This window comes from Megalops cyprinoides, chromosome 18 (assembly GCF_013368585.1).
Source record: "Megalops cyprinoides isolate fMegCyp1 chromosome 18, fMegCyp1.pri, whole genome shotgun sequence".
In the NCBI taxonomy this organism is placed as follows: domain Eukaryota; kingdom Metazoa; phylum Chordata; class Actinopteri; order Elopiformes; family Megalopidae; genus Megalops; species Megalops cyprinoides.
The window spans coordinates 1,385,212-1,452,784 of NC_050600.1; the positions used below are offsets into that span (position 1 = coordinate 1,385,212).

Here is a 67,573-nt window from a genome sequence, read left to right on the forward strand (position 1 = left end):
CGTGTCTTCGCCGGGTCTGACTGTGCTGCGCTGTTGCCCAGGGCTCCCTCGCACGGCTGGAGGAGGACCCTGTGTTCAACCCCCTGTTTCTGAGGAGCAACCTGTACCGGCACCTGAGGGCTCTCCCCACACGCGGCCCCTACGCCTGCAGACCGCAGCGGCCAGCAGAGGGCCTCGCGCAGAGACAGGTCAGTCGGGGGTGCACCCATCGCGTAGCAGCGTAGCTGACATTAATCACCTCGCACACGGTTCATTTGCACAGCTGCATGCTCACTGGAGCAATGCAGGTCAAGGCACGCCGGCGGCAGATTTCCATTGCTGTTGTTTTACAATAAAAACGTGCACATTTCAGTGTCAAAGTGTAGAGTGTAACTGCTTAGGTAAAGTACACTATATAATACCTCTGTAAAATTACCTGGTCCTCACATGTTTCACTCACCTTCACCATGGGACACTGTACAGACGCTGTGCTGTACTGACAAGGCAGGCCAAAAACAAACGATGAAAACCTGTCTTACTCAGCATGAGCTTCTTTATCTTGGCCACTAGATGGCACTGTTCATACTACCGGCAGTTTTTGACCCTCTGCTATCTTGCTCCGGATCTCACGTCACAATTAACAGTGCGGTTTCACAGGGTCGTCCGGCAGTGCACTGTATCTGCTAAAGCAGGGCCAAAAAAGGCCAGAGTGAAAGCGGCCTCTCTGCTAAAGCGGGGCCAAAAAAGGCCAGAGTGAAAGCGGCCTCTCCGCTAAAGCGGGGCCAAAAAAGGCCAGAGTGAAAGCGGCCTCCTCCTGGTGGAAGGCGGTCTTCGCGCTCAACGCTCAGTCTCAGCGGAGGCTTCTGAAACTCCGCTCATTCATCCTTCCATCCTTTATTTGCATCGGCGTGCTGCGATCCGCTGAGCTGCGACTGTCTGCAGATGTTCGTCTCCAGGTGTTCAGTTTAGCAGCAGCGTGTTAAGAAGCCCACGGGGCTGTTTGAGTAGCGAGAGAGGCACTCTAGGTAGACTCGAAATCCTCGAAATCTGCACTAATGTTGCTAAATCCCGCATTGCTTACAGCTCAGTGCTGAGTTGGATCAGGGACCAGAACCGGAACATCTTGGATCCAGCCCAACATCATGCTGCCCAGAACAGTGGCACACCTTTGTCAGCAGATAACCATCATCACCTATCAGCAAACTGTGTTTGCTGCTAAATGTCTCTGGCCTCGCCTCTCATTTTACTGGCGTTGCTGAGCAAAAACGAACCTCATGTCTTGCGGATGTAAGCGCTCTGCGCTGTAGACCATAGAGCCTCACATCTCAGGAGTCTGCTGCTGTACTGCCTGCGCAATAGCACTACCCATCAGTGGCGACAGCCAAATCCAACCACAGGTGTAGAGAATAAAATGATGAGGCTGTTAGCCGAACCCTGGCTGAGAGTGTGATTGGTGAGAGCACACAGCGATGGTCAGAGTGAGAGAGAGGGGGGGGGGACCAGCTGTGAGAGAGAGGTACGTGTGCACAGCGGGTGAAAAGGGAAGCGTGACCCGTGACCAAGGAGCAATACTGAAACTAAGTTTGCACACGGCACAGGGGAGGGTGCTCGGGGTTAAACCCGTCTACCTGCAGCCACCTACAGATGCAGGGCCTGTCTGTCTGAACGGTGTGGCGATCCTGGTACTCACTGAAATTCTACCGTTTCACCACCAGTCCACCCGCAGCCCTGACGGTGTGTGTCACCGGGGCTCCGCCCATCAGCCGTGGGGCTGTAACGGGCTGCTGGTGGGCTGAGCGCTGACCGATGGGGCTGGGTATTAGAGCAGGGGAGGGGCCGACGGGGCTGGGTGTTAGAGTCTGCTCTCTGCCCCTCCCTGGCCTGCAGTCAGACCCTCTCTCTCTCCGCTCACAGCCCCGGCAGCCCCGGCAGGACCGGCAGCCCCAGGGCAGGGCAAGGGCGACGGTGGCCCCCCTCACATCCGCCCCCCCCCGCGAGAGCGTCCCGCCCACCGCTGACCATGCACCGCTCATGCGCCCCATCTCTCTGCTCCGAGGGCGAGGACGAGCCGTTCGCCGCGCCGTGAGAGAGGGGCAGAACCTCCCGTCACCCTCGTACGCCGACCCCTGTACTTCCCACAGTCACCCATACAGCACTGCCCCTGCTGAGCGCATGAGCCAGGGACCACGATTACGCACTGTTACATACAGGCCCTCCCTCACAGCGGGCTCAGTGCGGCCTTTCATCGCTTTCTCAACAGAGAACTTTAAAGCCTCTCCCCAGGTGCCTGCTGAGTCTCTCACCCGTCTGATTTTCAGGTGCCGTCATGGTGGGTTTAAAAGGAAGCACCTGTCTGGTGCTCAGGTCCTGGCACTGGGGTATCAGCAAATCAGCCACAAGCTCAGTGGCCTCACTGCCTTGCCTATGTCTGCCTTAACACTAGGCTCATAGGACACCGACTTCAGCCCAGCATCACAGTTCAACACAAAGCACCAGTGTTTCTCCTTGATGTTAGTAAAACTACTCCGCCATCTTCCACAATAGGTGTTAACTGGAGACGCAGAGAACTGCACAGGGTCTGGGAAGCCTCAGAGCCAGACACTGTAAAAACCTGACTGCCCCACTTCCCCCCACCCACAGCTGCTGCCTCATTTAACACCCTAGTTCAAACCAAATTTCATCCAAAGCCACAGCAGTAAATATGCTGTCTGGTTTACTCATTAAGCAATGTGGGGGTGGTAAACACAGAGGAAGTCTTCCTCATGACACAGGGTGCTGAGACTGCATTAAAAAATGCAAACCTCAAAACAAAATACAGCTCGCAGGGTAGTTTCACTATTCATCAGCCCTCTACATGAAACACACACACACACACACATAGAGCGCTGAACTGGGGCAGAGGTCTGAGGAGGACTGAGAGACACGCACGTGTGCACTTTGCCCTCTCCCAGATCCCTCCACAACAGGACGCCGGCGCTCCCTGCAGACTGCAGCCTGCAGTCAAATAAAAATTTCTTAGACTGTAGGGATAACCAAAATAGCTGAAAAAGAGTTAACACTTGCGTTTCATTATCAGTCACAGTAACGGACAAACAGGGGCTGAATGTGGGCCTGCGGGATAGGCCAGTGCTGAGCTTAAAGAGCTGGGCGGGACAGAGGCACAGACAGAGAGAGAAACAGAGACAAAGACAGAGACACAGACAGAGAGAGAAACAGAGAGAGAAACAGAGAGAGAAACAGAGACAGAGACAGAGAGAGAAACAGAGACAGAGAGAGAGAGACAGAGAGAGAAACAGAGACAGAGAGAGAAACAGAGACAGAGACAGAGAGAGAAAGAGACAGAAACAGAGACACAGACAGAGACAGAAAGAGAGACAGAGACACAGACAGAGAGAGAAAGAGAGACAGAAACAGAGACACAGACAGAGACAGAAAGAGAGACAGAGACAGAGACACAGACAGAGAAACAGAGACACAGGCACAGACAGAGAGAGAAACAGAGACAGAGACACAGACACAGACAGAGAGAGAAACAGAGACAGAGACACAGACAGAGAGAGAAACAGAGACACAGGCAGAGACACAGACAGAGAGATAAACAGAGACACAGACAGAGACACAGACAGAGAGAGAAACAGAGACAGAGGCAGAGAGAGAAACAGAGACAGAGACAGAGAGAGAAACAGAGACACAGGCAGAGACAGAGAGAGAGACAGAGACAAAGACAGAGACAGAGAGCGACAGAGACAGAGACAGAGACGAGTGTGTTTCTGCAGTGTAAACGTTGCACTGTACGGCACTGTCTTGCTAGGTGGTTTTATCAGCCCATTGGTTTAACATTATAGCACATTGGCATGTTAATGACGCAGTGAAGTATCTGGTTCCCGAGAGGGATGAGGTGAAATGGATTTAAATGGCTCTCAGACACAGTGAAAAAGAAGCTTCGGCCTCGAGGCAGAAGTGTTTTTGAGCTGACATTTTCTCTGGTGCCCTTTGAGCCGTGAACGTGCTAACGGAAGCTGGCTGGAGCTCGTCCATTTGAGCGTCTTCCGGGTTATAAAGCTTATCAGTGTCATGTACCGACTTCAGCTACTGCAGTGTTCAGGCAGGGAAACATTTTCACTTTTCACTTTTGCTCAGAAGTACCTAAACGTGATGCGTGTGTTTCACCACACGGCTTTGTTAAAACTGTCACTGTTGTCTTTGAGTGCTGCGTCTACATTTCGCGGGCTCTTATGCTCACAAAAATATGACTAAATATTTTGGTGATTCCTGTGGTAAAAAATGTTGTGGTTTGCTGGAAGGGTTTCAACAGTGGTGGTCATTTTAAAACCACTCCAAAGAATCATCATTTCCTTCCTTTGTTGGCAGAAGATGTTTCTTTTGAAAATTATCCATATATATCTATCCAGACCCCTTTAAAGTCTCTCTAGCCCCCAAGTTATCTTTAAGAAGATGATTTTTTGCAGATCTCTCCATCTGCTGTCCCAGTGTGGACAAAGTGTTATATTTACTATTGCATTTTTTTTTGTTGTATGCAAAACGCTCTATATTTATTTGCATTAAATAGAAAGTTTAAAGTGTTGCGGGAGTTCAGTGGATCTTAAATCAGTCTTTCTGCAAAGGTTTATCTGCTCTGTTTCTGTTGTCATTATCCAGAGCCGCTCAAAAAGTGCATCTAACACAGCGGCACGGACAGCACACCGATAACCCCATACGAATGAGCAACAGTGCAGAGGTCAGAAGTGCCAACTGCAACACAGTATACACGACAGAGGCACTGCATCACTCCAACTGCAACACAGTATACACGACAGAGGCACTGCATCACTCCAACTGCAACACAGTATACACGACAGAGGCACTGCATCACTCCAACTGCAACACGGCATACACGACAGAGGCACTGCATCACTCCAACTGCAACACGGTATACACGACAGAGGCACTGCATCACTCCAACTGCAACACGGTATACACGACAGAGGCACTGCATCACTCCAACTGCAACACAGTATACACGACAGAGGCACTGCATCACTCCAAATGCAACACAGTATACACGACAGAGGCACTGCATCACTCCAAATGCAACACAGTATACACGACAGAGGCACTGCATCACTCCAACTGCAACACGGCATACACGACAGAGGCACTGCATCACTCCAACTGCAACACGGTATACACGACAGAGGCACTGCATCACTCCAACTGCAACACAGTATACACGACAGAGGGACTGCATCACTCCAACTGCAACACGGTATACACGACAGAGGCACTGCATCACTCCAACTGCAACACAGTATACACGACAGAGGGACTGCATCACTCCAACTGCAACACAGTATACACGACAGAGGCACTGCATCACTCCAACTGCAACGCACACACACTGAAGTAAGCCACATACATCATTACACATGAAGGAGGAGGGAGCTGCAGTAGTCTAGACAGAACAGAACTGGGGATTGGACCAGGACACACACACACACACACACACACACACACACACACACACTCACACACACACACACACACACACACTCACACACACACACACACACACACACACACTCACACACACACACACACACTCACACACACACACACACACACACACACACACACACACACACACACACCTGTGGCAGTTACGCAGACTGCAGACATTAAAGTGAGTGAATATTCACAGAGGAGGTGCACATAGTGAATGAACAAGGAATCTGGGGAAACTACAGAAACACAGACCTGCTTCTACTGGCCGTTTCATAACGTTTCATCCATGTTACAAGGAAGCCTTCCTCTTGTAGCTGTGCACTGAAATGTAAGCGCCAAATTACATTTTACAAGAATCAATCATTTGTTCGCACTTGATGTGTGAATCTGTGTTTACGCGCGACACTTTTAACATCAGGTTAAAAAAAGGGCCCATGAACGTATTCTGCAGTATCTGCAGTTCAGATTAAATTAGCAAACCCTTCACAATCTCACACTTCTATTCCTCAGCGGCTGTGCTCTGCCCCCGGGTCTCTCTCACCTGCCTGCCTCTCTCAGAGAGGCCGCAGCCAGGTCATTCCCCCGCATTATCTAAGCACGGGCAGGAGTGAGAACATAAAAACCAACATCCAGGAAAAGAGGAAGTCAGAGAGCCGGAGCACCTCAGCTGAAACAACATCACCTTTTTTAGATGGCTGAGGTTCAACCCGAAACTGCCAGCGCAGCGACAGATAAAAATCATGTCTATTTTAGGGAGCGAGGGGCCCGAGACGGCTTAATATAGGCACTACTGCAGCACACACAACTACAGCGTTTTGCATGAAGCGTTTCAGAGGGCGAAAATGACTAAATGAGGCCAGTGGAAAGGGTCTGAGGTGAAGCAGAAGTGAACTGTCATATCAGCCTCATCTGCAATGGAAGTACATTCTGCAATAACAGACACCTCAAAGGTCACAGCCAGAAAGGGGGGTTTGTGACAGAAAAAAGGGGAAAAAAAAGAAACACTTCTCCATTTCTGATCTGTGATAAATGCCCAATCTTCTGCTAAACATTTATGCTTGCGTTAATATGCAATAAGTCCAGTTTAAATGATGTGGACAAATTCTCCACAGGCTTGTGCAAACGTCTAGACCCTGTGAATTTCTAGTCTGAGAGGCATCATATTCCCTCACGCACTGCAGTGTGTCAGGACTCCTGATTACGCCTTAGTTACAGAGGACTGAGGTCATACGTCACAGACAGCAGCACAGCAATGGGGGGTTAAAGAGGTTCTTCCATGGCACTGATCTAAACTGGCACATAAGCAGGTAGAGAGAATTCAGTAACTCTCTGTCCCCGGGGCCAAGTGGTGGACTGAAGATGCTGAAGCTTTCGCCACCGCTGTTCTCAGATAAAAACTGTTGCAGCATTGCCTCACTGGATACTCTCTCACAGTGATGCCGTGTCAAAAACAACACAGTTCTGAAAAGTGACAAACTGTCCCGAGCAGCCCATCGCACTCAAAGTGTGGCCGTTTTCTCGGGTCCCGGGGAAGACTCTGGGTGAGACTTTTATGAACTTGTTTTACTGCGCTTGAATATCCGTTGAGAAAGACGGGCTGGGCTGTGGTTTGGTGGTGCTGTTCCTGAGGCGTTTGGAGGGGAAAATGGCGGACAACACGACAAACAGATGAGGCTACTGGCAGCTGAAGAGCATACAAAACCAGACCGAGGAACAGCCTGTCCTCACAGAACAGAGCCAGGCAGACACCGACTCATTCAGCCAACATTCAAGCGCCTTTAAAACGGGGCCTTTTTTGGCTGGTTAGTTAATATTCACAACGTGCTGATCTCACTCGAGCTACGCTGGCAAACCTTAACGGTAACTCAGGAGACTGGGCAACAGAATGAAGAGCAGAGCGCTTTCACCTTGATTTCATGCTCAGCTTGATGTTAGAAACCAACTCAAACACCGACAAAAACAGAACAAAACCAGGTTCAAAATGTTTCAGCGTATCTCAGCTCACAATAAGGCTAAAAGAGAAGGATGACTTCAGAGGATAACAGCGTTTTTACATAGATATTTTTATTATCGTATTTACATCACTGCAGCAGCTTCAAACAAACAAGGCAGCCTGGCAGTAGATTAGTTTGATGCCTGTTTAAAATAGAAACTCTGGCCCTGCGTCCTGCCTCATACAGGCCCTGCTGCTTTCTCACACTGCCACAGTCTGGAAAGCCGGCCTGGCAGTCTCAGCCCGGAGTGCAGACACTCGGGCAGGCCTGCACTTTCATATTTGCTGGGAAGTTGGTGTACTTTGTAAAAGTCTGTTTTAAAAAGGCCACATTCATTAGAGGCAGGTAGCCCTTGGGGAGCAGACAAGGGTCACACCCGCCCTGGAGTTCACCCGGCTGCGTGGAGCCGCCCTGTGGGGGTGTGGGGGTGTGGGGGGGGGTGGGGGGTGGATGGGGTCATGGGTGAAGTCTCTTTTCTCATACTTTGCGATGGGGGGGGGGGGGGGGCGCTCTCAGCAGCAGCGAAAGGAACAGGGCCAAAGCTGAGCCTCGGGGCCAGTGGACTCCAGGTCAGGAAAAAAGAGAGGGAACTGCTGAAACAGCACACACACACAAAACCAGCACCCCACTGATCACACGGCATTCTGCAGCGCCGTACTCTACACACAGCTCCCAGGCTGCCGCCGCCGCCGCCGAGGAGGAAGCAGGCCAACGACACCGCCACGCCCGCCACATTCACGGGGCGGGACTCTGTCACCGTCTCTCAGAAGCGTTCGCATATTCCACATCAGCACAAACAGGTCTGTGGGGGGTGATGGGTCTCACTTCAGGGCCTGTCCTGGGTGTGGAGGGCCACACTGAGTCCTGCCCTGGGTATCGAGGGCCACACTGAGTCTTTCCAGCTAGCCCGCCGCTCCTGGGGGTAGCAGGGAGGTGGCAGGAGAGAAGCCGTCTCGCGTAACCCTCAGCTGGCCCGGCTGGGGGGGGGGGGGGGGGGGCAGGGTTAAATGTTCCCCAGGTTGTCGTAGATGATGTCAGGTGACTGCAGGCTGGAGTGCGGGTACCAGGTGCTGGGCTGGACCTTGGGCCGGGACACCTGGCTGTACAGCTCGACGTGCTTGCCACCACTGCCCGGGCTGCTGTTGTTGTTGTTGGCGTTGCCCTGGGGCAGCTGGGGGGGGTCCTTGCGGGGCAGCAGCACCTTGGTGGGCTTGGGGGCAGTGAGCGGCTTGGGGCCCTTGCTGCGGGGTGGCTTGCTGTAGGCCGGCACCGAGTAGTCATCGGTGCTGGGGTTGTAGGGTACCTCGTGGCCCTGCAGTGGCTCCTCCAGCCCCCGGCTCCTCCAGGCGTTGGGCTCCAGCCGTGCCTCGTCGTACAGCGTGGCCCCCCCGGGCACCCCCCCGCGGCCTTCCGGCTCGTCGTAGATGTGCTCGACGGCTGCGCCCTCGGCCTGCCCCGCCCCGTTGCGCGGCCGCACCTCCAGGCCCAGGGCGCCAGTGCGCTGCAGCAAGTCCAGGCTCACGCGGTCATAGATGTCGGAGTACAGCGGCTCCGGCTTGCCGCCCTCACCCGGGGGCCGCTGCCGGGGGGCCGGGGTAGGCACCTTGATGCTGTCCACGGGGTCGGAGTACAGGCAGTCGGCGGGGGAGGCAGGCACGCGCACCGAGTCGGCCGGCTCTGAGTACAGGCTGCTCTGGTCCTCCGGCAGCAGGGGGGCGCCAGTGCGAGGCCCACGGGGCAGCGGCGAGCGCGGCGGGGTGCCGCTGACTGCCGGCGGCGGCTCCGGCAGGCTGCGGCCCTTCAGGTTCTTCCCCTCCCCCTCCCTCCTGCCGAAAACGCCATCAGCCGAGCCCGGCTTGCTCCCACCGGAGTCCACGTCCGGGTCGCGGTTGCCCTCGGCGATGGTGGCGCGCGCCTGCTGCAGGGCGGGGCAGTCGGACTCAAGCGACGGGCAGCTCTGGTGCCTCTCCTCCGCCTGCGCCTTCTGCTCCCGGATCGCCCCCTCCACGATGCCGAAGATCTCGTTGCCCTGCTTGGTCTCGAAGGTGAAGTTCCCGGGACCCGACTCACAGCGCCGGCCGGCTTCAAAGGAGAACATTACCTGCAGAAGAAGAGAGAGTCTCACATACAGCCTTACACACACACACACACACACACACACACACACACGCACACACACACACGCACAAACACACACGCAGAGTTTCCCACACAAACACATACACACACACACACATGCACACACACACATGCACACTCACACACACACAGACACACACACATGCACAGCCTTACACACACACACACACACACACAGACACACACACACACACACAGGGTGCCTAAGAGTGGCGAGACGAGCAACCCCTGCTGACACCCACCCCCCTGCCTGTGGAAACCAAGCCAATTTGTCCCACTGATTTGGGCTCCCAGCCACGGTCTGCTGATGAACCCGGCCATAAAGCTCACCTTGTGCTCACGGCAAGCACCTACGCACTGAGCTACCCGGGAGTGCTAAATGTAAAATATGAAAGGAATCCTGATGACATACTGATAATGACTAATGTGGAGATACTGAGGCAGATATGGCCAGCCGCCACCCTGTGATGCCCTGACCCTGAGATCTCCACACCCTGCTGCGCTCCGCATCACTTCCTGCACACAGGAAGTGGACTCTGCTGCCACCTGATCGGCCTGACGGCGGGAGAAGCAGTACACCTGCGGCAGCACCCCAGCGCGGGGGCGGGGCCTGGGGCGGCCACAGGCTGCAAACCACCGCAGACACATTTAGAATCTCACACGCCCGAGCGTGGGTGTCCTCGTGTGGCTGTCCGCACGAGTGCCATACGCGTGAGGGTACATGAGTAAACATGGAAATGGGCCTCAACGCTGTTTGCTCTTCAGTGGTAGTAACCAGAGTTTCCATGGAAACTCATTCACAGGGATTCAGCAGTTTGATGCATTTAATTGGGTGTAATTACTTTACTGTATTTCTGTAGCTACTCTTATTCCATTAGTCCGTGCAACACTCCATAACTATGTGTGGCAAAGGGCAGTATACAGATTTTTATAAATTCATTTTATTTAATTTTAATTCAATTCATTATTTTATTCAATTAAAACGTAATACTAATTAACTGATCACCCAAAACACCATCCTACCTTGTGACAGTGATGGTGTGACATTTGAGACAACAGCCACCTGGCATCCCACTCTGCGTACCTCTGTAAAGCCTCCCCCCCGCACTGACCTGGCAGTGATTCCCACCCTGCGTACCACTGTAAAGCCTACCCCCCGCACTGACCTGGCAGTGATTCCCACTTTGCGTACCACTGTAAAGCCTCCCCCCCGCACTGACCTGGCAGTGATTCCCACCCTGCGTACCGCTGTAAAGCCTCCCCCCCGCACTGACCTGGCAGTGATTTCCACTCTGCGTACCGCTGTAAAGCTTCCCCCCCGCATTGACCTGGCATTGATTCCCACTCTGCGTACCGCTGTAAAGCCTCCCCCCCGCACTGACCTGGCAGTGATTCCCACTCTGCGTACCGCTGTAAAGCCTCCCCCCCGCACTCACCTGGCAGTGATTCCCACCCTGCGTACCGCTGTACACACACAGCTTCCCCCCCCACACTGACCTTGTCGCGGCCGTAGCGGCGCAGCAGCTTGTACGGCCACACCAGCAGGCTCCTCTTGGTCTTGGGCTCCTTCAGGATGAGGCTGTCGCTGTCAGCTTTCAGCCAGTACGCCCCCTGCAGGCCACAGCGCTCAGACGCCTCCGTCCGCTGCACGCTCACCCAGAACTCATTCACTGAGGACACACACACACACATGCACACACGTACGCACGCACAGACACACACACACACACACACACACACACACACACACAGAAGAGAGGGAACAACCAGAGCCACAGTGAGAAGCAGAAGCAGAATCTGGAAGCAGTGTTGAGGTGGAGCAGTGGTCACTGGCTTAGGTATAGTGTAGGGCTGGATGGCAGCCAGGTTGGTAAATCTACAGAGAGCCGCATACAAGTCAGACAGGTTACACTCTCTCTGGTTCTGAAAGCGTGCACTTCATGCCAGGAGAAAATGGAGGCAAACACCCAGCTGTGACAGAAAAAAACAAACTCCGTGTTCACTAACACTCATTAAACACAGCGCAGGCTTCTCCCGCCTCCCTTACACAAACACACAGTGACACCTGCGGCGGTGCAGCCAGACTGACTCCTGTCGCAGGGAATGCGATCAGCGCCAGTCGCTGAAAGCTGGTGGAAATGCTTCAGCAACAATGTGTCTCGCCGGCATTCATGGCCTGCTGCCACAGTCACAGCAACAATGTGAAAATCAGAGGCAAAGATGAGTGCGGCTCTCTGCAGAGGGCACGATTACCTGCCAGTGAGACATAAACCAAACACAAACCTGACTGCTGGAGTCGCCCTAATCTTAATTTCTTTAATACACACACACACCAAAGAACACACAACTATGAGAAGAAAAAAGTGTGTGATGTGGAAAAGGCAAAAAATGCTTGGCAGTATTTTTGGGCACAGGGGCTTGTTGAAACTGATGCAGTCCAGGGCGTGGGAGTGAATAAATGTTTGAGCAGCGCTGCTTTTCTTCCCCGCGCTGGAGGCCGATCCGCCCGCTGGAAGGAGCAGAGCGGAACGTGTCTGCAGCAGGAAGTGAAGCGCAAACACATTAGCCGTTCCTATTTTTACAGGGCTGTGTGCCCAACATGTGATGCGGGGGAAGTGCTGACCGTGTCCACAAGGAGCCACACAGGAAGTGACAACACAATGGAGCAGCCCACTGCTCCGCGCTGGCCAAGTCTGGCTGCCGTGGAAACTACAGCGGGCTTCTGAGCTGTGTCTTTTTGTTCAGGCTTGCTCTGGTAAACATGCTGATTTACCCCTACGTTCAAACATAGCAGCTGCCCCAAGTGAGCCACAAGTTCGAGAAATATCAGATCATACAGAGTGAAAGAGGACGCCTTCCTGACTAATCAGCATGTACAGTATATCTCCAGCATGAAAAGCAGGAGATATTACTGCACATTCCCCACGCAGAGAGGAGCAGTGTTTAGGCCCTGAGCCCAAAACTCCCAAAGGCCCTCAAATGCTTCTGGTCCCTGCTGAAGACTTGCTTTCAGGAAAACGGCTCTACATTGGGTGAAAGACACAGCAGTTTTTACCGTACATTATTCCTAGCAGATGCCTTTATCCAGAGTGACTTACAAAATGTACTTTTTCACTGAGGGAATTCACATTAAGCACCCTGCTCACAGATATAACAGCAGCGTCCCACCTGGCAGCTGAGCGTACACCTTTGAGTTACCTCTGACTTACAAGCCCAACTCAGCTTAGCTGCTACACAAAACCCTACACAGTCTGTGCTGAGTGCATGCGGTACTTTACGTGTTCGTCCACCTCCCTGCTTATTCCAGAGACTGGCAATCACCTGTACACAGATGTGCTTCAACCACATCTTTACAGAAAGACAGAAAAACGCACCGCCATGCTCACCTTCTTCTCTGGAGTAGTAGATAAGGTTCTCTGCCATCTGAAGCTCCTGCTGGCCGTTGGAGTCAGTCCCACCACCACCCTGCGCCAGACGGAGAGAGAGGGGGGTTTGGGCGTGCTGTCCCAGACGAGCCATGCAAGCGCTGGAGACCTCTAACGCTACAGTGTGGTCAGTGTCTTTCTCTACACTCCACACCCCTGCAGAGGCATGGACGTGCCCTGCTAGCAAGCACAAACAAAACTGCTAAAAAACATTTTAGTCTGCAAGAACACTGCCTGGTACAGTGGTCTTGGCAGACCTCTCCACATCTCAAACAAGTCGGCCGAATCATACATTTACATCATCTATGATATATAAAAATGCCCCTTCGGCCAGAGGTGAGAGGCGAGGGGACGGGGCGCTGCAGCGGGGGCAGGTCCGCACCTGGAAGGCGATCTCGCACATCTTCTCCACCCACTCGGCGCTGATATGCTTCTCGGCGGCGAACACGTGGGTCTTGTCGTTGGTCTCCACGCAGAAGGCGGCCATGTTGTCCTTGGGGCAGGTCTCGGTCAGCGCCGGCAGGATGCTGATGCACTCCGACAGACGGATGATCTTCTTGTCCAGCTTCTTGGTGTTCGGCTTCTCGCTGCCGCTGCTGCAGTCGAAGAACTCGAGCCGTGCAATGCCGTTCTGGCTGGCCGGGTACAGCACGAACCAGTTCTTCTTCCATTTCTGAGAGAGAAAGAGAGAGAGAGAGAGAGATAGAGAGAGAGAAAGAGGAAGAGGGAGAGGGAGAGAGAGAGGGAGAAGGAGAGAAAGAGAGAGGGGGAGAGAGAGAGGGAGAGAGAGAGAGAGAGAGAGAGAGAGAGAGAGGGAAAGAGAGAGAGAGGGGGGGGGAGAGGGAGAGGGTAGGAGAGGTCAGGTGGGTGCCAATGCACATTTCTGTCCCAGTGCTGTACTGTAAGGGATACACTGACTTACTGTATATGAGCCAATCACACATCATTCACTGTATTCGTAACAGCTAATAATATGAGTCAATCATAAGGTCTGCCGATTGAGGCAGTGATCTACTGAGCGCTAGTGTGGGGCTGATAGCCGATGTTATTGGATATGATGACATCTGAAGATATTGCCGGTACAATTATTATGATTGTGATATCAGAAAGTATGTAGCAAAACAGCCCGGCCTCAAAGCCGATGACCAAGACTAAATGTCCAGGCAACCCATATGAAAATGAAATATGCTACAGCATAGTGAGAAATATGTTGTTCAACCCAAGAATATATTGCAAATACACTTAAAATATGATCAATGAAAAGCAGAAATACGTTGCAATATAGCAAAACATCAATAATTCACATATTCTCAAAACGTGGTTAGCTAAAAAATATATTCTCTAAAATACATTCTCATATTTTTTTTGTATGGGGAGTGCTCCGTGCATGAGGCAGCTGCTTGTAGTAGTAAGTGCTAACCACCGCACGTCACACCACACCGGACACCGTCATCACCACCTTCCAGCCAAAGCCAAAGCCGGCCAGTCATGATTCGGAGGAACATCAGACCCCCTTCAAATGCCACAGACGGGGTCCCTCTCTCTCATGACCCCTCTTACACCCCGCAGCTGAGAGACCCACAGCTTGCAGTGTGCTGATGTGAGCACAGCATCACAGTCAGTAATGTCTCCTTTAAGAAGTAAATTCTCACAGACCATGTTCTTGGTCACAGTTGCCTCTTCAAACACATGAATACGCGAATACATCCACTAATCAAGCTAAGTGCCATGTTGTGTTTTTGCATTATTAGCTGCCGAACTCTAGAGCAACGCAGCTAGCATGTCTGCAAAGAGCTCAGAGTATGACAAACCTCCATTCTCACTTGCGAGTTTGTCACTCTTCTCAGGTCAGCGATCGCAGTGGAATGGTGTTTATCGGGGTTTGAGTGTCTTCGTAGGATAGTGTGATTATAGAGGTCATATCGCCCAGCCGTTCTGGCCACACGCACACACGCGTGCACACACAATAAGCAAACACACACATCCTCTCCATAGGATGACCCATTATTCACACACCCGGGGAATTTCCTTATGCGTATATGTGTCATTCCCCAGTCAGCCGTGGGGTTCGGAAGGCTACCCCTCTGCTCTGGGGGTAAAGCTTTACAGGCAGCCGTGTGGTAGAGTTCTGTGGGGGGGGGGGTGCGTCAGAGTTCTTCCTCCGTGGGACAAAGGGGGGAAGTTGGAGAGAGAGAAATGTCACACAAAGCAGCTGCAGGCCGAGCAGCACCTGCAGCACCGGCACAGAAACAGCACCTCAGAGAGCACAGGAACAGCACCTCAGAGAGCACAGAAACAGCACCTCAGAGAGCTCAGAAACAGCACCTCAGAGAATAACCAAACAGCACCTCAGAGAATAACCAAACAGCACCTCAGAGAGCACAGAAACAGCACCTCAGAGAGCACAGAAACAGCACCTCAGAGAGCTCAGAAACAGCACCTCAGAGAATAACCAAGCAGCACCTCAGAGAATAACCAAACAGCACCTCAGAGAATAACCAAACAGCACCTCAGAGAATAACCAAACAGCACCTCAGAGAGCTCAGAAACAGCACCTCAGAGAGCACAGAAACAGCACCTCAGAGAGCTCAGAAACAGCACCTCAGAGAATAACCAAGCAGCACCTCAGAGAATAACCAAACAGCACCTTAGAGAATAACCAAACAGCACCTCAGAGAATAACCAAACAGCACCTCAGAGAATAACCAAACAGCACCTCAGAGAGCTCAGAAACAGCACCTCAGAGAGCACAGAAACAGCACCTCAGAGAGCACAGAAGCAACACCTCAGAGAGCACAGAAACAGCACCTCAGAGAATAACCAAGCAGCACCTCAGAGAATAACCAAACAGCACCTTAGAGAATAACCAAACAGCACCTCAGAGAATAACCAAACAGCACCTCAGAGAATAACCAAACAGCACCTCAGAGAGCTCAGAAACAGCACCTCAGAGAGCACAGAAACAGCACCTCAGAGAGCACAGAAACAGCACCTCAGAGAGCACAGAAACAGAACCTCAGAGAGCACAGAAACAGCACCTCAGAGAGCATGCGGCACACAGCCAGGTCTCCCGGGGGGCAGCCGTCTTCCTGCCGAGCTTTCACAGCAGAGGAAATTCCTCTCCTCAGCCTTCAGCCACACCGAGATCCGCATTTGTGCTGGACTGTTGACTCCCCCATACAGAAAGCTTCCAGTGGAATTCCCCTGCATGCTGCCCATGCATGCCCCACAGAGGAGGCTGCAGCGAGGCCGGTGTCTCAGCCCTGCCTACAGCAGCATTCGCTGCGCTCAGCAGGTCATCCAGGGAGACTTACAGACATCTTCCTCTCAGGCAAACCTCGTTAGCCTGTGGCGCAGCCGAGTCTCTCCCAGGGTAAGAGCCCATCGCCTCCTGGAGAGCTCACGCTACTCGCCTTATTTCAGCCTTATTTATTTCTGACTGATACTCCACACTGCAGCCCTGACTGATACTCCACACTGCTGCCCTGACTGATACTCCACACTGCAGCCCTGACTGATACTCCACACTGCAGCCCTGACTGATACTCCACACTGCTGCCCTGACTGATACTCCTCACTGCAGCCCTGACTGATACTCCACCCTGCAGCCCTGACTGATACTCCACACTGCAGCCCTGACTAATACTCCACACTGCAGCCCTGACTGATACTCCTCACTGCTGCCCTGACTGATACTCCACACTGCAGCCCTGACTGATACTCCTCACTGCAGCCTTGACTGATACTCCTCACTGCTGCCCTGACTGATACTCCTCACTGCAGCCTTGACTGATACTCCTCACTGCTGCCCTGACTGATACTCCTCACTGCAGCCCTGACTGATACTCCTCACTGCTGCCCTGACTGATACTCCTCACTGCAGCCCTGACTGATACTCCACACTGCATCAGTATATAGACATATCTGAAAGGTCAATAAGTTAACACACAGACAGTGTGCTTCAGTATTGCTACACTGTTGGGGCAGGCCACGTTTGTGCAACCAAAGAAGAGGCGCGCGTTTCATCAGACTGAAAAGGTCACGTCTCATGTCTCGGCCAATGACGTACAGCCATTCAGCCTCTGCCGTACGACAGACTGCAATGGCACTGTTCCCTCCAGGGAAGAGCAGGAAATGTGGGTGGTTACCCATCATGCTCTGCTTCCTGCAGCCCCCTGCAGGTGTGAGCGCCATCTGGGCAGCCAGCAGCTGACTTCAGAGTGCTGTTCCGCCATTACCTCACCCTGCCCGTTTGCATCACAGGCATTCCAACAATCACACTCCCTGTGCATTAAAAGATCTCCATGTAAATTTAGCACAGACTGTAAACCTGCGGCATTTATGTCTTGAAACAGGATATCCAAATTAAGAATTATATGTATCACTTCAGCTTCCAGAATGCAAACACTAAAGCCCGCTCAGAGAGCCAGTCTGCCCACGAGTCTGCTCAGAGGGGTGGAGCAGACGTGTCTCATTTGGAACTGGACCCAATATCCTCCTGGTGTCAGTGCCAGAGCCTCATTCACACAGAGGAATGTCTGAAAAGCCTCTCAGAGGGCAGTTAGAGGGGGCGGAGGGGGGGTTGGGGGGTTGGGGGCGCTGCAGTGTTACTCTGTGGATAACTCTGGGGTGATATTTCCACTTGTAGCACAGCTGAACCGATGCCCTTCTTCATCACCTCAGAAGAGAAACTCAGGAAATCACCACACTGCTGGAAACAAATTTTTTCTCGGCAGCCATTTTGGAGCACTGGGAGAGACAGCCACATGTTGCCCCTGACCCCTTTGCTATTACGGACGGCTATGTGTGCGTTACCCCGGCAACAGTTCCAACAGTTAAAGACAAGTAAGGGGAAGGAAGAGGCAGAGCGGTGTGGCGCTGAATGGAAAATATGTAAATGAGCCTGACAGCACAGAGAGAGAGAGGGAAACTGATCTACTTCCTCAAAGCGCACATCCTCTTCCTGTCAGCCAGCATGGGCCTGCGCGAGTGTGCGCCCGCCACACGCGTGTGTGTGTTTTCACCTCACCCCACGCCTGTGTCTCTGCTCTGCCTGTCGCGACGGCAGAGTCACCGTCAGAACCACTCACGATTACAGAGGCAGCTCCAGCCAAGGCATTCGCCCTTCCAGTCTGACGCGAAACTCACAGATGAGAGCATACGGGCTCTGACCTTCCTCATCACAGGGAATCCTCACAACACCTCCTTCCATCTCCCACTTTTCTGCCTCCGTCCGTCACCCCGAGATGAGACAGCCAGCAGCAGGGCGGCAGGACTCTGCGTTCGGACGCAGACACGCCTGGCTCAGCTCTGAGAGGCTGCTGCTTGGGTGCCGTGCCGGGAGGGATGCCGGGGCGCGGAGGCTGTTCAGTCTGGGGGATTCAGAGCTGGATCTCCGTTCTAACCCAGCAGCTCGGCGTCAGAAGGAGCTCAGAGACAAGCTCCCTCCGCTCTGTCCTGTCTGTGACATCATCAGCAGGCATTTGCATCAGTCTCTCGGGAACAATGCGGCCGATTGTGTGAGGGAAGCGCATCTCAGGCACAGAAACCGCAGGCGCTGAAGCCGCGACTGAAGCAGGGCCAGTGTGGGCTGCGTCTGAGACGGTCCCGATGCCGGGAGGGTCAGGGGTCACACGCACGACGGGGGCAGGGGTCACTCGCCCCACACACTGCATTCCACCAGAGGGCCCGTCCCAGCGAGGGCTTCCACAGAAACAGCAGATAAAAAAGGCCCAACCTGAAGCCCACACAGAACAGCCCGTTCCAGACCCTGAGCCCAACCTGAAGCCCACACAGAACAGCCCGTTCCAGACCCTGAGCCCAACCTGAAGCCCACACAGAACAGCCCATTCCAGACCCTGAGCCCAACCTGAAGCCCACACAGAACAGCCCGTTCCAGACCCTGAGCCCAACCTGAAGCCCACACAGAACAGCCCGTTCCAGACCCTGAGCCCAACCTGAAGCCCACACAGAACAGCCCGTTCCAGACCCTGAGCCCAACCTGAAGCCCACACAGAACAGCCCGTTCCAGACCCTGAGCCCAACCTGAAGCCCTGAACAGCCCGTTCCAGACCCTGAGCCCAACCTGAAGCCCACACAGAACAGCCCGTTCCAGACCCTGAGCCCAACCTGAAGCCCACACAGAACAGCCCGTTCCAGACCCTGAGCCCAACCTGAAGCCCACACAGAACAGCCCGTTCCAGACCCTGAGCCCAACCTGAAGCCCACACAGAACAGCCCGTTCCAGACCCTGAGCCCAACCTGAAGCCCTGAACAGCCCGTTCCAGACCCTGAGCCCAACCTGAAGCCCACACAGAACAGCCCGTTCCAGACCCTGAGCCCAACCTGAAGCCCACACAGAACAGCCCGTTCCAGACCCTGAGCCCAACCTGAAGCCCACACAGAACAGCCCGTTCCAGACCCTGAGCCCAACCTGAAGCCCACACAGAACAGCCCGTTCCAGACCCTGAGCCCAACTGAAGCCCACACAGAACAGCCCGTTCCAGACCCTGAGCCCAACCTGAAGCCCACACAGAACAGTCCGTTCCAGACCCTGAGCCCAACCTGAAGCCCACACAGAACAGCCCGTTCCAGACCCTGAGCCCAACCTGAAGCCCACACAGAACAGAACGTTCCAGACCCTGAGCCCAACCTGAAGCCCACACAGAACAGCCCGTTCCAGACCCTGAGCCCAACCTGAAGCCCACACAGAACAGCCCGTTCCAGACCCTGAGCCCAACCTGAAGCCCGTTCCATTCGTCTCCTTTTACTACATTTGTTCCAGATGCATTCAGTTTCAGCAAATACTCAGCGTGAGGCTCAGGCCTTCGAGCTCAACCAGGACTGTCCCTGGGACAGCTTAACGATTAATCGACAACCTTCATCTTACCGATGGTCTAGTTTATAAAAAACATAACAAGCATCTTGTTTTTTTTTTTTTTTATGACTGCGGCGTATGTGCACACGCAGGGGCGTTTTATTCTCAGATGAATATTTACATAAATGAAACATTAACGGCATCCACACCAGAGACGGGGCTGAACGACATTCCCCTCTTAACCAAATGCAGGTTTCATGCACTTTCCTGCTACTTTCTGAGCTCATAACGATCAGATAAGCAGCACGGATAAGAAGAGGTGTGGAGTTTCGGTCAGAAAGAGGGTGCAGTTTGAGGTGGGGGTGGGGGGTGGGTCCCGGGCAGAGGGACAGACCCACCCTGTGGATCTAACAGCCCACACACACAGGCCGGGACAGCCAGGAATGCACAGCCCTGAGATCTCCTTCATTTGAACACCAAACACCCTTATCCCAGGCTCTGTGCACTGCTGGAACTGAACTTACACAGCGAGAGGACTCTGCTTTTCCTGCTCTTGCGATTGGCTATGGCCAGGCCTTCACCAACACAGAGGTGATGCACTGTGACTGAGTCTGTCCACCACAAACCCACCGGGTTCGCAAGCTGCTTACTGACCGGATCAGAGGCTGTGTGAGAGGCAGGCAGCTGTGTCCCTGTGTCGGTGTCATTCGCAGTGTGAGCAGGGTGTTTAGGGTTAGGGTTGGGGTTAGCAGGGCGTTTAGGCCCCGGCTCGCTGCATGTGTTCGATTGACATGAAAAGCCACGGCAACAGAGGAAAGAGGGAGCGAACAGTGCATTCACACATTGCAGCCCAGAGAATCACACACCCTCTGCACCACGCCTCCCCACACTGAGAGAGAGAGAGGGAGAGTGAGTGAGAGAGAGAGAGGGAGAGAGACTGAGTGAGAGAGAGACAGGGAGGGAGAGTGAGAGAGAGGGAGAGAGAGAGAGAGAGAGAGACTGAGTGAGAGAGAGAGACTGAGTGAGAGAGAGAGAGGGAGGGAGAGTGAGAGAGAGGGAGACTGAGAGAGAGAGAGAGGGAGGGGGGGGGGAGAGAGAGAGAAAAGAGAAAGTGTGAGAAAGAGAGTGAGTGACAGTGAGAGAGAGAAGATAGAGGAGAAAGAGAGGGAAAGAGAGGGAGAGGGAGAGAGAGAGACAGAGAGTGAGAGAGAGGGAGAGAGGGAGAGAGAGAGACAGAGTGAGAAAGAGAGAGAGAGGGAAAGAGAGAGAGAGGGGGAGAGAGAGGGAGAGGGAGAGAAAGCAGGCATACAAGCAGTGATAGGCATCGAGAGCTGTTCACCAGAGAACAGGAAACGGTAACTGCAGCTCAGTGACAGCACTGCTCCAGAGCCACAGACGATGCACACGCATTTAATGTAGGCCTCAGTTTCACTGCAGCCACATATGAAAATTAAAAAACACTGCAGAGCCAAAGCATGGTAAGTCCCTACCAGGGCAGGCTAGGAGAAACCCCATCTCAGAGATTAGTCAGGACATGGGTGTCTGAGCAGAGTCTGCAGGATATGTGACACTGCGAGGGCTGTAGGCCACAAGGGCAATAGTCCATTTTAACCACATTGTGCATATCAATTTCCAAAGGAAACCTCTCCACCAATGCCTATCTGCGTCCCCTTGCTGCACAGACATTTTGGGGAGACGTCCAGGCCACCTCAGGTTTGAAAAAATGTGAACTGTGCTGCTCCTAAAAGCCTGGACTGGAACCTCGCTATTAACGGACAGGCAGTGAGCATTCAGCCTGCAATCACTGCAGAGCTTGTGGATCCTACTGAGGGCCAACAACGAACAAAACACATCTTTTACACCATCACGTCCAGCCACTCTGACTACCCCACAACCAGGCCGGTGCTCTGCACCATCCTCCACACCAAACTCAGCTTCCGGTTCCGGTGTGCTCCCCCCCACCCCACCCAGCCACCAGGACTCAATCAATCTGCACACTCTCCGTCTCAAATCCCAGGCCTTTCCAGGACTCAATCAATCAATCTGCACACTCTCCGTCTCAAACCCCAGGCCTTTCCAGGACTCAATCAACCTGCACACTCTCCGTCTCAAACCCCAGGCCTTTCCAGAACTCAATCAACCTGCACACTCTCCGTCTCAAACCCCAGGCCTTTCCAGGACTCACTCAATCAATCTGCACACTCTCCGTCTCAAATCCCAGGCCTTTCCAGGACTCAATCAATCAATCTGCACACTCTCCGTCTCAAACCCCAGGCCTTTCCAGGACTCAATCAACCTGCACACTCTCCGTCTCAAACCCCAGGCCTTTCCAGAACTCAATCAACCTGCACACTCTCCGTCTCAAACCCCAGGCCTTTCCAGGACTCACTCAATCAATCTGCACACTCTCCGTCTCAAATCCCAGGCCTTTCCAGGACTCAATCAATCAATCTGCACACTCTCCGTCTCAAACCCCAGGCCTTTCCAGGACTCAATCAACCTGCACACTCTCCGTCTCAAACCCCAGGCCTTTCCAGAACTCAATCAACCTGCACACTCTCCGTCTCAAACCCCAGGCCTTTCCAGAACTCAATCAACCTGCACACTCTCCGTCTCAAACCCCAGGCCTTTCCAGGACTCAATCAATCAATCTGCACACTCTCCGTCTCAAATCCCAGGCCTTTCCAGGACTCAATCAATCAATCTGCACACTCTCCGTCTCAAACCCCAGGCCTTTCCAGAACTCAATCAACCTGCACACTCTCCGTCTCAAACCCCAGGCCTTTCCAGGACTCACTCAATCAAACTGCACACTCTCCGTCTCAAACCCCAGGCCTTTCCAGGACTCACTCAATCAATCTGCACACTCTCCGTCTCAAACCCCAGGCCTTTCCAGAACTCAATCAAACTGCACACTCTCCGTCTCAAACCCCAGGCCTTTCCAGGACTCACTCAATCAAACTGCACACTCTCCGTCTCAAACCCCAGGCCTTTCCAGGACTCACTCAATCAATCTGCACACTCTCCATCTCAAACCCCAGGCCTTTCTCTCACTCAATCAAACTGCACACTCTTCGTCTCAAACCCCAGGCCTTTCCAGGACTCACTCAATCAAACTGCACACTCTCCGTCTCAAACCCCAGGCCTTTCCAGGACTCAATCAATCAATCTGCACACTCTCCGTCTCAAACCCCAGGCTCTTCCAGCACTCACTCAATCAATCTGCACACTCTCCATCTCAAACCCCAGGCCTTTGTCTCACTCATTTGGCAAAAAAGTTTGTGACCCATGAGTAATTTCATGTTTACTAAAAACTACTCAGATAAAAATTTAGTTCTTTTTCACATTGTGAGAATTGCCTTTTTCATAAAATAATAAAATTGGCAAAGTTACTTACTTCCAGTGTCAATTTACTGAATCCAATAACTCAAGAATATTAATAGAACTTTGTTGTCAACATGGAATCAGTTGTCTTGATTACTCTAGTGTAATCAATATGTCACCTATCATTTGCCCTGTATTGTCTGTCTGTTGTGTTGCATCTGCACTTGGTGTCCAGTGCCATTGTGTGCGTTTGCGTGACTCTGGGTGTGTGTGTGTTTTTGTGACTGTGTGTGTGCGTGTGTGTGTGTGCGTGTGTGTGTGTGTGTGTGTGTTTTTGTGACTGTGTGTGTGCAGGTGAGTAGGTAGTTGTAGTGGTGTAGGAGCAGAGCTTTGGGCAAAGGTTGCTTTGGGCAGGGCACTTCACCTGAACTGTCTCAATCCAGCTATAAGTATGGTTAACCACTGTCAGTGAGTTGCACTGAATGAGCTAAGCTAACATGTAATACTGTATGTGTACATAAATGTGTACACAAACAAACTCCACACAGGTCAGAGGCTTTAACCATCAGGCCAGCCAGGCCCACAGCCTCAGCTCTCTGCCCAAAAGTCTGCCGCTTGGCAGGTGTGTCAGGGCCAGCGCCCCTCCCTCCTGATCACACACAGGGCCCCGCTGCTGCGGTGAGCATGTGTGCAGCTCCCTCAGCCTCTCTCACCTCGCACCCGAGTCGGAGCTGAGCTACGCGGCCCACAACAGCCCAGAGAACGGGAGCGTTGAGACAAGCCCGCACCAACCGGGCCAAAACCAACACTCCTGGCAAACAGGCCGTCTGCGCTACACATGACACGCCAGAATATTCTGCAGTCAGAAGAGTGCTGCTCGCACTGCTCCTCCCTCCCAGCTCCCCGCTATGAGCGACTTCACAGCCACTGTCTCTCAACAACAAAATGGGAGACCTTCCAGTATTATCAGTGTTAATGATTCTTGGCATGGGATGCTGGTCAGGAGTTGGTGAGCAGGTGTCCCACACTGAGGGAAAGGGGAGACTCTACACTGGGGTAGGGCCGGGCTTTTCTCTAATGGGACAGTGATGAGCCAGTCTATACCTGAGTGTGCACTGGGAAGGCACTGCCTCCTCACAACACAAACAACCCAGTTGTAGATAAGTGCAGACTACACACACACAAGCACACGTATCTGGCATCCCAGATTCATCAGGCGACACCAACGCATCACCCAGGCCCACACCCACTGACATCACCGGACATCTACAGCCCTGTGTCTGTGCAGCTTCATGAGATCCAGGGGCTTCACACAGCTCTGCTGAAACTCTGCGTTCTCCCGCTCCGATCAGGACCAACCCGCTGTGCAGTCACTGTGAGCAGAGCCGTCAGCAGCTCAGCACAAACGTACAAATGTCCGCTATATGCATGACTGTGAGACTCTCATACCTACCCGTAACTAACAACAGTTTTCTAAACGTTTTAGCAGCAAACCGTACCGGTCTCTCTCCTCCTCCTTTATGTACTTACTGTAAAGCATAAGGTCTCAGAGAATAATATTATTTCAGATGCTGCATCCTCCCCACTGTACTGCTGCACTGAACTCGCCTGTGACGAAAATAACAGTAATAATATCAATCAACCAGCTTCAGATGTTAACACGAATATGGTTTCAGTCACCTTATTAAGGTGCAGAAAAAGGGACAAAAAGGTGGATTTTGCCCCATTTGTTTTCCTGCTTCAAGAAAGGTCACCGCAAAGCCACAGATTCAAGTCGCTTAAACTTAACTCCACCCCACAAATAACATGTGTTATACCGCGCAACATAACAGCATCACCAGCTTCATCCAGAGTACTGGGCTTAGACAGAGACGTGGCGTAAGGATAGTATTGTCTTTATTAGCAAACAGTGAAGCTACAGTGTCTCACAGGGTCGTAAGGCTTCAGCGACCTGCTCAGCGTCAGACCTGTGCGGACCTGGTGCGCCCCCGTGTCGACGCGCCTTCGCCCCGTCAGTGACAGCCAAACATTCACAGTACAGTAAAGAAAAATCATAGTATTGGATTATCGTCTTCAGCTTGTAATGGAAATAGCGGGCTCAGAAAAATATTAAAACAATACAAAATGTGTGACAAAGCGTTCCGAAACTTGAGGTCAGTCATTCTTCTGCACCGTTATGTCACATTTTCCGTCGCACGCGCAGCCTCGAGCGTTTTTGCGGTCAGCGGCGACTTTTAATGCAAGAAACAAAATGCGAGCTCTTCTTATATACAGTTCCGAAGCATGCTGCCATCCGGAAACACGCGTTTCAACCGCTGCCTTAAAGTAATGTCGACACCCAACTACGGTTGAAGTATATTTCTAGTATCATAAATACTATTTTCAGAGCAAAAATGGGCAAGGGTTAAACGCTGCATGCACTTTCATGCGCTCATGTGACCTCGTCTCAGGAAACGAGGATGTGAAGACCAGTGAGTTATCACAGACAATCCCGAAAGAGAAAAACAATAAGAATTAAAGCTATATAGTACGTCTGATGAACATTATTAATAAGCTGTAACATCTGCGTCTGCTTGTGCATCAGCCGCACCCGGGAAAGCCTGCATTTCTTCCCCCGAACAGCTCGCGACATGTCTTTTCTTTCTTTGCGGTCCCTAATTTTTCAACTTCCTCTCTGCGCTAATTTGTGTGATTTCAGTCCGCACTGCACAGCGCAAAAGGGTGGCAGAATACGGATTGTCCATAACTTCATGTAGCAAGTTATGAAACCCTTTGTTGGGTAGACATTTTTTTTTATTTAATCCATAATGTGCACGTTCCGGAACGGTACCCAGCGCCCGAAACTGCAGACAGAAAACGTCATATTTCAGATTCCAGAGGCATGCGGCTGTTCTCCCCCTTAAATGACAATCGGTATCTTTTAGTTCGCTCACCAGTCGCTAGCAGCAGTGTTTCTTACCTTGCCAAACTTTTGGTGTTGTACGTAAAGTTGCCCTTCTTTAACGTGCGTGTCCATCTCTTGCTTCGGTCCCCTTTCGAGGCGACGTTTCGCTGAACTTGATACCCAACTTGTCTTTTGCGTTTCTTAACTTCTTTTTTTCAAACTTCCTATTGCAGTAACTTCCGCTGGGTAAATGTTAGGAACGCATGCAGTCTAAGTATGCTGGTAGTTATTCAACATGATGCACACTGTTTTAACCGAGTAGTGTTGATAGACCCCCGACATTTTCGATTTTTCTTCTACTATTCGTTTATGTACTGCCGGAGTTGACAGTTTACGCAGTCTCTCCCTGGCCGTCGCCGCTCCCTCTTTGACCTGTAGCGCGTATTAGTGCAGCGGTGTATCTCTCTCTCTCTCTCTCTCTCTCGCTCTCTCTCTCTCACACACACACACACACTCTTCCTCTTTAGATTGAAAATAGTCGTCCGTTCAATCGGTGCTGACTTTATGGTATGATATTGCAGTAATAAGGTTTCCAAACTCTGCTTAATACATCCAACGAAACACATATTAATAAAAGACACAGTTTGATTATATGATAATAATGATGATTATCACTGTCTTCGGTGGAGTGACGGTTCTTTAACACTCGGAATGAAACTTTTAAAGCCGATACTCATTCCCATCGCTAACGTGTGTAATCCTCAGCCCCTCTCCTTCCCTGAGATCAATCATTCTGACCAATGGCGGGCTCGCCACATCTGTACCGTTATACCGGCTAAATTACAATAAATAGGGCCGTTCATTCCTGACGGAAGATTTGCGGTCAGTTGTGCGCTTTGTAATGAATAGCGGAGGTGTGTGCTTGGCAAGTCCGTAGGAATCCTCTGAGCACTCGTCTCCAGCATCAGCCTGACCGCCAGGGTCACTGTTGGAGGACGCTGCTTTGCCTTACCAGTGTCAAACTGTCTTTTCATCAAGCTGTCCTTCCACAGAGGATGTTTCCAGTTTGTTCTAAACAGATAACTTCATTCAACCCATTGTGTTTTGGCCTTATATTTCAAATTAGTTAGCACTTCCTCTGAGATAACCTCAAAGGAACATACAGAATTACAAAAAATGCATTTCTAAATGCATATCAAACTTATTTACATGTACTGTTTTCAGAGGTCTGCTGTACACTGGTATAAACTTGAGGGAGATTTTTCTTCTGTCTATACATTTGTACCCAGGTTTTACCCAACTAAACACACAATAAAAATGTAATCATTGCACAGGGAGAGCGACTTTCAAAGCACGTTGACAGAGTAAAAGCAAACCTGACCGTGCCCTGCCCCTCCTTTTTTCCCATGATGCAGTGCAGCTGTGAGGGCTGCATCCTGCAGTGAAGGCTGTTTGCTGCCGCAGGTTATCGGTGAGATGACTCACGCGCAGACAGCGAGAGCGGGCTGCAGAGCGGAGCTGGCGGGTGCACACTCCCCAGGCGAGGGCGTCTGGGGCCTCTCCTCTCTAACCAACGCTGTTGTGTGTTTGCGCCTCTGTCCCTTGTTTTGGGACAGAAAAAAAAAAGACAGGCATCTCTGAATAATTCAATTCAATTCATTTTTATTTGTATAGCGCTTTTTACAACACAAGTTGTCACAAAGCAGCTTTACATTGTTCCCAGGCCTGAGACCCCCTGAGAGCAAGCCTAAGGCAACAGTGGCAAGGAAAAACTCCCTATCAGGAAGAAACCTTGAGCAGAACCGGGCTCAGAGGGGGAGCCCATCTGCTTCTGGCCGGCACTGGGCAGATAGAGTTAAAAACAAGTTATACACTGTACTTTAAGATATGCAAGATTGATAGACAGTAGTAATTAACAGCAGAGTGATCATAAAAATGTATCCTAGGATGTCCAGTTCTTGGAACGCAGTTGGCTTTGATGGGCAGGGCAGCGAGGTAGCAGGACTGGAAAACGGGATGAGACGCTTGGGCTACAGCTCCGGACAGGAGCCCGGAGCAGGGAATAGGAAGCAAACAGAAAACAGTGGTTAGTGGATGATAAGAATGGCAGGGATGTAGAGCAGAGAATAGCATGCACAGGATGTTGCTGAATGTGTGCCAGAGGTCAGACCTGAGTCTGAGGTCTTCCTCAGGGTAAGTGAAGCACTTCAGGCAGCAGCTCTGAAAGCCATGTGCAGGAGGGTCCTGCTCTAGCAGGAAGGTCACCCTTCTGACAGGATGAATCTAACAGCAAAGTGGGGGTCCTGTGCAGTCCAGTTCAGCTTCCCTGCAGATTCAACCACGCTGAGTCTTTCCTGATTTTAATTCTGCCCATGAAGTGGCAGCTCAGAATCCAACCCATGGGAGCCTCACTGGTAAAAGCACAGGGTAGTTACCCCCCCCCCAAGTCTGGAAAGAACCACCACACTTCAGTTTGGGATGCTAAGAGCTGATATATACTCCATGCACAGTGTAACTGTAACTGCTGCACCAGTGGTATGTTGAGCTGCCATAACCGCCAGTCCCACTGAGGGTCACGCTGCCTATTGCACGCTCCCAGATTTTATAACAATGCGCAGCTGTGCTCCATGATTGGTTGATGGTGAATACTGTCACAGCTGGGAAGCAAACTGGCCAATAGGATCAATGGGTCAGAAGTAACAGTTTAGGTGGTTGTTACATACAGCGAATCACTGCCCTGGGATAAGCATGGAACCGGTGAGGGCCGATGTATGCATTCACATGCACATTGTAAGCATAAATCAGCAATAAGTAATAGTTCAGCCTCAGGGCATTGCTCACCTGTGATAGGTTGACCTTTCTTAGCTGCAGTCCAATCACAAACAACTATATTTCCTCCTGTTCATGCCTTTCCACACACATGCCCTGAAGCATATGTAGCTGACAGGATAACAAGTGCTTAGGCACCTCGAGATGAGTAAGAGTACAGAAGACCGTTTCCAAGCAGAGGTGACCTCATATCTGACGTCACTGTTGCAGGTGAGCTTACTGGCCCATCTTAGCCAGTGTAGTGGCCACATTCAAAAGCTCATCTTTCAGAAGGCCCCTTTAGACACAGGCTGAGAAAGAAAAGGTTGCCCTGTCAATAGTCTTTTATGACAGGTGTAATTAAGTGTGGTATGTGATAAGGTCGAGTCACTGTGGACTGCCATGTGGTGGGATCAGAAACCACAGATAAAGATGTGAGATCCTGAGGTTCACCATTTTCTGATGGTCTCTCTGGTGCGTTCGGTGATCTCTGGCAGACAGCGTGGGTTTGGCTGACTCAAAAGAACAGCCAGAACTTTAGCAGCCTGTGCCATAACACCCACACACTGTTCACATTACCGAAGAGTGAGCCTCCACGCACCGAAACCAGAAAACCCACACTCCAACACACCAGACTCAACACACACCAGCACTCTGACACTCAACACACCAGCACTCTGAGACTGAACACACCAGCACTCTGACACTCAACACACCAGCATTCTGACACTCAACACACCAGCACTCTGACACTCAACACACCAGCACTCTGACGCTCAACACACCAGCACTCTGAGACTGAACACACCAGCACTCTGACACTCAACACACCAGCACTCTGACACTCAACACACCAGCACTCTGAGACCCAACACACCAGCACTCTGAGACTGAACACACCAGCACTCTGAAACTGAACACACCAGCACTCTGACACTCAACACACCAGCACTCTGACACTCAACACACCAGACTCAACACACACCAGCACTCTGACACTCAACACACCAGCACTCTGAGACCCAACACACCAGCACTTTGAGACTGAACACACCAGCACTCTGAAACTGAACACACCAGCACTCTGACACTCAACACACCAGCACTCTGTGACCCAACACACCAGCACTCTGAGACTGAACATACTGTAGCACTCTGACACTCAACACACCAGCACTCTGAGACTGAACATACACCAGCACTCTGACACTCAACACACCAGCACTCTGAGACTGAACATACACCAGCACTCTGACACTCAACACACCAGCACTCTGTGACCCAACACACCAGCACTCTGAGACTGAACATACTGTAGCACTCTGAATAACTGGGTTTGTGCCTTCAGATGTGTTGAACTGGGTAGGTTATAGTGTTCGATGCAAACAGAGCGCCATTATGAATTAATCCAGTGTCTTTAGCGCTGGAGAGCAGCCCTGCATGTCATCTAAGTAAAGAATGACATCTAGTGGTCAAACCCGTTAATTACATTGTATTACAACGTGAAGGCAAATTGTGAAAAGAGCACTAAAACATGCCAGTTATTTTTATATTTAAAATTAAAAATTATATTGTAACATATGATATTCTAACATTTTCAGCATCTTTTTCACTTTCATAATGTTATTTTTATTGAGTGTTGTGCAACGTAACGCTAAACGGCAGTTTTGAGCCCCCTAGTGGCTCAGTTGGGAAGTTGCTGTATCTTGCACACAGGCTGAGCCGTTACAGGCCCGGATCAGTCCCGCTGTGATCAGCAGCCAGCGACAAGGGGAGCCCACAGCGAGCTTCATAGGGGCAGGCAGCTCGGCCAGGGTTCACTCCCTCACCGCTCCCAGGCACCCTGCTATCTGCCAGACGAGTGAGTGGTGCGTAATGTAATTATGTAATAGGATGTAATTATATACGTAAAAAAATATAATGATATGTAAAATATGTAATTACACAGTATACTTATTCCTATTGTCTATTGTAACATGTCATATGTATTGAATGTTATTAACTTTTGACGTGTGAAAAATTAAATTAATTAAAAAAGAGAAGGGGAAAGGACACAGGGACAGAGGACAGGGTGAATAATGAGGGAATAGATTTACTCATTAATACATTCATATTCTCACACATTACAGCAGGTAGCTGCTCATAAGTCCATGCATTTATACATTTATTCACGTTCATATTTGTGGCTGGTATGCTGAGATGTGTTGGTATGTGGTATAACAGGCCAGGTGTGCTCTGAGAAATTGAAAGTAGAAACCGTACCTGTTTCAGCATTCCACCTTCATCTCCCATAGCAGAGAGCAGTCAGTCATATGGAGGCTCTGTGTGTGTGTTCTTTCCCTCAGTGTTGAAGAGGCTCCATTCTGTGTCAGGAGTCTCCACTGGGCTCTGACAGACACCCAGCTGTGCAGAGTCCAGCGTGTGAGAGAGAACATCTGGAGCCCCCAGCATAGCTGCTGAGTGACAGACTGAGATCAGGTAAGAACACCTGGCACCTGATCAGAACAGCAGGCAGGTAGAACACTGTGGGCTTCAGTGTAAAACACTACAGACAACAGCAGAGCAGCTGAATCTCACACAGACCTTCTTAAAGCAGTTAATTAATTACATGTACAGATAGAAAAAGATTTAAATAAAATCAAGTTTTGTCTTTTTGAAACAATGTTGCTCATTTATTGCATTTGTGCTCTATTTTAATGTTTCTACTAGATATTATTCACATGTAAATCAAATATGAGTCACAACAGAAAATGTAAAGCCTTCTGTGTGATGCATGAAAAATACAATATTAGCTGAAACTGAAATGGTGAGCAGGAATGACCCAGATGCAGAGATAACTCAAGGAACATGGGAGAATTACAACAGGTGAAGAATTTTTTTACTAACCAAGTAACCGTTGGCACAGGAAGGCACAGAACACAGGCCAGCTCAAGCACACCACAACAGCCAGAGTTTAAACGCAGCAAACAATCAAGACAAATCACAAACATGTGTGAACAATCAGACAATGATCAGACACACACAGTGCAAACACAAACAGGAAGAAAAGTCCCTCTGGTGGATGTTCAGGGAAGCAGCAGGCGGCTGGGAGAGAGAGGCTGTCATGAGGATGTCTGCTGGTCGTTGCGGAAAGCTGTCCCTGAAATGCTGACAGAAACAGATTAAATATCTGAAAAGGTTCTGGGGAGTTTAGTTTTTTATTCAAAATAATCAACTTTAAAACATACAGAGCAGTTAACATAAATTTACATGTATTTGTCTTCCAGAGATGAAGGGCGATGGGTCGGAGTATCTGTGTTTAATCCTCCTGCTCCTCCACCAGACCTCTGTCTCCAGACCAGGTACAGCACATCTTCACCTGCACTCTCACTGACTGCAGCACTGACATCTAAAGTGTGTGTCTCACACAGCTGATACTGTGTCACACACTGTGTGTCTCCAGGAGAATCACAAGTCTCAGTCTGAGCTGTTGTTCCAGCTGCAGTCTCAGTCTGTGCTGTTGTTCTTTCCAGAAAAGTTCAAGGTTGTTGGTCCATCTGATCCTGTTGATGCTTTAGCTGGTGAAGACGTTGTTCTGCCCTGTTACCTCAAACCCAGCATCAGCGCTGAGGACATGCATGTGGAGTGGACCAGGCTTCAGTCCGCAGAAACACTGGTGCATCTTTATCAACGGCGAGTGAATAAAAATGAGAATCAGATCCCATCTTACAGAGGAAGGACAGCACTGTTCCCAGAGGAGCTGAAGAAAGGCAACGCTTCACTAAGACTGACAGGAGTACGAGGCTCTGATGATGGACAGTATAAATGCTTCATTCAGTCTGATCTGTGGTATGACGATGCTTCACTTCTAGTAGAAGTAATAGGTAAGTGATTTTATTTTACAACACACATAATAAATCTGAATTGATTATTTTAGGTATACAACCTAAAAACCAAAGCAACCTCAATACAATGTGCCTCTTCATATCACCATTTTGGATATAGCACAGGTATTATTATACCTCTAAGATGAATATGTTTCATTTTCTTGTTATTTAGAGGGAAAATTCTGTAGTCCACTTTGTGTAAGTGCATTATTTTCTTGGGTTTACCAGCTCTCTCAAGTATGTCTGTGAGCTCGTCTATTGAACGGTGACAGTTTGCATCTTTCTTGCATCTTTCGCCTGCACCCATTATAGTTGTCCCACGGGAATGCACAGACACACACACACACACACACTCACTCTCACACACACACACACACACACACACTCACACACACACACACTCACTCACACACACACACACACACACACACACACTCACACACACACACACTCACACACTCTCACACACACACACACACACACACACACACACACACACACACACTCACACACTCACACACTCACACACACACACACACACACACACACACACACACACACACACACACACACAGCATCTCTTAGAAAAGTGAACACTGAAAAAATGCAGGTGAAACGATGAGATCACTGAGGCCGACCTGGAGTTAGCAGCATTTCTAGAACAGAGTGAAGGCGGTTTGTAATGAGCACAGCAGCTCATTCTAGGAGTAAATGAGCTGGTGACCTGGGGAGAGACAGATGTGCAAGTGAAGGAGAAATCGCAGCTTCTGTGATTGTTGGGAAGAGAAACCATGAACATGAAGCCAGTGACTCATATGATAACAGTGATGGTTCATGTATGGTAGTGGTGCTAAATGCCAGTATGGAGAAATGTGCTTGGAAACATTAATGAAGTGATGATTACAACAGATTGATATCTAACTCCTGTATTTATTGCATTTCACTAATATTAGGGACTAAAACAAAGTTACCAGTTCCATAAATTCAGCCTACATTGTCAAAATTTTTTAGAAAGATGGTATGAAGGTTGGATGAATTACCAAAATGTGTATCAGTAAAATGTAAACAGATATTTTCTTATAGTCGTTGTGTACTATACTGTTAACAAAATAAAGAGGGGCTCCAAAATTGAGGGTGTTGAAGTTGTTCCCTGACATCAATTGTGTGTCCAGGTTAGACTGTATGTCACTATCTGCATTATGTATAGGTTTTTTAAAAAATAGGTGATTAAATGAATATATATATATATATATATATATATATATATATATATATATATATATATATATATATAATAATAACGTTTCTTTAAATCTGTGATCTGTGATTTTTGCAGCTGTAGGGACTGATCCAGTGATCTCCATGGAGGGATACAGAGAAGGGGGGATCGGCCTGCTGTGTGAATCTAAAGGCTGGCATCCTGAGCCTGAACTCATCTGGCTGGACAGTGAGGGACACAGTCTCCCTGCTGGACCTACAGAGACACTCAGAGACAGCATGGCCCTCTTCATCGTGAGACGAAGTGTCATCGTACAGGAGGGAGACACTAACAGGTTCACCTGTCGAGTTCAACAGCAGCAGCTCAATCAGGAGAAGGAGGCAGAGTTTCACATCCCTGGTAACATTTCATACTGAACCCAGGGGTCACAATTGTGGGTGTGTTTCAGATTTCTGTAATCGATACTGAAGAAAATACAGAAGCAAAACTAAATTTGCAAAATGTTATCGTGCATAACGTTAGGTAAGTAGCTTGGCAGCAAATTACATTACATCACAGTCACATGACAAACAGTTAATTCATGCCAGACTATTACAAACAACCTAAAATTAACCGTTTGGAGGTTCTTACTGAGAGACCCCCCTGATATCCTGATAAGATGCCCCTCCCAGACAGCTGTGACCAGGGTTATCTCCACTGGATTCAGCATCCTTGGGAAAGAGCCTTTGGATGGAGAATAAGTGAGTGAAAAACTGAATGAAATAATGGATGAAGTAATGAAACAAATGAATTAATATTGAGTCTCCATGTCTGTTTCAGGTGAGATGTTCTATCGTGCTCGTTTCTGGAAGGTGGCCTTCGCTGTGTGTTTCACTCTGGGAGTTCCTGCTCTAATAGGACTTGCTGTTTTAATCCATCGCTATGTGAAACTGCGCAGAAAGAAAGGTGAGACTCTGATTCATGTCTGTTACTGGATTGTGAAGTAATGCTCTGGTCCAGAACTTTAAAACACATTATTGTAAAAATATTATTATTGCACAGAAGGAGATTTTGATCAGGATATACAGCAGCCAGCAGTAGTTAGAGAAGCACCTCTAGCTCAGTGTGTGTGTCTGGAGTGTAACACTGTGAGTGTAACACTGTTAGTGTATCACTGTGAGTGTAACACTGTGAGTGTAACACTGTCAGTGTATCTGTGTGCTGATAGACAGGCTGATTACTGCTGCTTTTACTGAGTGATCTGGGCTCTGAGGAGGGAGGAGTCAGACAGCATGTGACTGAATCTGTATAAAAAACTTCCAGTGTCTGCAGCAGCTGCTGAGCTGCTGAGCTGCTAATGCTCCAGGTGTGCTTACCTGTGTGTGGGATGGACATGCGGGCGGGTTTACAACAGACAGTCTGCCTGTCAGCTGCTCTGTCCCTTTCCTGGTACTGATCCAGCACCAGACACATTAATGTCCAATATTTAGCGATGCTGAGTTTGGGGGCTCCTGAGTGGCTCAGTTAGTAAAGCTGCTTGTTCTGAGTGCAGGCTGAGTTCTACAGTGTGAGACATGGCAGGTTCAGATCTAAGCTGTGTCATTGGCTAAAACAACCCAGTCAACAGCAAGGAGAGATATCATTTCCAAACAGATGACTGTAGAAAAACATATATTTTAACAAAATAAAATCAGTAAAATTAAAATGAACCAAAGGGAAAATGAAGGGAAGATAAATACTTAAAATTTAAATGTACTTTTACATCGGACAAGAAAAAGCTTGGGGGGAAACTGGAGGTATTTAAGAAAAGGAACCTCAGCATACCTGACTAAACTCTATAAAGGTTCAAGAAAGAATTTTCCATAGTAATGAATGAAAAATCTGAACACTCTGGTCTTTGCAAATCTCATTTGATAAACTGGCCTTTCAAATATATATTTGTGTGAAAACCCTGCACAAAACACTCAGAGCAACATGAGTGCTATCATAGCCGAGGTTGAGTACCAAGAAAGCAGCCGCAGAAATGCAATATGTACCACATTTATGCTGCTAATATAAAACATTAAATATAATTATCAGTCATGGATTAGTTTGCATTTACAGTATTTAAGTCAACATTTCAATGAATTCTCCTCTTAGTGAGTTAAATCTGTTTTCTTACATCTGCAGATCAGCTTTTCCAAGAGCTGGGTAAGTAGAATGTATGTGTGTGAGAGAGAGAGAGAGAGAGAGAGAGAGACCTCTAAAATCACAGACAACTTATTGTGCATCCAACAGAAACAAGTAACACACAAAAAGAACAGCTGGAAACGTGAATATTCAAAAATGAATATCCGATTTGAAAAGAAAAGACAATGAAAAATGTTTGGAGTTGGATTACAAAAACATGAGAAAAAACCTCTGAAAACCAAGAAAAGCAGGATTGACACTTTGGTTTCTTTGAAGCTTTAAAAAAGAACACAGAGTGAAAACAGAGCAATATACTCAAAATCACCTACACGCCACGGAGGAATCCATTCATTCTAACCGCTTCTGGGACAACTGGAATTCCTTACATAAGGAATGTTGAGTTGTTGAGTTATGGTATCATCATACACATACACATACACACACACACACACACACACACACACACATACACAGACTCTATCTAACCTCCTGTTTCTCTGTTTACAGAGTTTGAAAGTGCTCATAGATATGCAGGTGAGTGTGTGTTTACATTTACATTTATTCATTTTGCAGACGCTTTGGATAAAAGCAGACACTTTTATCCAAAGTGACTTACATAGGTTACAGTTGTTTTTACAATGTTATCCATTCATACAGCGGGATATTTACTGAAGCAACTATGGGTTAAGTACCTTGCCCAAGGGTACAGCAGCAGTGTCCCAGCGGGGATTGAACCAGCAACCTTTCGGTTACGAGTCCAGCTCCTTAACCACTATGCTACACTGTTTCCTTCACACTCAGAGGGCTCTGTGTGAGGCTTTTCTCTTGGTCCAGGACTTCACTCAAATATTACAAACATTTATTATTATAATCTGGAAATTATATGTAAAAGTCTTAAAATTAAACAAATATTCCTCAACATTAACCTGCGGCTAAGGAGATTCCTCAAGAATATCAATAATATAAACTGAAGAGCAGCAGTATCAATAGAGATTAAATACATGCAAGATATTTATGTATCAAATTATCTCTGTTTCCCTCCACAGTGGAAAGTGAAAATGTAATAAATCTATTCAATTCAATAACTTACTCATAAATTCTCTGTTTTCCTCCACAGTGGATGTGACTCTGGACCCTGATACAGCTCATCCCAATCTCATCCTGTCTGAGGATGGGAAACAAGTGAGACATGGAGACACACCACAGAAACTCCCTGACACTCCAAAGAGGTTTGATACTGCGCTCAGTGTCCTGGGAAAGGAGGGTTTCTCCTCAGGGAGATTTTACTATGAGGTGCAGGTTGGGGAGAAGACTGAGTGGACTGTAGGAGTGGCCAAAGAGTCTATCAACAGGAAGGGAAGTGTTGCACTGAACTCTGAGGATGGATGCTGGAGCATATGGCTGTGGAGAGGGACTGAGTACTGGGCTCTGGATGGTCCCTCTGTCCTCCTCCCCCTGAGAGAGAAGCCCAGGACAGTGGGGGTGTATGTGGATTATGAGGGGGGTCAGGTCTCCTTTTACAATGTGGAGGCCAGGTCTCATATCTACTCCTTCACTGGTTACACCTTCACTGAGAAACTCTATCCATACTTCTGCCCCTGGTACAATGACAATGGTAAAAACTCAGCCCCACTGATCATCTCTTCTGTCAGTCACACTGTCTGAATATTTTGTGTGGAATCCAATATTATTCTGTTGTAATAAATGATAATTTGGGTTTTATAATATGGACACGATATTAGCATTCTGTGCCTCCTCCCACATTAAAATATAATTCAAACATATTATAATGAGGACTTAAGCATGCAAATCAGCTCCACTGATCATCTGTCCTGTCAGTCACACAGACTTTTGGTGAAAAGTAAGATATTTGAATTTTGATGTACATGTTTATGTGTGTGTAATCATTTTATACATGCTATATTAAAATGATTTTTAAATATATGCAAAGTGCACCAGTCCTGTTTCAGAGCAATATAACTATCTCTCATCACCAAATGAATGCCTTCTTATGTAAAAGTGTATAATGTCTTTACAATGGGTTTATCACAGAGAGCTCCACAGCGCATTACTAAAAACAGAACAGAAAACCAATGCCACTGAAACAGAACTGAAAAATTATTCAGTGGCGATTGTACAAAAGCTTTTTCATCAATAGTTTAAAAAATGTATGCAAAAAGAATGACAAGGATGACATCACAGAACGCATGAGTCTCCTCTGAGCCAGGCCGTGTCATCAACATGCGCCTCCTCACACTCTGCCTCTCCACAGTAGATGAGTGCAGACAGTAAGTGAGCTTCACACAAATATTACCAGCTTGTGGGCTGTTCATTCATTTGACAAAAATGGTGAAAAATAACTACCACCCAGTGGCGTTTTTACATTGCAGGCCAGGGAGGCCATGATCCACCAACAGACGGTGCTTTTGTGGAAAACATCAGCATCAGATCTTTGGTTACAAAAGTATATTTTTAGGTAATGCAATCTGTGACACTATATGAGAATCTGCCTGGTCACCGTGCTGCCTGCCTGGCGTTATTTGGCTTAGAGAATATTCTTTGTGTTGCTGGATCACATGGGTTTGGTTGAGTCTGTTTCACTCCTCCGTGTGGCTCTGGCTGGCGTATGGGGCACACAGGCCTTCAGCCCCATGGCCCTACAGTGCAACAACAAGGGAGAAAACCCCAAAGCTGAAGTTTATGCTGAGCAGTGGGGTGCAAACTCACAGCCCCTACATAAGAACAAAGCTGAAGTTTATGCTGAGCAAATTTACAGCCCCTACAGAACAAAATTCACAGAGGACAATGAGTACTGCAGCTGGTATTACAGGTATGTTGATAGTTTGAATACGTAACGCAGGTAACCCCTAGCAATAGTGTGTTTAACATGGACATTGACTGCTAGCTAATTTTTCACCAGAAACTGGAGCTAAAACAACTGGGACCACAAGCCACAAGATGCATGTGTGGGCAGAGAAGGGTGCAAGCTGTAACCTAATGCTGTTAAATAGGAATGGAGCTGTGGAAGCTAAGCTGTGCTTACAGGATGTTTCATAGCACATGGTGCATGCTCTGAGTGGGTAACCTAAATAAAATAATAACAGCAGATTAATTATGTCCCCGAATGCATGGGTGTTCCTTATGGAAACGAGAGAACAGACTGTTTGATATTATTGATATTATGTACAGTTTTCTTCCATTGTCTATGATGTTTTTAAATGAGGCTGTTAAATTCCGACCAGGTTCTTTAACCACACATGCATTGTTTTAATCTGTGTTATACTGTTGCTCTGGGGCCATTTTTCAACTCACACTAAGAGGCAGTTCAGGTCAGTGTGAGCGTTAAGTGTTCAGGTCAGTGTGAGCGTTAAGTGTTCTGGTCAGTGTGAGCGTTAAGTGTTCTGGTCAGTGTGAGCGTTAAGTGTTCAGGTCAGTGTGAGTGTTAAGTGTTCAGGTCAGTGTTCTGTTTATTGAATTTAGTGATCCTGCTGCTCACAGCACTGAGTCATTCAGGGAACGCTGTGCTCCGCCCTCCAAGGCAAACGCACCTCATTCACCAAACACTGTAGGAACACCAGTCAAAGTTTCCATGGAGCTCCAGTTTTTATAGTCTAGCCTAGCACTGGGTCAACATTAGGGGCCAAAATGTTTCAGGACAGGCTTACATTTGGTTTATGTTTTTTTTTTAAAAAAAACATAATTAAATGAAAGCAACAGTTATCATTGGATAGGTGGAGCTTTGTTAAAATAAGGTTAAATGATATGAAATTGATTCCTGCAAAGACAAATTATCACATTTATGAGCAAATCAATTCTAGCTTTAAAATGGTTAGAGGCTGTTAATGGATTTCTGCACATCAGCACTGGTGCTGGGCAGAAGCTGCTAAAGTGAGGAGACAGAAACGTGTTTTTTTCAGCAGGATGGAGCGATCAGGACTTCTCCTGCAGAGCCTTGATCAGTTCTGTCAGGGCTGCGATCTTGCACTGGGTGGAGGTGAGCTCGGGGACCGGCTGAGAGAGGTACTGGCCAACTCCGCTCTCAAACTTCTCCCAGCGAACCTCGTCCAGCACGCTGCTCTCACACTTTTCTCCGTAGAAGTCTTTCTCACACTTGCAGAACTCTCCAGACGTGCCCTTAATCACCGTGCAGGTCCCTCTGCCACAGGACTGCGAGCAGGGGGGTGGGGACGCCTCCTTACCCTCCAGAAATACAGTATAGGTAACTGTCTGATCCCAGGACAGTGGTCCCGTACTACATGTGACCTCAGCGTGACCCGAGTCTTCTGTTTTAAAGTACACGTCAGTATGCTGCCCAGCATGGAGCCCAGAGATACGGGGGTTGGTCTCAGTCTCTGTTCTCAGCACATCTATAAGGTCAGTGGAAACACACTTACGGGCATAACCCCCACCCACAAAACCCGATGCTACACGAACGGTCCTTTCTTTCTGTAAATTATGCAGCTTATCTTGTATTTGTCTCTTTGCGTCAGCATCCAGCTCAGCCCCCCTCTCTCTGCTGAACAGGACAACGATTCGGTCTTGGATGGTAACTTTAATGTGGCGTCCGGCTTCAGAGTGACCGCTCTCTTTCTCACCGTACACCACCACCACCCAGTCATGCCAGTAGTACTTCTCATCCAGAAATGCCTTTATGTTCAAAGCTAAATCTCTGCTGTTTTGCCATGTGGACTTTTCGCCGATGGTCTTCACGTCGGTCCTGACCCACTTCTGGTAGTTCTGGATGCAGGTGAGCACGGCGCTCTGCTGGGCCTGCACCACCTGGCTGAGCTTCTGAGCCGCCTCTGTGGCCTCGTCCTCGCCGTTGTGGCCTTTCAGCACGTAGTAATACAGGTTCAGCTGCAGGCCCTTCAGCATCACTGCTGTGAAGTGGTGACTGTACTGCACCACGGCCGTCAGGTTGCCTTTGAATTCGTCCGCTAGGATGGTGAAGAGGTTGGTATTGAGCGAGGGCTCGACCTGCGTCAGGTAGCGGTAAAAGCTGGCCACACTGCTCGCCGTGGCCGTGTCTCTGTAGAAGCTGATGAACCTCTGTGCATATTCCTGCAGCCTCTTCCTCTCCTCCCGCGTTTTGGTCATCTGGGATTTCCTCATGTACTTTGTGAATTCATCTCAGGAGTTTTTGATGTGGTTCTTGTCCTGGGAGTACACGCTGGCGTAGGAATCCACTTCACCATAGCTGGAGTTTTGATGATTGACCATTGATAGATGCTGGTGTCCAGGTACTTTCACCATTTGCCTTTCTGGGTCTTCTGTTGGTTACTTTTTGGTTGGAAATGCATAGTACTTTAGTTGGAATATCTGCAAAATTCTGTATTCTAATTTTTTTTTACCTCATCTGAGGTTTTATTACAGTACAGTACCAATCAAAGGTTTGGGTACACCTACTCATAGAAGGGGTCTTTTTTATTTTTTACTGTTTTCCACATTTTAGAAAAATAGTAAAGACAGCAAAACTGTGAAATAACACAAATGGCACTATACAGTGACCAAAAGTGTTCAATAAATCAAAACTCATATATTTCTGATTCCACAAAGTACGCAAAAGTATTTTTTAAAAATATTTTTGAAAGAAATTAATACATAGGCATCAACTTCACAATTCGAATTTGTCTAAGAAACAAATTTCAAACATTTACGCTTAAATCTTTAGATCAAAATGAATGCATGTTTCCCTCTATCTTCTATCTGTCAGGTGTGTCCAGACTTTTGACTGGCTGTAATGGCTGACATGTTAGTTGAAGGTGTTGCATTCAGTGCTTGATGGATAACATCAGTATGGAATGTTAAAGACAGGTGAATACAGTTCAATAGTGCTGATAACTGGCTCACTGAGTCACAGTGTTCGGGTAAGAGAGGTGTTTGATTATATCATGTGATGTGATGTCACTATCTTTCCTCTTTGGACTCGTGTGTTCAGTCCGTCTCGGAGGTCTCGTGGTTTTACTTGCATGACCTCCTTCTGCAAGGGCAGGTAACGTCAGTCGAGCTGCAGGTGTCAGGTGTTGGGGTGCTGAAAGCAGCTCGGACAGGGAAAGCAGGCAGGTGTCGGGGGGCAAAGTTAAAGCTTCATGGTGTAATGATCTAATCTGTGTGATTGAAGCCATAATGTTCCTGCCTTATTTGTGTAACAGTTGAGTTGGATTAATAAGTAGCCAGCCCAGCTGTGGGTCACTAAAGATAATGTGCCAGTTTTGGTGCCTTGCATTCGGTCACTGTGTCCAGATCATTTTCCCCTCCATTTGAAATTTGGCAGTGGGGCGTAGTGGTAAAGGGGCAGGGCTTGTAATCAAAAGGCTGCTGGTTCAAGTCCCCACTGGGGCATTACTGCTGTATCTTTATTCCAAGCACTTAACCCTGAATTGTTTCAGTAAATATCCAGCTAAAATTAGTAATCATTTTTAGTATTTGTGGAGTACAGGACACTGAGAATGCTTTATTTGTACATAAATCACAAAAAAAATATTTCAGTGAAAAAAAAACACCACATTCATTTCATGTATGAAGTTATTATTCTATTTTGTCAGTAGTAGCACTTGAGAAAACAGCTCTTCATAAAGACATTAGGTTTCACTCAATGGAGCAAAAATTAATCAGGCCCATGATTAAAATGAAAGCTTAGGCTTTAAAAGCGTGAGTATTTGCTTCATTTTCATTTGACACTCTGCTGTAACACATTTTAATATTTACCAAGACCCTAGAAATTTCTGTTGTTTATCAAAGCATCATGCTAAATGTTTGCGGATGTATCTGATATGCAGTGTGCAGGGCCTTAGAGGAAAATAGGCTCTGCATGTTGTCTGAGGCAAAGCGTGATGCTGTCTCTGGAGTGGATGCCAAACACCTGAGCTATAATAAAATGCAGCCTTTGCCATGTTAATTTATCAGAATGTATCTGTGTTAACAAGGTCTGTTAAACCATTAATATACTCTAAAAGTATGTTATGGTGAACACTGAAATGCATTAGGATTCTTTCAAATATTATGGGTCAATTCAAAGTGAAAACAGAACCAATTAGGCAGATAACAGAGAAATATGTAACTCAGTAATCTAATTCAGCCAATGTGTTTTACAGGAGAGATGATCAGTGGGGTTGAATTTGTGCCATTTTTACTGAGACTCGGGCTAAAGTATGGATAGAGTTTCTCAGTGAAGGTGTAACCGGTGTAGTATGAGTAGATATGAGACCTGGCCTCCACATTGTAAAAAGAGACCTGACCCCCCTCATAATCCACATACACCCCCACTGTCCTGGGCTTCTCTCTCAGGGGGAGGGAGACAGAGGGTCCAGCTAAAGCCCTGTACTCAGTCCCATTCCTCAGCCATATGCTCCAGTATCCATTCCCAGGTCTCAGTGCAATCTGCCCCTTCCTGTTGACAGACTCTTTAGCCACTCCTAAATCCCAGTCAGGCTTCTCCCCAACCTGCACCTCATAGTAAGATCTCCCTGAGGAGAAACCCTCCTTTCCCAGGACATTTATAGCAGGATAGAACCTCTTTGGGGTGTTAGGGACATTCTGTGGTGTGTCTCTATCTCTCACTTGTTTTCCATCCTCAGACAGGTTGAGATAGGGGTTTGCTGTATCAGGGTCCAGAGTCACATCCACTGTGGAGGGAAACAGAGAAATTATGAGTAACTTATTGAATTGAATAGATTTATTACATTTTCACTTTCCATATATTGAAAAGAAAGTATTTGCATACTGTGAAAGAGAGCCTTCACCACCTCTGCCAAATTGCTAATTGTCTATTGTGTATTAATTATTTGTTAATTGCACATGTTGGCAATTTGTAAGGGAACCAGCTGATTGGCTAACGAGCCACACCTGACTGATTGAGGCCTGATTAAATACAGGTGTGGCTGCAGAGCAGAGGAGGCTCACTGTGTCCCTGCTGCTGTTTGTACATAGGCTGGCTTCCCTGGTTTGGTTTTAAACTATTAGCTGATGACACAGATTAATTACTTCAGTGCACTACGTAATCTGTGTATTTGTGCTCTGTCTGAAACTGATTTGTTACTGAAATATTTTTTATTCTTAGCTGCAAATTCAATAGTGAAAACAAAGCCAAACAGCTGTTGCACAGACTTCTTGCAGTCATGTTGCTGTCATAATGTATAATATTGTGCTATCTGTGAGTGGAATCGAAACAAAAAAACATGGTATAACAGACAAAAGTACAATGTTCAATTTTTCTCTCTTAAAAATTGTTCAAAATTGTTCAAAACATCTACTTCAATCATAAAATATTATTGCACAGAGCAAATATACGGTTCTGAAATTCTACCCGTATGAGACACTGTGGGTGCAGGGGTTCGAGCCATGAGTGTTCATCTGCATTGAGGACTGGTGATCAAGATGTTCAGGTGGGAAAATCTATTTTGTGCTGAATTAACTTATAGATTTGAATGATTATTGGGATTCAATTTATTCCAATCACTGTCATTACTGAACATAAATGGACAGGTTTTTTTAAAGCTTTACAAATCCAAAATCCAAACGTTCCTGTATTACTGCAGCTATTACAGTAATATTCATAAATCATCGTAAAAAAAAAAGATGGAGCATTCTGGAACTGTTTATCAGTAACACCATTTATCACTGTTAAAGCCCAGCTTAAAGAAGTGAATATTATCAGTCATTTCTTTTTCACATTCTGAAACATTGTCTCAGTTTTTTAGTCTAAAGTATTTTTAAATGTTGTTAAAGGATTCATATGTTTCTGCATTTCCCTTCATAAAGTATGGCAAAAGGTTGGAATCTTTCAGCCACATCAATAAAAAGTGTTGAAGGGGCAAAGATGATGAACAGTTATTAAAGTATACCAACCCATAATTGTGCCATATATTAATAACACAAGGAATCATCCTCACTGTTCTGACTTCAGACTCAGAGACGAGCATAATCCTACCTGCTGCTTCAAGAATCCACTCCCACACTGAAAGAGGACAGAATTAACATTACTGTATGTATGCTGGATGATATATATATTTATATATGTGTACAATGGATGTGTGTTGGATTTGCTGAATGTTAATTGCATATTTGTTGTTTTATCTGTTACTTATGATTCATCATTTTTGAATTACTTGTTTTTTTATTGGTTTAACATAGTGATTAAAAAGGGGATTCAAACTGTTTTACAGGAACTGAAGCACATCTTAAAACAAAATAAGTTGAACAGTATTTGTTTACCTGCCTTAAAGACAACTCCTTTCTTTCCTGCAGAGGAACAGATACTTTGATCAATTTACATTTTATTTATTAGAATGTAGCTTCACCTGCCCTGTTTCCATCCACCTGTTGAACATATTTTGGACCAAAGTCTGTAGAACTACGGACAAACTGTGTGTGGCATTTCCTGGCCAAACCTGATTTGTTTGGTTTCTCAGGGGTGGCATTGAGGTTTTATGTTGTCATGAACTAATTAACATACAGTTGACTCTCCCTGACAACTGTAAGAGGTTATCACATCAAATGTGTTTCCATGCATTTTTGAACACTCAGTAACTTCTACTGTTTTAATATATACTGTAATTCAACAACTATCATTAATTAACTTGCAAAATTTTAATAATTTAAAAATCTTAGCAAGTAAGCAAGCTAAATGTCAAGCTGAATGGGGTTTCCATAGTTCTTTTCAGTGCTTTACCTTTGTCATTGAGACTTTAGTGACATTGAGTTGGATGGAAACAGGGCATTTCTCAGGCAGTGATCCCTAGTTTAGCTGTAATGTGAGTCTGACAGCAGCCAGTGTTAATGTGCCTCACAGTAAGTACTTTGTGATCAGCAGAATTCAGAAGCAGGACTACAGCACAACCCCCAAACACACTGCTACCTGTACATGATCATATACAATCAAAGCACCCATTCACACATACTTTCAAACACAGCATCACATAGGAGGGAACCTTCTGGCTGATTCATTATGTTAAATAAAAATTCAACAAACTGATTGCTGCCTAAATTGCAAAATGATAATTAGAGGTAAAAAAAGATTGTAAAAAGATTACACTTACGTGTCCATTCTGAAAAAACACCTTTGACTGGAAAAAAGGAGCAAAATATCAAACTGATATTTACACATGGGTTTGGCACCATAATCCTCACATATGTGTTACGATGATTGGTCACATTTGGCCAATGACAGACATTTTCTATACAATTTTGCAGGTTAAAATGGAATATTGATTGAATATTGATGAAATGACTACAAATATGACCAATCATATACATATCTATGCACATACCTGTTTTATTGGTGTAATTGGAGAAACAAATCTCACTGTTGTATGTGGCCTGCAGTCGGGAGAACTCCTCCTCCTTCTCCTCCAGCTCTCTCTGCAGCTCTGGGTACCAGAGAGAAAGGAAGCCATTTTAAGTGAAGGAAGTGGTTTTGGCATGATCAGCACAACAGAGAGGCAGTGTGGTGCAGTGGTTAAGGCACGCCACAGGGTGGCAGTGTGGTGCAGTGGTTATGATGAGCCACAGGGTGGCAGTGTGGTGCAGTGGTTAAGGCACGTCATAGGGTGGCAGTGTGGTGCAGTGGTTACGATGAGCCACAGGGTGGCAGTGTGGTGCAGTGGTTATGATGAGCCACAGGGTGGCAGTGTGGTGCAGTGGTTACGATGTGCGGCAGTGTGGTGCAGTGGTTATGATGAGCCACAGGGTGGCAGTGTGGTGCAGTGGTTAAGGTGCAGAGTTTGTGACCCAAAAGGTTGCTGATGTGATTTCCAGGTGGGCAGCGGTTTATACCGTTTGTGCTTGCCCTTACACCTATAAAACTTTTATTATTGTATTTTTCCTATCATAAGCCAGAGTTTCTCTAATTTTTTCATCAGCGCCTACTGCATGTGTCAGTTTTTACTTGCTGTTCTCTCATTTAACTAGAGCTTATTGAACTATTTTATTTAACTGTTTTTTATCCTGATCTGGAGCTGAAATCTTAACACTGTAATAAAATAAGCACAACAGATCCACTGTCATGTAACTGAGAGTTCATGTGTCAGGGTAATCTAAAATTATGTAACATAGATAAATATCTTTAAAGATGTTGCAACATATTTCACTAGCCATTGCAAAGTCTGGTGTGGATCTAGGAGTGCTGAATGGTGACTCTCAGAAGTAGTCTTCCACACTGCAGCATTCTGAGACCTTCCCTTTGTTATAACAACTCAACACTTGCCAAGGTTAAAATAACGCCAACCCCACCAATGACGTAACAACTCAACATTCACCCAGGTTAAAATAACACCAACACAATGATGTATCACCAACCCAATGATGTAACAACTTGACACTCACCAGTGTTGTGGGAAGTGAAGTTGCTGAGTTGCTCCTTCAGTTCACTCTGCTGTTGATCTGAGAGAAAAGAGATTAACATGATTGAACCCTTATTATCCACATGGAGAAAAGCAGGAGAAGGCCGTTTCCAACTGCAGATTTTTAATTATTGCAGTAGAACACACTTAAAACCTTTCCCCTGCTTCCTGTGTAAAAGATTAACATAGGGCCAGCATGGACCATTGCACCATTAAGATTAGACCAGCTTTCTGTGGAGTCTCTGTGCAGGAAAGGAAAAACACTCTTCTACAGAAAGAAATGAATACAATTCCCAGGGTGCATCAGGAACTTTGATCTTACTTAAACTGTACTTTCCAATTCACAACTGCCGTTGATAAGCAAGCAAAAGAAAAAAAAGCAGATAACATTACATTTCAAACACTGACACTGATGTTAATTAGCCAGCTAAACATAACATTTGGAAACACAAGATAATTTTATGTCATGAAAATGCTTCATTTATACGCTTATATCCTATTTGAAGAATTAAAATTAACATTGGAAAATTTTTACAATGACATGAACGATTTCATTTGCAATTTCATTTTCTTCCCCTTAAAACTTAAACTAATTAAGAAATGCTACATAGCACGAGGAGCTTTCAAATACAAAATACATAAATACATTTCTTAATCAGACTGACAGCTTCATGTAAACCTTAGTGCCAAATATGGAGCCCTTTACAATAACCACTAACATTTCTGCCAGCTGACCTCACCATTTCCTGCATTTCTCTGACCCATAATGTTCTGGGTTGCAGTCAGGATAAAGGAGGTGCACATGTGGGGTTGAAGCAGTTCTATTTGTGCACTTAGAACCCCGGTGATAATGTCATTCTGCTGTGCACCTGAGGTATTCACTGGGCCTGTATGTCTTACAGTGTCATGATTCACTGGCAGAGAGCTGTAAACCAGCCATTCAGATCAGCTTTGTCACGTGTGCTGATTGTAGACCACAGGCACATGAAAAAGAGTAATGTAATTTCACCTCACTGTTTTTGCATATTAATTTATATGTTAGAACTGCAGAATATTTTTATTTCAACATCATTTGAAATGATAATAATTCTGTAATTATTCTTTATGCTTATTCTGTAACTATAGTTTTTAGATATTAGAGATGAGATATTTTGAAAGAAGGAACTAATGAAACCATTTCTGTAAAATAAAGAAGTGAAATCATCTCTGACCAAACTGTTGTTTTATCTGAATATGCTTCTCACAGAAAATCAACATGAAATCAAGAAAAATGATGCAATGTTACTATTAAACCACAAATAACCAAACCTTAACCACAACCTTAGGCACACCAACACATATTGATATACTACAAAGGATATCATATTATATATTCTTTTGCATGAATTATTACCATAAATACTACACACAAATCCCTATTACAGATTATTTTACAAACATAATAAAGACCTCATTAACATAGTAAATTACAGTAACTTCCTTATTAACACTTGTAGTTGAGTTCCAACCTAGCATGGTTCTGTTCTGTAAACTCCTCATTAACACTTACAGTAGAGGCCCAGTGCAGTGGTGAGGGAGATCAGAGTGATGATCCACAGAGAGATGAAGAGCAGTGATGTCCTCTTGTACAGAGAGTCTCTCCCAGCACGGCTCTGACCCGCTGATGCAGGAAAGAGGACACATCTCTGTAGCTCTGAATGGAGCTGGGATTCGCCCTCTTAGTTTTATTGGAATATCTTTAGAATTTTTAACTGAGGAGACCAATCAAAAGTTTAAACTGTATACTGTCTGTTGATTGGCTGCTAGGGATGGCTCTTTGCTTGGTAATACAAATACCCAATGAAATCCTCTACAGAGTTTAGTAAGTGTTTTCTGAGTTTGTCTCTATACAAACAGCAATGAAAGCAGTTATTATTTTGATGTTCCAAGAGAGACTTCCCCTTTTCCTCTTACTCATTTAGAAAGTGTCAGAGTGGGTGAGAATGATTTGATAAAATTTACCATGATTGCCGATAGTCTTACTTCGTAGCTCACCTCAGCACCCAGGCAACAGTAAATACCACAGATTACATAATGATTACACAATGATGTAACACACAGTAGGTTACATTAAGTATTGTTCTGTCTGTAATAGAAAGTGCATTTTGTTTTCATAGAGAAATAGCACCATAGGGCAGAGGTCTACATGACTGATCTAAATTAAACTCTATGAGTTATTACACTCTATTAAACTCTGTCTATTTCACAGTTCATAGATAGCAAATACACACAGCAGTTCCCCATACAGTACATACCCCATACAAATAGTTCAAAAGTCTGCAGTAGTTCATAAAGTCATTTCCAATGCAAATCTGTAGTAAAATAACTGACTTTCTACTATCAGAAGATCAGCTTCAGTAATTATGTCCATGATCTCATGGGAGAGCAGCAGAAACTCAGTCATACGCTTATTTCTCTTATTCTGCCTGGTATCTGCTCATCCTTTTTGTTTTCTCAGACCTTACCCTCATGGCTGTGATGCGATGCTTTGGTCCTGACCTCTGAAGAGTCGCACATTTTTGAGTAAACTGCATCAGGATCCATCTTCTCAGAGGTGCACTTTGGTTCACGCTGCTCTGAAGCCCCGAGAGTGTGACCCTGTAAGGAACTTCTCTGTTCTTTAGGCTGTTCTGTGAGGGACAGGCTCTGGCCCCAGTGCATTGTGGGCTTTCCGATGTGGAAACGTCATGATCGATAGAACAATGTTGAACTGAAACATTTCATTCACCGTATTTGTTCCTTCTTCAGCTTGAAGGTATTTCATGCATTAATGTTCATGATCTGATACAGCCGAACTCCACAGAGTGGACTTACCACAGCATCCCTACAGGACCACGTCACTGTGCAAGATGGTACTTCACAGGGAAGGACATCAACTGTGACACTCAAGTGAGTTTAAATGTGATTTTTCATCCTGGTATAACGTATATTGATGTATTTATTGTCCCCGTGTTGTTTAATAATGGATGTCAGTATTACAGCATGTATCCCAATAAAATGAAATGAACATTGGTTACAATATTGTATAAATTTTGCTCAGGACTCAGCCAACATCTGGCTGTATGAACATGCTCAGTCAGGGGGATTGTGGCACATAGTGAGCAGATTATCGCTGCTTGCCAGGTGGTCATGGGGGAATGACTGGATAGTCCATAAAGGTCACTGCCTTTCTGTGGCTGAGGAATATCAGTTAAAAAGGAATCACAGATTCCACACAGCAATAGGCTGCTGTCTGTGAGGGACACAGCGCAGCATCTCACCTGTTTCCGAGGAGAGAGTGTGTTTTTCTGCACCCTCCCGCATTGGCAGTAGGGGATGCAGCAGTAGGGGCAGCAGCTAAGGGCATAATTGGGCATTCCAAGTTGGGAGAAAAATAGCAAAACGTGTTGGGCTTTCCAAATTTATTTAAAATGTTTAAAGACAAGCACAATATGAAATATTATTACACAGAAATTTAAACACAGAAGCACAGAAGAGCTTACGGAGAGGTTAAGACCTAGAAATACAGGGGAAGTCAGAGAGGGAAGACATAAAAGGAGGTGTAGTTGCAAGTACACAAAAATAGAGAGGAAAAAGTGCTGAAACTGTGGATTTTAGCTGATGGAGAATTTGCATGTACAGTAATTCAGTGTTTGGTGCTCCTCTCCCTCAGTAAAATAGACACCATGTGAATCCACCTGACAAACATGCAAAAGGTATGTACAGGGAATTGTATGTACATCTCAGTTGTATATACTTGGTTATTGTGGCAGGCAACTATGTGTGTTTTAGTTTTTATCATCAATGTTGCCTTGCAAACGGCAGACGGTTGCACTGTGACTGTGTGATTGAGAACAGGCAGCTCTGCCCTGTTGGTTTCTCCACACCTGATTCCAGCTGAATTCACTGCAGCATAAAACCGTGTGTGTGTAGAAGGCTGGGTGTTCACTCTGGAATAATGGCAGCTGCAGTGTCTTGCTGGACTTCCTTTCCACATGGGTGGGGCAGCCAGGGGGCGATAGTGTGAAATTTGGGGCAATTGCAGCAACGCTTTGGCTGTCATATTGTTTTGATGTAAGTCTAGTGTTGATTCTGTGCAAAAGCTGTTGTCAGCAGTCTGATAAGCTCAGATCGTTTTAATTTCCCCAAGGTCTCCACACATCCAGCAGAATGAATAACTGGTTAAATGGATTTAGTCAGAAATTGCTTTTAATTAGTTTTTCTTTTTGGTATTTCATGCTGTCAGCTAAATATTAAGTCTAACAGCTGAAATCATTGAATTTATAATGCTTAGAATTTATAGTGAAGTGCAAGAATAATCAGACACATATTGGCAGTACAATGCATGTGTTTTAAAAAGCTAATATCTGTATACCTGTATGTGCACGTTATCTTATCTGGGTAAAGAGACTGTACTTTCCAGCCGTGTTACTGCAGAAGCAGGGAAAAACACTCACAGCTCACATTGTTCGATTTTCACAGAGTGACATTCAAATCACAAGCAACAAGTACAGGGGACCCAAGAATCTAACAAGGATAAGCAGTGTCAACAATGCCAGGTTTTACCTTCTAAATATACTTAACTACAGAAACTCTTACAATGGTGTAAGCGTCTGAGAATATCATGTATGGTATCAAAGAGACAGTGCTCTGAACTAGCAAAGATAAATATGCCATGCCTTTATGCATCAAAGTTCATTCAGTCTCTGCGACTGACAGGAAAAATAATGATTAAGGGTATATTTACTCGAACATCTTTGATACCAGGCCAGAAGTATGGAAGAAGTTTGTCACTGAAGGTGTAACCAGTGAAGGAGTAGATATGAGACCTGGCCTCTACATTGTAAAAGGAGACCTGACCCCCCTCATAATCTACATACACCCCCACTGTCCTGGGCTTCTCTCTCAGGGGGAGGGGGACAGGGGGAGAGGGGTTGGCACTGTACTCAGTCCCATTCCTCAGCCATATGGTCCAGTATCCATTCCCAGGGCTCAGTGTAATCTTCCCCTTCCTGTTGATAGACTCTTTGGCCACTCCTAAAGCCCACTCAGGCTTCTCCCCAACTTGCACCTCATAGTAAAATCTCCCTGAGGAGAAACCCTCCTTTCCCAGGACGCATGGAGCATCAAACCTCTTTGGGTTATCAGGAACATTCTGTTTATCTCCATATCTCACTTGCTTCACATCCTCAGACAGGATGAGATTTGGACTCACAGTTTCGGGATCTAGAGTCACATCCACTGTGGAGAAAAATTGACAATGCTGCATAATTATTGCAAATTAACTTATATATTACATCTTTTATTTTCTAAATATTTGGAAGTCTCTCTGGGTAAGAGCATCTGCTAAATGATGTAGTACGATGTAATGTAAAATGATGAACACTTTCACAGGCCATGTTAAGCTTCTTTTGGCATACTGATACTTGTGGTGCTGCTTGTTTTTTTGTTCAGTGGCCAAATTAATTTTGAATTTCAATTAAAATAGGAAGAGTGTAAAGATCAGTATCAGTATCTGGCTGTAAACCACTTGTTCTTGCATTTTAGCCCCGTTCAGGACAGCCCCCACTGACCTGAGTACAGTTCAGCCTCAGAAACTCTGAGATCTGACCACTGCAGCTTCTCTAAGAATGTCCCTCACAGATGTGACCCAGCTCCATGTACAGTGTGGTTCAATGGGCTGGGTCAGTGTATTATCCTACCTTCAGCTTCACGAATCCACTCCCACACTGAAAGAGGACAGAATCAACATTACTGTAGAGTATGATAGATGATTTATGTATTCATGTATGTGTACAATGGTTATGTTGGATTTGCTGAATGTTAATTGCATATTTGTTCTTTTATCTGTTAGTTATGATTCATCATTATTGAATAACTTGCTTTTTCATGGGTTTAAAATGATGATTGAACAGGGGATTCAGTTGATTTACAGGAACTTAAATTATGCACATCCTAAACCAAAGTAAGTTGAACATTCTTTGCTTTACCTGGCTTAAAGACAACTCCTTTCTTTCCTGCAGAGGAACAGACACTTTGATCAATCTACATTTTATTCATTAGAATGTAGCTTCACCTGTCCTGTTTCCATCCACCTGTTGAGCATATTTTGGACCAAAGTCTGTAGAACTACGGACAAATTTTGTGTGACATTTCCTGTCCGAACCCTTTTTAACCAATGAAATGTACATTTGCTGTGGTTTCTCAGATGTAGCAGTGGGTTTTTTTTGTTCTCATTAATAAATTATCATGCAATTGACACTCCCTGACAACTGCAAGAGGTTATCACATCAAATGTGTTTCCATGCATTTTTGAACACTCAGTAACTTCTACTGTTTTAATATATACTGTAAGTAATTCAACAACTATCATCAACTTGCAAATTTAAAAAATTTAAAGCATGCAAGCTGCATGTCAGGTTGAACCAGGTTTTCCATAGCTCTTTTCAGTGCTTTACCTTTGTCATTGAGACTTTAGTGATATTGAGTTGGATGGAAACAGGGCATTTCTCAGGCAGTGATCCCTAGTTTAGCTGTAACGTGAGTCTGACAGCAGCCAGTGTTAATGTTCCTCACAGTAAGTACTTTGTGATCAGCAGAATTCAGAAGCAGGACTACAGCACAACCCCCAAACACACTGCTACCTGTACATGATCATATACAATCAAAGCGCCCATTCACACATACTTTCAAACACAGCATCACATAGGAGGGAACCTTCTGGCTGATTATACTGAAGGAAACGGTTCCTTCCTTAAATGCCAAAATATTAATGAGAGATAAAAAGATTGTAAAAAGATTAAACTTACGTGTCCATTCTGAAAAAACACCTTTGACTGGAAAAAAGGAACAAAAAATCAAAATGATCTTTAAAGGAAAAATGGGTTCGGTACATTGTCCTCACAAATGTGCTAAGGTGATTGGCACATGAGGCTGCTGACAGATATTTTCTGTACAATTTTTACAGGCTAAAAAGGAATATTGATTATGAAACTACCATGACTACGACCATTTATACACATATCTATGTATGTAGATACATACCTGTCTTATTGGTGTAATTGGAGAAGCAAATCTCACTGCTGTATGTGGCCTGCAGTCGGGAGAACGCCTCCTCCTTCTCCTCCTTCTGTTTCTGCAGTCGGGAGAACTCCTCCTCCTTCTCCTCCTTCTGTTTCAGCAGTCGGGATATCTCCTCCTCCTTCTCCTCCTTCTGTTTCAGCAGTCGGGAGATCTCCTCCTCCTTCTCCTCTTTCTGTTCCTGCAGTCGGGAGAACTCCTCCTCCTTCTCTCTCTGCAGGTCTGGGTAACAAAGAGAAACGAAGTCATTTAAAGTGAAGGAAGTGGTTTTGACATGATCAGCACCTCAGGGTGGCAGTGTGGTGCAGTGGTTACGATGAGCCACAGGGTGGCAGTGTGGTGCAGTGGTTACGATGAGCCACAGGGTGGCAGTGTGGTGCAGTGGTTACGATGTGTGGCAGTGTGGTGCAGTGGTTATGATGAGCCACAGGGTGGCAGTGTGGTGCAGTGGTTACGATGAGCCACAGGGTGGCAGTGTGGTGCAGTGGTTACGATGTGTGGCAGTGTGGTGCAGTGGTTATGATGAGCCACAGGGTGGCAGTGTGGTGCAGTGGTTACGATGTGTGGCAGTGTGGTGCAGTGGTTACTATGAGCCACAGAGTGGCAGTGTGGTGCAGTGGTTACGATGAGCCACAGGGTGGCAGTGTGGTGCAGCGGTTACGATGAGCCACAGGGTGGCAGTGTGGTGCAGCGGTTACGATGAGCCACAGGGTGGCAGTGTGGTGCAGTGGTTACGATGAGCCACAGGGTGGCAGTGTGGTGCAGTAAGCCAGAGTTTCTGTAATTTGGCCTTGGGGACCCACTGTGTCTACTAGTTTTCGCTAGCTGTGCTCTGATATAAACCAAAGTTTATTCATTGGCTTTAAAAACTGACCTGGAGTTGAAACCTTTATGCTGTAATTACATAGGATCAGTATATCTTATATATAGGTATTGTACACACAGGACGTGTGAACAATATCGACAGCGAGTACTGTTTACATAGTGACTTTGTTATTCCATAAGTACAGTACAGCTCATACTATATGTTCATACTATTAATTCACTGTAATTACAGTGTAACTTATCTGAGTTTACTGTTCACACAGGGGCTTTGTTATCATGCTGTAATTACATGAGCACAATAATGTTTAAATGTTAAATAACGATTAAACACTCACCAAGGTTAAAATAATGCAATTCCAATCAATGACAGAACAACGTAACACTCACTAGAGTTCATAACCTACTCAACGCTCACCAGAGTTGTGGGAAGTGAAGTTGCTGAGTTGCTCCTTCAGTTCACTCTGCTGTTGATCTGAGAGAAGAGATTAACATGATTCAAACCTTACGATCCACAGTGCCATGAAGAAAAGTAGGAGAAAGAGAAGTATTTTTACTTAATGCAAACGTTTTTTGCATAGTCATCTATATGTTAGAATTCCAGTATGTTTTTATTTTAACATTATTTAAAATGATAATTATTCTGTAATAATTTTTCATGCATATTCTGTAATTATATTCTCTGGATTTTTAGATCCACTAATGAAACCAGTTCTGCAAAATAAACAGAAAACCAAATGAAATGAAGAAACACGATGCAATATTAATATTAAACCATAAACTTTAACTGTAACCTTACCTTGGGACACTAACACATAATGGTATACTATGGTTATCTAATACTAATGGTATACTAATGGTTATCACCATAAATATTATATACAATTTCTTTCACAGATTATATTACTTACTTAATAAAGACCTCATTAACACGGTGAGCTTTTGTAACTGCCTCATCAATAATTTCAGTAGAGACCCAGTCCAGTGTGGTTCTGTTCTGATAGTAAACTCCTCTGTAACACTTACAGTAGAGGCCCAGTGCAGTGGTGAGGGAGATCAGAGTGATGATCCACAGAGAGATGAAGAGCAGTGATGTCCTCTTGTACAGAGAGTCTCTCCCAGCACGGCTCTGACCCACTGATGCAGGAAAGAGGACACATCTCTGTAGTTCTAAATGGAGCTGGGATTCGCCCTCTTAGTTTCATTGGAATATCTTTAGAATTTTTAACTGAGGAGACCAATCAAAAGTTTAAACTGTATACTGTCTGTTGATTGGCTGCCAGGGATGGCTTTTTGCTTGACAATACACATTCCTGATGGTTTCAGCTCCAGAGCTTGGCAAGTGTTTTCTGAGTTTAACTCCATAGAAACAGCAATGAAAGCAGTTATTACAGCGCTGTTCAAGGGGGAACTTCCCTTTTCCCCTCACTCATTTAGAAAGTGTCAGAGTGGGTGAGAATGATTTGGTGAAACTTACTATGTTTGCCTTCAATCTTACTGCTCAACTCTACTCAGCACACAGGTAACAGTGCTTACCACAGGTTACATAATGATTCTGTCTATAGAAAGTGTAGCTTATTTAAACACTACAGATTACATACAGTATTGCCCTATGTGTAACAGAGAGTGTAGCTGTACATTACGGTTTACACAGCAGGTTACATTAAGTATCATTCTGTCTGTAATAGAGAGTGCAGCTTGTTTTCACAGAGAAATAGCACCACAGGGCAGAGGTCTACATGACTGATCTAAATTAAACTCTGAAAAATATACTTCACAGTTTGTAGATAGCAATCCTTATCCAGAGCAACTTACATCAATTACAGGTTTTTACGATGTTATCTATTTATAAAGCTAGAATTTTGCTGAGGCAATTGTGTGTTAAGTACCTTTCCTAAAGGTAGAGCAGCTTTTGGTTATGAGGCTTGCTCCTTAACCACTATGCTACACTGTCACCCCCAAAAACACTTGCAAAAACAATAAAAACATCATGGTGCACATTAAACAATCAAGACATGCAGGCTGAAGCTGTTCCAGCATAGTCTAACAATACAGAGATTCCATCATTACACAAAGCAAGGAAGATCCATCGTAAAATAATTGACTTTCTACTATCAGAAGATCAACTTCAGTAATTATGTCCATGATTTCATGGGGGAGCAGCAGAAACTCAGTCATACGCTTATTTCTCTTATTCTGCCTGGTATCTGCTCATCCTTTTTGTTTTGTCAGACCTTACCCTCATGGCTGTGATGCGATGCTTTGGTCCTGACCTCTGAAGAGTCGCACATTTTTGAGTAAACTGCATCAGGATCCATCTTCTCAGAGGTGCACTTTGGTTCACGCTGCTCTGAAGCCCCGAGAGTGTGACCCTGTAAGGAACTTCTCTGTTCTTTAGGCTGTTCTGTGAGGGACAGGCTCTGGCCCCAGTGCATTGTGGGCTTTCCGATGTGGAAACATCATGATCGATAGAACAATGTTGAACTGAAACATTTCATTCACCACATTGAAGCATGAAGGTGCATGTATTAATGTTCATGATCTGATACAGGACTGTAACCCCTCTGTACCGAGACCCAACATGGAGACACCCGGGGCTCACAGCCAAACTCCACAGAGTTGCTTCACCACTGCATCCCTACAGGACCACGTCACTGTGCAAGATGGTACTTCACAGTGAGGGACATCAACTGTGACACTCAAATAAGTTTAAACATGAATTAATTTTACATCCTGGTATAATGTATATTGGTGTATTTATGTATTTATTGTCGCTACATCTTTTCAATGAATATCATTATCACGAAATGTATCCCAATGAAATGACATAAATTTTGGCTGCAATATTGTGTGCCCCCCTCTAGGGATGGGTGAGGTATGACAGCCAATACAATTGTTTTTCAGGGAGTTTGCTGTCCCGCAGTTGTGGAATAGAAAGAGAAAGTACTGAAGAAGAGTCTACAGTATTGGGAAAAATACAGGGGAAGTCAGAAAGGGAAGACATAAAAGGAGGTGTAGTTGCAAGTACACAAAAATAGAGAAGAAAAAGTGCTGAAACTGTGGATTTGAGCTGATGGATAATTTGCATGTACAGTAGTTCAGTGTAGGTTGACCAGAAAAGGATCCACCCGTTGCATCTTTCGTTGCCCGGGAAAGGAAGGGTGCATTTCTCGGCCGCATTTGAAGGAGCCTTCGAAATGGGACAGCCTTGTCGCGCTGACTGTGACGCAATCGGTCTTCAAACGCAGCCTTCGGAGGGTGCAGCCCCTGAATTGGGACACAGCCACCCTGCCATTTCCTTTGTTGCCAGATCGTCTCAGTATCTTGCTGTTTTGTTTCTGCTGTTTGTTTGTTATCCTGTTCTGCCTGTTTCCAACTCCGGATTTCTCTTTTGCCTGCTGTTTTTGGATGTTGCCTGTTTTTTTCATTGGATTTTTAGTTTTTGACTTGGACTGTGTTTCTGACTTTGATTTTGGTTGAGGATTTTGGATTTGTCATTAAAGGACTGCCTTTTCATACTGCCCGCATTGTCTGCACCCGGGTCCTTTCCTCACAAACCCTGACAGCATGAAGTTGTGCTTGCAGGGTCTTCCTCTGACTACAGTCTATGCAGGCTCGGCATGGGGACTGTGGTGTGTAAAGAAGCAGTGAGGACATCACATGTTTTGGCAGGGAGTCTGTGTTTGTCTACCCCTCTAGGACTAAGGTTTGCAGCAATTACATTACATTAAATTCCATTTCATTGCATTACATTCATGTAGCAGACACTCTTTTCCAGAGTCCCCTCCAGCACAAGATTAGCATGGCTATGATACAACTGGGCATTTGAAAAATGCAGACAACTCATTAAGATGGTCCAAAGAGATCATAACACTAGCTCATTTTGTTTACATTTAAATTCTTTTCTCGGTTTTAAGTACTGGCTATGAGTATATTGTTACCATAAAATAAACTGGAATTAAATCTGTAGCATCTCTGACAGTGGAAATCAGAGGTATTGTAAGAAGGGGGACAGTCACAGGAACTTAGCTAGCGCTAATAAGAATGGATCAATCCATGCCTTTGAAAAGCACTCACCAGGTCTCACCTGTGCTGTATTGTTCTAAACCAGCAAAGATAAGAAAATATCAGGCCTGTTCTTATTTTGGATTAACAGGCACTTCCAAACTGGTGAGTGGGTATGTGAGAGCCAACACTAACAATTTAATAAGGATCCAAATTATGTGTATGCATACTGCACATAGTGAAATATAACTGACTCACACAGAGGGAGCCACTCTGATTACAATAAGTGTGATGTCATGCAGAAGGGAGTGGATGTAATATAATATAGATGTAAGTTGATGTGATGGACAATGACCCCAAGCATACATCCAAAGTTCTGGCAAAATGGCTCAAGGACAACAAAGTGAAAGTAATGGAGTGGCCATCACAAAGCCCCGACCTCAATCCAAGAAATATGGGTTAGGGTTAGGGTTAGGGTTAGAAATATATAATATTTTGCAGCCACAAAACAGAGCAGGTGAGAACACAGGCATCATTGAGAACAATGCAAATGAACTTTGTTGAATCATGATAAAAGGCCACAGCTGTTTTACATGTTATATAAAGTAAAGCAAGAAGAACAGCATCACAATGTTAAAGCAGGAAATGTTATTATACTATTAAAAACTCAAAGATTGACACTGACAGACACAGTATCACAGGACAGATTCTAACAGGGAACTGCGGGAGGTTAGGATGTCAAACTGAATTCCTGGAGGTGTGAGTGTGTATTCTTCATTTAGCTCAAGCTTCTGCTCTCACTGTCTTAATTAGTGTGGTCATTTATTTAGTTTGGCTGAAACCCAAACTCAGTTTGCTGTAGTCTGTTTGGGAATGCACCAGTCTAAAAGTATGTTATTAATTACTTAACTGGATGAATTAAATCAGGGTAACTGAGTCAAATTGGAGCACACACCAGCTCTCCTTTAAACTGACGGTGCCCGGGTTCAGGTGCCAGATCAGTGTAGGACAAAATGCCTGTTCTGATTGGAAGGCACAGTGTTTGACTCACTAGAATCTCTCTCAATCCCACCATCCAGGACCGGCGAGGTCAGTCAAGGCCACTAGCAGGACCTCCACACCCACTCCCCGGATCTTTGATAGAGTGACAGGGTGAGTGATAAAAGTGGGTGGAGCAGCACTAGTACCTGGCAGGTGCCCAGAGTAAGAGCTGATGGGCTTAAGTGTGCAAAGTTATCGCCCTCACGCCGCCTCGTCGGTTGCTGCAGGACACTGCAGCTGTCCCGTCTGTCTACACTGGAACATGTTTGTTGTGAGGAAACAGTGAGGAGCAGAGCTGCTTCAGTTCTCTGCTGGGGCGCTGCTGCTGTACCCTTAGGCAAGATACTTAACCCACCAATGCCTCAGTAAATATCCAGTTGTATAAATAGAAAAGATTAAAAGTTGCTCTGGATAGAAGCGTCTCCTAAATGAGTGTAATAGTGGGTGGAGAGGGTGCACCCTGGAGTATACTCAGGAGAGCACAGCATAGTACATCTCAGTGTTGGAGTCACTAGAGGGTGCAGATGAGCAATGTGACAAAGAAACCTAACTGATGTAAAGCCAATCTAACCTTGTGAAGAGTTGCCAGTTGTGTCCCTTTGCTGACTCCATTCATAGACAGCTAATGACACAACCAAGACTGAACCCCTCCCCGAACCACTGAGGGGCTTCACCAACCCCCCCACCCCACCCTTTATTAATGATGCAGTGGCTTAGTTACTGGGTTTAGTTACCATTTTATTAGTTTCACATTTGTTACACAGTCACACATGGCCTGACAGAGCAGATAATCCAGTACATAAAGATGCTAGGATTCACACCATGGAGCAAAAATTCATCAGGCCCATAATTACAATGCAAGGCTCAGGGTTAAATGATGAAATATTTGCTTTTCATTTGACAATCTGCTTTAACACATTTATAATATTTACAATTAGTATTGTTTATCAAAGTGTCATGCTGAATAATTATGGGTATATCTGATATGCAGTGTGCAGGCCCTTAGAGGAAAATAGGCTCTGCATGTTGTCTGAGGCAAAGCGTGATACTGTCTCTGGAGTGGATGCCAAACACCTGAGCTATAATAAAATGCAGCCTTTGCCATGTTAATTTATCAGAATGTATCTGTGTTAACAAGGTCTGTTAAACCATTTATATACACTAAAAGTATGTTATGGTGAACACTGAAATACATTGGGGTTGTTTCAAATATTATGGGTCAATTTAATGTGAAAACTGCACCAAATAGGCAGATAACAGAGAAATATACAACTCAGAATTTATTTCATATTAATCCTGTAATTTAATTCAGCTGATGTGTTTTACAGGAGAAATGATCAGTGGGGCTGAGTTTTTACCGTTATCATTGAGACAAGGGCTGAAGAATGGAAGTAGTTTGTCACTGAAGGTGTAACCAGTGAAGGAGTAGATATGAGACCTGGCCTCCACATTGTAAAAGGAGACCTGACCCCCCTCATAATCCACATACACCCCCACTGTCCTGGGCTTCTCTCTCAGAGGGAGGGGGAGATCGGGATCAGCTAAAGCCTTGTACTCAGTCCCTTTCCTCAGCCATATGGTCCAGTATCCATTCCCAGGGCTCAATGCAATATTCCCCTTCCTGTTGATAGACTCTTTAGCCACTCCTAAATCCCACTCAGACTTCTCCCCAACCTGCACCTCATAGTAAAATCTCCCTGAGGAGAAACCCTCCTTTCCCAGGACATTTACAACAGGATCAAACCTCTTTGGGATGTCAGGGAGTTTCTGTCGTATGTCTCCGTGTCTCACTTGTTTCCCATCCTCAGACAGGATGAGACTGGGATGAGCTGTATCAGGGTCCAGAGTCACATCCACTGTGGAGGAGACCAGACAGAAATTGAGTAATTTGTTGAACTGAATAAATTTCTGATATTTTCACTTTCCATATGGTGATAAGAAAATACTTGCACAACTACTGCAGTTTCTGTGCAGAGGAGCACATAAAATTCTGAAAAAAGAGAGACGCTTTGCAGATATTCACACTTCAAACTGCTAGAAGCCACAATGCTAAACTACTTTTCCATGACATGTCATAAAACATCAATTTTAGAAACAATTTTAAATGTAATCGGAATAGTTAATATGTGAACCATGAAAAGGTTTATATTTTGATACAGTTACGACTAGCTTCCTTGGCTCAACAAAAACAATAAATATGGCTGTACAATCGCTGGCCGAACCTGATTGTGTGAAAAAGAAAACCCAAACTGGGACACACCATTAGCCTTGGGGTGTGCGAGGGGGGCTGTGACCATTGGCTTTGGGGTGTGCAAGGGGGCCTGACCATTACGTTTGAATTTGTTCACACGTACAATGTATAAATTTAAATTAGAAACCAAAGACTATACAAAATGGACGAATTAATCTTTTCTTGTGTCATTGTTTAATTATTTGCCCATTGATCAGAGTTTAGTAAATCAATAACATCAATGTAGCCCTGCAAACATTATTCACACAACGTATACAGCTGAATCAATAGTGTAACAATCTCACAGTTCATGTGAACCTGTAATCTCAGGGCAGAGTGGTGTTCTCTGTATATGAACAGAGTTCTATAGAATACACACTGACTGAACCAAACTACTCTGTGCAATTGAAGTACGCACTGGATGTGAAGTCTACCTGCTCCTAATTTAAATAAATCTATATTAAATGTTTTATTCAGTATCTTGGAAGCACTGTATGTCTATCAATGTGTTATAATAATAATAATAATAATAATAATAATAATAATAATAATAATACATTTAATGTATTTTACAAATCCAAAATCCAAACACTCCTGTTTTACTGCAACCATTACAGTAGTGTTCATGATGTATAAAAAACTCACAAAGATGTTAAAACCCAACTTAAGCTGGATACTGTCAAGCATTTTCTTTTGGCATTTTCTTTTTAACATTCTAAAAGATCCTCTCAGTTTTTAGGCTAAAATAATTTTTAAGGCTAAAGGATTCATCTTCATAAAAAATGCTGAAGCAGCATATTAATGAACAGTTTAGTATACCAAAGTATACCAAACCACAAATATGCCACAAATTAGTAACCCAAGATATCATTATGACTGATCTGATATCAGTACAGCTTCACTCAGAAACTTCTTCACAGATGTGACCCAGCTCCTCAGACAGTGGGGTTTAAAGGGTATAACTGAGTCCCAGACTCACAGACAAGCATAATCCTACCTGCTGCTTCACGAATCCACTCCCACACTGAAAGAAGACAGAATCAACATTAATGTAATGATGGATTTATATATTTATATATATTATATATATTTATATACATATATATATTTATATATGTGTACAAAGGCTGTGTTGGATTTGCTGAATGTTAATTGCATATTTGTTGTTTTATCCGTTACTTATGATTCATCATTTTTGAATAACTTGCTTTTTCATGGGTTTGAAATAATGATTGAAAAACAGGATTCATTTCTTTTACAGGAACTTAAATAAAGCACATATTTAAACAAAGTAAGCTGAACAGTCATTGTTTTACCTGCCTTAAAGACAACTCCTTTCTTTCCTGCAGAGGAACAGACACTTTGATCAATTTACATTTTATTCATTAGAATGTAGCTTCACCTGCCCTGTTTCCATCCACCTGTTGAGCATATTTTGGACCAAAGTCTGTAGAACTACGGACAAATTTTGTGTGACATTTCCTGTCCGAACCCTTTTTAACCAATGAAATGTACATTTGCTGTGGTTTCTCAGATGTAACATTGGGGTTTTTTTAGTTCTCATTAATAAATTATCATGCAATTGACACTCCCTGACAACTGCAAGAGGTTATCACATCTAATGTGTTTTCATGCAGTGTTGGCAGGACTACAGCACAACCCCCAAACACACTGCTACCTGTACATGATCATATACAATCAAAGCGCCCATTCACACATACTTTCAAACACAGCATCACATAGGAGGGAACCTTCTGGCTGATTCGTTATGTTAAATACAAACTCAGTGAAGTGGGTAGCTGCCTAAACGGCAAAATATTAATGAGACATAAAAAAATTGTAAAAAAGATTTGCTGTGGTTTCTCAGATGTAGCAGTGGGTTTTTTTTGTTCTCATTAATAAATTATCATGCAATTGACACTCCCTGACAACTGCAAGAGGTTATCACATCAAATGTGTTTCCATGCATTTTTGAACACTCAGTAACTTCTACTGTTTTAATATATACTGTAAGTAATTCAACAACTATCATCAACTTGCAAATTTAAAAAATTTAAAGCATGCAAGCTGCATGTTAGGTTGAACCAGGTTTTCCATAGCTCTTTTCAGTGCTTTACCTTTGTCATTGAGACTTTAGTGATATTGAGTTGGATGGAAACAGGGCATTTCTCAGGCAGTGATCCCTAGTTTAGCTGTAACGTGAGTCTGACAGCAGCCAGTGTTAATGTTCCTCACAGTAAGTACTTTGTGATCAGCAGAATTCAGAAGCAGGACTACAGCACAACCCCCAAACACACTGCTACCTGTACATGATCATATACAATCAAAGCGCCCATTCACACATACTTTCAAACACAGCATCACATAGGAGGGAACCTTCTGGCTGATTATACTGAAGGAAACGGTTCCTTCCTTAAATGCCAAAATATTAATGAGAGATAAAAAGATTGTAAAAAGATTAAACTTACGTGTCCATTCTGAAAAAACACCTTTGACTGGAAAAAAGGAACAAAATATCAAAATGATCTTTAAAGGAAAAATGGGTTTGGTACATTGTCCTCACAAATGTGCTAAGGTGATTGGCACATGAGGCTGCTGACAGATATTTTCTGTACAATTTTTACAGGCTAAAAAGGAATATTGATTATGAAACTACCATGACTACGACCATTTATACACATATCTATGTATGTAGATACATACCTGTCTTATTGGTGTAATTGGAGAAGCAAATCTCACTGCTGTATGTGGCCTGCAGTCGGGAGAACTCCTCCTCCTTCTCCTCCAGCTCTCTCTGCAGCTCTGGGTAACAGAGAGAAACAAAGTCACTTAAAGTGAAGGAAGTGGTTTTGGCATGATCAGCACCACAGGGTGGCAGTGTGTTGCAGCGGTTACGATGAGCCACAGGGTGGCAGTGTGGTGCAGTGGTTACGATGAGCCACAGGGTGGCAGTGTGGTGCAGTGGTTACGATGTGCCACAGGGTGGCAGTGTGGCGCAGTGGTTACGATGAGCCACAGGGTGGCAGTGTGGTGCAGTGGTTACGATGTGTGGCAGTGTGGTGCAGTGGTTACTATGAGCCACAGAGTGGCAGTGTGGAACAGTGGTTACGATGAGCCACAGGGTGGCAGTGTGGTGCAGTAAGCCAGAGTTTCTGTAATTTGGCCTCTGGGACCCACTGTGTCTGCTAGTTTTCGCTAGCTGTGCTCTGATATAAACCAAAGTTTATTCATTGGCTTTAAAAACTGACCTGGAGTTGAAACCTTTAAGCTGTAATTACATAGGATCAGTATATCTTATATATAGGTATTGTACACACAGGACGTGTGAACAATACCGACAGCGAGTACTGTTTACATAGTGACTTTGTTATTCCATAAGTACAGTACAGCTCATACTATATGTTCATACTATTAATTCACTGTAATTACAGTGTAACTGTAATCTGAGGTTACTGTTCACACAGGGGCCTTGTTATCATGCTGTAATTACATGAGCACAATAATGTTTAAATGTTAAATAACGATTAAACACTCACCAAGGTTACAATAATGCAATTCCAACCAATGATAGAACAACATAACACTCACTAGAGTTCATAACCTACTCAACACTCACCAGAGTTGTGGGAAGTGAAGTTGCTGAGTTGCTCCTTCAGTTCACTCTGCTGTTGATCTGAGAGAAGAGATTAACATGATTCAAACCTTACTATCCACAGTGCCATGAAGAAAAGCAGGAGAGAGAGAAGTATTTTTACTTAACGCAAACGTTTTTTGCATAGTCATCTATATGTTAGAATTCCAGTATGTTTTTATTTTAACACTAATTAAAATGATAATTATTCTGTAATAATTTTTCATGCATATTCTGTAATTATATTCTCTGGATTTTTAGATCCACTAATGAAACCAGTTCTGCAAAATAAACAGAAAACCAAATGAAATGAAGAAACACGATGCAATATTAATATTAAACCATAAACTTTAACTGTAACCTTACCTTGGGACACTAACACATAATGGTATACTACAAGAGGTATCACATCAATTATTCTTTTGCATTGATTATTTCCATAAATATTATATACAATTTCTTTCACAATTTATATTACTTACTTAATAAAGACCTCATTAACATGGTGAGCTTTTGTAACTGCCTCATCAATAATTTCAGTAGAGACCCAGTTCAGTGTGGTTCTGTTCTGACAGTAAACTCCTCAGTAACACCTACAGTAGAGACCCCGTTCAGCGTGGTTCAGTTCTGATAGTAAACTCCTCTGTAACACTTACAGTAGAGGCCCAGTGCAGTGATGAGAGAGATCAGAGTGATGATCCACAGAGAGATGAAGAGCAGTGATGTCCTCTTGTACAGAGAGTCTCTCCCAGCACGGCTCTGACCCGCTGATGCAGGAAAGAGGACACATCTCTGTAGTTCTAAATGGAGTTGGGATTCGCCCTCTTAGTTTTGTTGGAATATCTTTAGAATTTTTAACTGAGGAGACCAGTCAAAAGTTTAAACTGTATACTGTCTGTTGATTGGCTGCCAGGGATGGCTCTTTGCTTGGTAATACAAATACCCAATGAAATCCTCTACAGAGTTTGGTAAGTGTTTTCTGAGTTTGTCTCTATACAAACAGCAATGAAAGCAGTTATTATTTTGATGTTCCAAGAGAGACTTCCCCTTTTCCTCTTACTCATTTAGAAAGTGTCAGAGTGGGTGAGAATGATGTGGCAAAACTTCTAACATTTGCCATCAGTCTTACTGCTCAACTCAACGCAGTATGTGCAACTAATATAATAGAGAGTGTAAGTCTACATCATGTTTTACATAGTATCATTCTGTCTGTAACAGAGACCACAGTTTGTTTTCAAAGAAAAATTGAACCACAGGGCAGAGGTCTACACGACTGATTTAAAGTAAACTCCATTTGGAAAA

The 67,573-nt window shown here is 45.6% G+C and overlaps 4 protein-coding genes and 2 long non-coding RNA genes across 6 annotated transcripts in view; 2 read left to right on the plus strand and 4 right to left on the minus strand.

Moving 5' to 3' along the window:
• The window catches only part of LOC118793524 (meiosis 1 associated protein), an 18,511-nt gene extending 16,081 nt beyond the window's left edge, over positions 1–2,430 (plus strand). Inside the window, exons 8-10 of the mRNA XM_036551744.1 lie at positions 42–188; positions 1,894–2,093; positions 2,298–2,430. Coding sequence (XP_036407637.1) covers positions 42–188; positions 1,894–2,093; positions 2,298–2,430 — 480 coding nt within the window. The remainder of the gene's footprint in view (positions 1–41; positions 189–1,893; positions 2,094–2,297) is intronic.
• Positions 2,431–7,979: 5,549 nt separating this feature from the next.
• On the minus strand, positions 7,980–26,491 carry dok1b (docking protein 1b). Its single transcript, XM_036551102.1, has 5 exons — positions 26,140–26,491; positions 13,422–13,712; positions 13,001–13,079; positions 11,112–11,284; positions 7,980–9,576 (listed from the first exon to the last, which is right to left on the minus strand). The coding sequence occupies exons 1-5, from the start codon at positions 26,194–26,196 to the stop codon at positions 8,479–8,481; spliced, it is 1,698 nt and encodes a 565-aa protein (XP_036406995.1). The 5' UTR covers positions 26,197–26,491; the 3' UTR covers positions 7,980–8,478.
• A 4,778-nt stretch (positions 26,492–31,269) lies between these two features.
• Positions 31,270–37,770, plus strand: LOC118793525 (butyrophilin subfamily 1 member A1-like). The gene is made up of 8 exons (XM_036551745.1): positions 31,270–31,350; positions 32,139–32,213; positions 32,385–32,735; positions 34,075–34,356; positions 34,777–34,902; positions 36,106–36,126; positions 36,613–36,639; positions 37,223–37,770. Exons 2-8 carry the CDS (start codon positions 32,141–32,143, stop codon positions 37,768–37,770), a joined length of 1,428 nt encoding a protein of 475 aa, XP_036407638.1. The 5' UTR covers positions 31,270–31,350; positions 32,139–32,140.
• A 5,452-nt stretch (positions 37,771–43,222) lies between these two features.
• On the minus strand, positions 43,223–45,348 carry LOC118792912. Its single transcript, XR_005005639.1, has 3 exons — positions 45,319–45,348; positions 45,035–45,061; positions 43,223–43,730 (listed from the first exon to the last, which is right to left on the minus strand). It is a non-coding gene; the product is annotated as an uncharacterized LOC118792912 (long non-coding RNA).
• A 6,675-nt stretch (positions 45,349–52,023) lies between these two features.
• LOC118793526 (E3 ubiquitin-protein ligase TRIM39-like) lies at positions 52,024–55,764 on the minus strand. The gene is made up of 3 exons (XM_036551746.1): positions 55,755–55,764; positions 54,507–54,764; positions 52,024–52,703 (listed from the first exon to the last, which is right to left on the minus strand). The coding sequence occupies exons 1-3, from the start codon at positions 55,762–55,764 to the stop codon at positions 52,162–52,164; spliced, it is 810 nt and encodes a 269-aa protein (XP_036407639.1). The 3' UTR covers positions 52,024–52,161.
• A 25-nt stretch (positions 55,765–55,789) lies between these two features.
• Positions 55,790–57,705, minus strand: LOC118792941. The gene is made up of 3 exons (XR_005005642.1): positions 57,604–57,705; positions 56,391–56,501; positions 55,790–55,839 (listed from the first exon to the last, which is right to left on the minus strand). It is a non-coding gene; the product is annotated as an uncharacterized LOC118792941 (long non-coding RNA).
• Positions 57,706–67,573: the final 9,868 nt, after the last annotated feature.

Excerpts from the sequence above, each read along its gene's own strand:
- dok1b (XM_036551102.1), bottom strand. The coding sequence starts at position 26,196 with ATGGACACGCACGTTAAAGAAGGGCAACTTTACGTACAACACCAAAAG. Across the intron at positions 11,285-13,000 it reads CTACTACTCCAGAGAAGAAG|TGAATGAGTTCTGGGTGAGC; the intron begins GTGAGCATGGCG and ends GTGTGTCCTCAG. Across the intron at positions 9,577-11,111 it reads GCCGCTACGGCCGCGACAAG|GTAATGTTCTCCTTTGAAGC; the intron begins GTCAGTGTGGGG and ends CTTCTTCTGCAG.
- LOC118793525 (XM_036551745.1), top strand. The coding sequence starts at position 32,141 with ATGAAGGGCGATGGGTCGGAGTATCTGTGTTTAATCCTCCTGCTCCTC. Across the intron at positions 32,736-34,074 it reads ACTTCTAGTAGAAGTAATAG|CTGTAGGGACTGATCCAGTG; the intron begins GTAAGTGATTTT and ends TGATTTTTGCAG. Across the intron at positions 34,903-36,105 it reads GAAACTGCGCAGAAAGAAAG|ATCAGCTTTTCCAAGAGCTG; the intron begins GTGAGACTCTGA and ends TTACATCTGCAG.
- LOC118793526 (XM_036551746.1), bottom strand. Across the intron at positions 52,704-54,506 it reads CAATTACACCAATAAGACAG|TGGATGTGACTCTAGATCCC; the intron begins GTATGTATCTAC and ends TTTTCTCCACAG.